Source organism: Ceratotherium simum, chromosome 27 (assembly GCF_057802395.1).
Source record: "Ceratotherium simum simum isolate JZ-2026a chromosome 27, ASM5780239v1, whole genome shotgun sequence".
Classification (NCBI taxonomy): Eukaryota; Metazoa; Chordata; class Mammalia; order Perissodactyla; family Rhinocerotidae; genus Ceratotherium; species Ceratotherium simum.
The window spans coordinates 16,276,343-16,348,431 of record NC_141926.1 but is presented as its reverse complement, the minus strand read 5'-3'; the positions used below and the strand labels follow the sequence as shown (position 1 = coordinate 16,348,431).

General features: G+C 39.6%; 1 protein-coding gene across 8 annotated transcripts; it reads left to right on the top strand.

Annotated features, from left to right (window-relative positions):
- Positions 1-17,753: 17,753 nt before the first annotated feature.
- BACH1 (BTB domain and CNC homolog 1) lies at positions 17,754-66,133 on the top strand. Of its 8 annotated transcripts, none has more exons than XM_087418170.1 (6): positions 17,772-17,861; positions 43,446-43,549; positions 44,540-44,837; positions 48,053-49,399; positions 51,043-51,249; positions 62,490-66,133. In XM_087418170.1, exons 3-6 carry the CDS (start codon positions 44,604-44,606, stop codon positions 62,943-62,945), a joined length of 2,244 nt encoding a protein of 747 aa, XP_087274296.1. In that variant the 5' UTR covers positions 17,772-17,861; positions 43,446-43,549; positions 44,540-44,603; the 3' UTR covers positions 62,946-66,133. The 8 variants fall into 8 exon arrangements, with proteins under 8 accessions (XP_087274298.1, XP_087274296.1, XP_087274297.1 ...); XM_087418171.1 differs by lacking the exon at positions 17,772-17,861 and adding an exon at positions 18,198-18,534; XM_087418169.1 differs by lacking the exon at positions 17,772-17,861 and adding an exon at positions 18,198-18,700.
- Positions 66,134-72,089: the final 5,956 nt, after the last annotated feature.

Here is a 72,089-nt window from a genome sequence, read left to right as displayed (position 1 = left end):
TAAATCTTACAATGTCAAGCGAAAAATATCAAGCGCCAAGAGATTATATACAGTGTGCTGCCCTTTTTTTATAAAGGTAAAAACATAAAAGTATATATGTTTTAGAAATACATACAGATAAAAATTAAAAAAAACAAAAATGTTTGTTGAGTTGAATTTAACATGATTTTCTAAACTGGCAATTTCCTTATGTAGTATTTTATAAGCATTAGATTTCAAGTAAAAGGTTCATAGTAGCCAGCCTCCAAGATGGACTCTAATGATCCTGAACTCCTCATATTCACGCTCTTGTAGTCCCCTTCAACTTTGATTAGGATGGAGTTGTGTAACCCACAGGATATTGTGAAATAACCATGTGTGACTTCTGAGGCTAAATCATAAAAACAATGTGGCTTCCTCCTTGCTCTCTTTGACGGCTGACTTTTGGGGGAAGCACGCCACTATGTCATGAGGATACTCAAGCAGCCCATGGAGAAGCCCAGAAGAGGAGCATGTGAAGCCTCTCACCACCAAACAGCAGTAGGCGAGGGAGTCATCTTGGAAAGGATCCTCAGCCCCATCCAAGCCTTTAGGTGACTATGGCCCTGGACAACATCTGGACCACAACCTCATGAGAGATCCTAAGACAGATCACCCAGCTAACTGCTCCCAAGTTCGTGACCTATGGAAACTATGAGATAATACATGTTTACTGTTATTTTGAGCTGCTATGATTCCAGTAATTTGTTGTACAACAATAGATCCCTAATACAAAGTCAACTGGTTATTGTTCTTTTAAAGCCATGCTTCCAGTGATTATTTATTTTTTCAAACCAAGCACCTTGATGTTGACATATTAATAATAAGTTGTTTCAAAATAACTCTTGCTCTGTCATGTTTCGCTGTTTATCTGATATAAACATTGCTCAAATATCTCAACATGACAATGAGTTTGCAGTTTCAGTATGCCAGATAATGGAAATGAAAGTGTTTAGATTAAACATCTAACTGTAACACAAGTAGCTTTCCTTTAGGGATATTAAAACTTTTACGAAAAAGAAACAGAAGATTTAAACATAGTTGAGTTAGAATGACTACAGCAAACTATTGAATTTATATTTTTAGTAAATACTCCTAAAGATTTTTCTAATTCTCATTTTTTCAAATTAAGTTAAAACCTCTAAATTATCCATGGCTCTGTCTTACCAGAAGCCTTGGTTTCTAGAAATTATTTGTATAATGAATAACAGCTGCCATTTTTTGAGCACTTACCAGGGGTGAAGACTGTTCTCAGCCCTTTATATTCATTCCCTCATTCAATTAGAATTAGAAGAGCTAGACCCACAAAATGGAAGGCACTCACCAATAAGAGGTGTTATCCAGAAAGTAGAACTGAAAAAGGAGAAATATAAAATAACATTATTTATGTTTTCCTTATTTTTGATGGTTCTTTGAGAGCATTCATACTGCTTCATAAAAATTTATTTTTTGAATTTTATATTTCATTTTTCTTAATTGAAACACTTGAAAACATTTTGTTATTTAGTTGCAAGTCCATTAAATTTAAGATATATTTCGCTTTAATAAGAAGTAATTTGTAGTTATAATTTTTAAAAATTATTTTTATAATGTTAATAATTTTTAATATACAGTGAAAGCTTAAGGTTTTTTTTTTTTTGGCATAGTAGATAGTATATCTGCAGTTTGGTAATTAATGCTAGGCTAGTAAGTGAAAAACTTTATCATGAAAATAAAAGAATCATAAAAGATGAATCTACCTCCTAAAACTTCAAGTACTATTTTATCCTTCCTATTTATTTATATCTTTCTTAATTGAATGCTTCCATTTTTTAAAAAGATATAACTCTACGATGAATGTCCTAATTTGTTAACAGTCATTATATAATTTCTAAAGACTGAGATTGTTAACATAACTTTAACAAAAATCAGGAATGAAAATTTATATTTAAATAACAGTTTCCAGCTGTCTGTCACTCCTTTAACACTTTCCTTTTGTGTGGTGTTAAATTTTCATTATTCTCTTCAATTCTTCCTTATTGAGTTTAAAGTAATGACAAATAACAAATTTTAAATGTGACTTAATTACAAGCATATATTAAGTTTTCCCTACTGACTGTCCCATAATTATTTTTAAATTCTATTTTTCATGTTGGATATTCTCAGAAGCATGTAGCACAGAGCCATTCATTCTTCCTGGCAAGGCTGGGGAAAGTTCCAATCAGGAGATGATTTTTGAGCTGAGTCTTGAAAGTAAGTAATCAGCAAAGAAGAGGTAAAGGATGGCGTTGGGTATGATGCCAGTGAGGGTGAGATAATAGCAGATAGAAAAGCACAGAGGTAATTTCTCTATACTAGCAACAGAAAAACAGAAAGTAAAATTTAAAAACAATACCATTTATAATACCATCAACTATCATATTATACTAAGAATAAATTTAACAAAATGTGTGTAAGACAATTGATTTTTGTATATTAACCTTGTGTTCTGTGACCTTACTAAATTCATTTATTAATTCCAGTAAGTTTAAAAATTTTTTCTTACAATTTTCTACATAAAAAGCATATCAACTGTTCATATGAAGTTTTGCTTCTATCCATTTTTTATTCCTTTTATTTATTTTTCTTGCCTTATTGAACTGGTTATTACCTTTAGTACATTGTAAACTACAAAAACACTGCAGAGAAAAAGAAAAATACAACTAAATAAATATGAAATATATCATGTTCATGCATTGGAAGATTCAAGACTATTAAGATATCAGTTCTCCCCCCAAGTGATTTTATAGACTTAACACTATTCCAAATAAAATCTCAATAAGCTTTTTAAAAAACTTTTAGATTCTAAAATTTTTATGGACTGCAAAGGACCCAGAATAGCCAACACATTCTGAAAAAGAAGAGAAATATTGGAGAATTTACACACCTGATTTCAAGATATACTTTAAAGCTACTGTAATTGAGATAATATATCAGTGTAAGGATGGATCAATAGATCCAAAGAAAAGAATAGCCCAGAAATTGTTCCATAGTTTCATGGTAATCAATTTTTGAGAAAATGTCAAACTAAATCAATGGGGAAAAAACAATTTCAACAAATAGTGTGAAACATCTGGATATCTATATGGGGGGAAAAATTAATCCTGACCTCTACCTCATGCTATCATGAGAAGGTAGGATTCTTTGGAAAAGACAATAACGCTGGGAAAAATAGAAGGCAGCAGGAAAAGAGGAAGACCAAATATGAGATGAATTGACTCCACAAAGGAAGCCATAGCCATGAGTGTACACAAGTTGAATAGGGCTGTTGAGGACAAGACATTGTGGGCATCACTCAATTATAGGGTTGTCAGGAGTCAGAATCAACTTGACAGCATGTAACAACAACAAAACTCAACAACCATTTTGGAAAATTGTTGGGTAGTACCTACTCATGCTGCACATCTGCATATCCTTTGACCTAGCAATCTCACTTCTAGTTTATGTACAAATGTGTACATAAATTCACCAGAAAACATTTACAAGTATGTTCATGGTAACTTTATTCATAGTAGCCCCACACTGGAAACAACCCACATGTCTACCAACAATCAAAAGGATACATACATTGTGGTACATTCATACACAGCAATGAAATGTGCATACGACTGCTACTCCTAAAAACAGGGATGAATTTTACAAAAATAATGTAGAGCTAAAGAAGCCAGAAACAAGACTGTATACTGTATAATTCCACTTATATGAAGTTCAAAAAACAGGCAAAACTAATTTTCAGTATTAGGTTTCAGAATAGTGGTTATCTTTTGGGGAAACAAGCAATTATTGAGAGGTGATACCAGGGAGTCATCTAGGGTAATGGAAAAATTCTATATATTGATCTAGATGATAGTTAAACAGGTGTATTCACTTTGTTAAAATTTTTAAGCTGTACACTTATGATTTGTGCATTTTTCTGTATGAATGCTTTATTTCAATAAAAAGTTTATATTAAATTAAAATAAATGATGAAGGCCTGAAGTAGTGGGACTAGAGAGAAAGGTAGAAAAGTCCTTCATATTAAGGACATTTCAGAGGTAAAATCCACAGGATTTGGTGATTGGTTTTGAGGAAGCCAAAGGAATCATAGCTGAGAACAGGAGAGCCTTAAAGAAGGCAGTTGATACCATTAATGGAGATTGAAAAATAAACAATGAAGGAGTTTGAGGGAGGAATGGGGTGATGTGGGTAGTAAGATAATAAGACGGAAGTACTGGGAAGAAACTTTAAGACCGTGAATATGCCTAGGGGTAACTGAAAGTAAAGATCTGAAGCTTAGAAAAAGGCTAGGGATAGAGGTATTGTTCTCATGATCATATGAGGTTAGTTTTGCCATCATTATCACATGAGGTATTTAGGTCATCTTTTCCAGTGGATTTCAGCTTGACTTTATTCTACACTTTGGTATGATATGTAAACTTCATCTCTTTCACTCTTCCAGTTGCTTCTTCCTTCTGTATAACCTCAACTGTTTTTGAATTAACTGGATGGAGTTTTCCTACTTTACCTGACTTCCTGCAATAAGAGCTCTTAATTCCTCCTTTTGAATGTGGATTTAGGCATCATCTCCTTATCTTGGCAACTTTTATGGTTGTACAATCAGTCCATTCTAAATTTGTTTGCATTGTAGAGTAAGATGCCTTTTCTGTGCCTGAGATTTGTTGAGTTTCTTGGATGTATATGTTTATGGTTTTCACCAAATTTGGAAAAATTTTCAGCTGTTATATCTTTAAATATTTTTTCTGTCCCTTCTCTTCTTTTGGGAACTCCAATTACATGTATGTTAGGTTGCTGAGGTTGTCCTACAGTTAACTGATATTTTCTTCTTTTTTTTTTTCCAGTTGTTTATCCTATTTCATTTTGGATAGTTTCTACTGCTGTGTCTTCAGATTAACTAATCCTTTCTTCTACAGTGTCCAATCTGATGTTAATCCCAACCAACTGATGGAATTTTCATTTAAGACGTATTTTTTTTCTATAAGTTGGATTTGGGTCTTTTTAATATATCCCATCTATCTACTTCAAATGTTTAATCTTTCCTCTACCTTCTTGGACATATGGAATATGGTTACAAGAACAGTTTTAACGTCCTTGTCTACTAATTCTATCATTTGTATACCTATCATTTCTTGATTTGTTTCTATTGATTGGTTTTTCTCTTCATTGTGGACTGTCACATTTTCCTGCTTCTTGGTATACCTGGTAATATTTGATTGGATGCTATACATTGTGAATTTTGCCTTGTTGGGGTGCTGGATATTTTTGTATTCTTATAAATATCCTTGAGTTTTATTGGGATGAAAACAGTCTGATTCTTTCAAGGCTTGCTTTTAAGCTTTGTTAAGTGAGACTGGAGCAGCTTTTAGTTTAGGACTAATTTTGCCCCACTACTGAGGCAATAACTTTCTGAGTATTCTACCCAATGCCCCATGAATTAAGAGGTTTTCCACTCTGTCTTGTAGAAACCTGAGCTATTCTCAGCCTTGCATGAGCTCCAGTATTTGCTTCCTCTGCCTCTTTTGGGTGGTTCCCTCTCCACTCTCCAGTATTTTCCTCACAGGCAAGCACTGACCATTACTAAACTGAGAACTTGAGGGGGACTCCCTGCAGATTGCTGGAGTTCTCTCTCTGTGTGGCTCCCTTTCTTCCATATTCTGCTCTATGAATTCCAGCTGCCTTGGTTTCCTCTAGGCTACCAGCTCCAGGTCCGTCTCATCAACTCAGGTTGACCACCAGGCTCCACCTAGGTTCCCTCTGTCCAGGCAGTAGTCTGAGGTACTCATAGGACTCATCTTGTGTGTTTCCCCCCTCTCAGGGAGCATTGTTCTATGTTGTTAGAATCCAATGTTTAAAACCATTGTTTCATATTGTTTTCTGATTTTTTGGGTTGTTGCTGGTAAATCTTGGCCCTGTTACTCCATCTTGGTCATAAGCAGAAGTCCAGATGTCTTCTTCTGCCAACACTTTTTTTCCTTTCTGCTTTCTTTTAAAAGAGTGCAGAGAGTAACTTTTCTCATTGGCGGTATCATAAATCTTACATATTTCTATTTATGAATAAGCAGTAAACAGGCCACACCTGTGTGACTTTCTTCCCTGGGGAACCAAAGGAAGCATACCTTATATTTCTAGTATCTCTTATCATTGAATTGTATCTGTGTGACTGACACTATTTCTTGAAAGAAAGTTTAGTTCTAGTCCTCCGTTTTCTTTTTTAAATGCCTTTTCAGCTGCTCCCAATCCTATCTGATTGCAATACTGAGTTTACACTGATGGCCATTCAGCGTCAGTGGCCAAGAGTACAGACGCTGGCATCAATCAGAGCTGGATCTGAGTCCTGGCTCAATGACCAAATAATAATAACATTCCTTGAGCTCTTACTCCCTGGCCAGGCATTGTGTTTAGGGCTTTTACATGGACTAGTTCACTTCATTCTCACAATGACCTTATATAATACCAAAGTTGGTGTTATTATTATAAGTTACAATATAGCTATCAGCATCAGGAGTCAGAATGCCTGAGTTATATCCTGGCATTATCTCTTACTAACTTTGTATTATTGGGGAAGTTCTTCAACTTCTCCAAGGCTTGGACCCTTCATCTGTAAAGTGGGAATAATACTATGTCCCTCACAGGGCTGCTGTGGGGACTATAAGAGAAAAAATATGTGAGGCGTTTAGCACAGTGTTTGCTGCCCAAGTGCTCAATAAAAGATGACTAGTTGCATTATTTTTCTATGAAACACTGAGACTAAAAGGGATGTTATGTTATAACATTCAGAGAGTTTTTGGGAACTTGAGAAAGTGGCCATAAGAATGTACCTCCCAGACTCTCTACTACAGGGTGTAACTATAATTGACTGAGGGCCACAGCCGCTGAACTTTGAAATGCAACAGTACGTTTGTTCAGGCATTGCCTCCCACGGGCTACTCCCCACCAGTGATGGAGTGCAGTGGGGGATATTAAGGCAGACCCGTTCTTGGAGCCATAGGACTCCTACTGGCATTGGCTTAGGCTCAAGGACTTCCTGATGGCTTTGCTGAACCTTCATTAGACTGCAGCCCATTTCTAGGACACTTCCATGCAACCTTCTCTCCCTCTCTCCTTTGCTTGAGGTCAGACTTGCATTGGAGTTTTATGGTTCTGCCAGTCTTTTCTGGCTCCCTCTCTACTTCCTTTCTTATAGGCATTCCTCCTAATCGAATGTTTAATCCCATCTTGGTGTCTGCTTTTTGGAGGACGTGGACTAACATACATGAGTTCTTGTTTGGTTTACCCTGGTAATTATGCTAACCACAACTTGCAGAGAGTTCTTCTAGCCCCAATCTCAGGAAAACAATGATCCCTACTGTTTTTCTTAGAAGTCTCTCTCTATTCCTCCAGTGGTTTCTTTTGACTTCATCATTTGATTTCCCACCATATTTTAACATTGACAGTGCTTCCACCCTTCCCTGATTTTCCTTCCTGTCAGTTATATTTAGTAGACCATTCTTTATCTGCCCCCTTTTCTCTCTCTCCTTCTGGAATTGCCATCCTTCAGCAGCAAGTTCAGTTGGGCCTGCTTCATATATCTTTGCACTTGCTCAACTTTCGATTGCAGTCTACTATTGAAATTTGGATGCAGATGTCCTTTATAGAACTAAGTTGTGCATAATGGAATTTTACCTTTTTTGTGATTCCTTCTTATAATTCTATATTAGCTTCTTTGAATTTAAATACTCATTCAGTGTAATATTGGACAAATAACTTCTCTGACCCTCACATTCCTCATCATGAAACAGGGGTGGGCATACATGCCCCTTCTGGTTGTTGTGAAGCTTAAATGGAGTGACATATCAATGGAATCCAGCCCTGTACCTAGCATTCATCAAATGTTGGTTTGTTCCTCTACCTAGGCAACTCAAAATCTAAGATAGTTCTTGGTTGTGTTAAGAAGAAATGATATACTCCTTAAACTGAAAACATTCACAGATGGGAAGGAAGCACATAGAAGCTGGCACAGCTAAGTGCCAAGACAAGATTTGAACTCAGATCTTCTGGCCCCAGAGCTTGCCCTATTTACCAAGCATTTATTATATAATAAGGCAAAATATGTCTTCACTTCTGTCTTAGGTCAGGTTCCCCAGAAGTAGATCTTGAGACGAGGATTCACATACAAATGATTTTTAAATTGTTATTTTTCCCTCCCAGGGGAAATCAGGAAGGACACGAAGGAAGAAGGATGGGGAAGGGGAGGAAGCCAAACAAGGGTGTACTCTCAGGCAAAAGCCCTGCAGAAGGTAGGCTCAGCCTGATGCCATAGGAGAAATTGAGCATAAGTTGGACTGTGGAGTTGTACTGACCTGAGGCAAGGGAGCTTGGCTTTCGCACTCCTGTGCCCATCAGCTAACCACCACCCAAGGGAGGTAAATTCACAGGCATTTCTGGATCTGCATGTGTGGTGGAGGTGGGGGCAGTGGCTTCAGTGGACTGAAGGAAGTCTTCTAAAGAAGAGCGGCAGGCGTTGGCCATCAGGGGAAAAGCATGTGGAAGTTAGAGGGGTGCACAAAAATAGTAAAAGGGGTCCAAAGGGCCTGGGCGGACCACGACATTGTCCACTACAACCCCAACCTACAACCTCTGAAACAATGGTTTTGCTTTCACTTTAGAAGATGCTCATCTCGAAGGACACATACATTCTCTATTCTGAAAACTAGCATCCAAGTCGTTAATAATTGAGATTTAAATTTAAATTAGAGTAAAGAGCTCTTGGATAGTTTCACCCTAATAAATGATTAGTATTCCCATTACGTAACTCCAAAACTACAAAATCCTCCATGCCATCATCTTCTTACTACTTCATGTTATCTATTCCCTTCTCAGAATCAGCATGTTGGGGTTGGGAAGGACCCGATTTCTGCTTTTCCATTGCTTTTAATTTGGCTAGATGTCTAAAATATTCTTGCCTTCCACAAGAATAAAGCTAATACTTATATAATTTGTACTATGTGCTGTTCTAAGTGGTCACTGTATGTTAACTCATGTAATATTTACAACAACTATGCTAACAATGAGTCCTAGCATAACCCCCATTGATGGTTGAAGAAATAAGCACAAATGGTTAAGCAGTAAAACTGGGATTCAAACAGTCTGGCTCTAGGGTCAGTCCATGCTTGTCACCACTATGCTAAAATGCCTCTCCATGAGGACAAAATTCCCTCCCAAAGCAGCTTTCATTGATTTGTGTTCCATCCACTTTCTCATCAATGACACCCTGTCAACTTGAATTGGACTAATAAGTACTCAAGACTAATAAATACTTAGTCCCTGAACTTGGTGATTCAGAGAGCAGAAAGCCCTACTTGGTGCCCTCCCAGCTTCTATTCTAGGCCATCTCTGGCTTGCTCCATATGCCCTCCCAGCAGGACTCCACAGAGGCCAGGATTTTGCCATTTTTGACCATTATAGGCAAAACTGATTTAAAAAAAAAAATCCCCCACAAATCATACTGTAATAGAGTCGACAGACAATTTTTATAGAAATTGTGATTATCACAAATCATACTTAATAAAAAACAAAGGATATAAGTGCACATTGTACAATAGAAAGGTTTGCAACCTGCGTATAATTCAGCGTAAGAGGACAATATTGAAATGCATGGATTCAAGTTTGTTTACCTGTATTTATTTATGGGATCCTCGGGGAAACTGTTTCAAGTAGGGGAAAGGACTCTTGATCAAGGAGCCCAAGAGCTGCATGGCAACCTTTGCTGGCTTTTGGCCTGAAAACTCACCTTTCCCATTTTTAAAATGGGATAATTTCTGTTTTATCTAACTTAGAGTGCAGTGTATCAAATGAAACAAATCTATGAAAAAGGCTCATAAATTATCAAATGTTAAATACACGCACGCATTTAATATATTGACTGATGGATAGATGTATCTGAATCTTTCCTGCTTTTTGCACTTTTATGACATTTGCTGTCCTTTGTTTTTCTACTAATCATGATGAATTTCTAATTTCTTACGATCTTATTTTCAATATCATACTGAAACATGGATTTTTAATAAAAAATCTTACTGAATAGATAACACTTGTTTCCAAAAGCTGTGTCAGTTCTTGCCAATAATTCTGGATTTGTTTCTGTCAGTATCCTATTTAGGATTCATTCAATGCCCTTCCACTGCCCTTCCCAGCCCCATCATACTTCTCTAAGTGGCATGGCTCTTAGGTATAGCTCCCTATTCTAGATATTTCCTTCTATTTTCCTATCAAAATGTATTTGGACCCCATTTGCCATGAATATTTTTATAAGCTTATTCTCACTAGAGTGATTGTGATTGTCCTTTATTTGTTATTAACGTATTTGCCCTTTGCAACAATTTTAATTTTAACAGAGAACTTCTGAACGTGTAAAACCTTCATCCACAAAAATTAATCTCCAAGGGACTTCAGGCTCCAAGTAGGGAGGTAAGAAAGGCAAAACCTGATCTGTATGAATCTGATAACAGAAATATGGATTTTTGTCTATTAAAAAATGATACAAATGTCTACGATTATTTTTTCTTCCTTTCTATGGTACATCATGTGGTGCTTGCAAATGATTTTATGCTTGACTTCTTATTGCTAAGGATAAAGAATCAAATTATATGAGAGCTTGTTTTTGGAAACCCAAGGGGCACATGTAGTTAATTAGAGAAATGCCCTTGGTTTCCTTTCCTTGTTTATCCTAAGGGATATAAAAAATCTTCCCAACAGTATTTCTTCTGAAAGTCTTATTTAGCTAGGAGGCAATTTTCTAGTGTTCTAAACAATTTAATTTGTTGCTTTTATTTATTTATTTATTTATTTTAAAGATTTTATTTATTTATTTTTCCCCCCAAAGCCCCAGCAGATAGTTGTATGTCATAGCTGCACAACCTTCTAGTTGCTATATGTGGGACGCGGCCTCAGCATGGCCGGAGAAGCTGTGCGTCGGTGCGCGCCCGGGATCCGAACCCGGGCCGCCAGCAGCGGAGCGCGCGCACTTAACCGCTAAGCCACGGGGCCGGCCCTAATTTGTTGCTTTTAGAACTCTAAGCTTAATATTAATTCTAAAGCCTCCTTTTACTTAGGTAAAATTCTCAAATTATTAGTATAAAAGGATATTTCCTTTTACTAAACAGAATTCAACATCTCTTCATTCCTATAGCTTCATTGCAGAGATGTGGATTTGTTTATTTTGGCTGCCTTAAGTGGATCTGCCTCTTTCCATTCATGTCCTCTATTAATTATGATGCAGATTTTTGATTAGTTATTCAGTTATAAAATTCATAATAAAAGAGAAAAGGTTTAAATTATCAGAATAATTCTACACCATTTCTTATGCTCTCTCAATGTTTTTGCAGAGCTTAAATGCATGAAATTGTTTTGAAAGACTTTAGCTTCCTTTTATCCCCACTTTGGCAGCTGTCCATGTTTCAAAAGAGCCATTTCCTGGAATTTTATTTGTAGTATTTTTACTAGCTTATCTGTACCTCTGTTTTCTTATTTGTGACCTGGTTATATCTAAGAGATGGCAATCGTGAAGTCAATGATAATATTCTTCGCAATTTCATCACAAGATCTATTTTTTGCCCTTCTACTACTCTCAACATCATTATACTGCTATTCACTGCTATGCATTTGCCAGCTTCCAGGGTCATAACAACCCACTTACCTCCACGTAAACTAGCACGCATGACTTCAGGGTTCTCAGCACATGCATTGTCAAAGCCTTGAGATTAACAAGGGGTATCAGTTAAGACTGTATTTGGCTTCATGTAATAAAAACTCAACTCTAGAAGCTTAACTAAATAGGGTTTTCTTTCTCTACTGTATGATACGAAGAGGGATCCCTGTAACCAGAGCTGATCAGCTCCTCAAGGAAGCCATCAAGGATCTGAGGTTCTTTCCAGCTTCCCACTCTGCTATCCTTAGAGTGTGGTTTTCATCCTTGTGGTTGAAAGAAAAGAGCGCTACTTCCAGTCACTCAAGGCAGGGAGGGCAGAGGGCAAAAGTGTATACCAGCTGACTTGGTCTTTTGTTATCGGGAAAGTAAGAGCTTTCCTGGAAGTTCCATCGAGTGCATATTTGCTTATATCCGGGTCACCAGAACTAGGTCACATGGCTAAGGGAGTCTGAGGAGGTGTTTTTAAGCACGTTCAATAAAGATTATGTTAGAAAGGCAGAAGGAGGAATGGATATTGGGTCGGCAGCTAGCAGTGTCTGCCAAAAAGGGATTTAGGGGAAGGGAAGTGAATGGGGAATAAAGTGTCCCTGATTTAAGGGTCAGTCCTAAAGCCACAAATGATGAATCCAAAGAGGGTTTCTGTGAAGTAGGTACCACCTGGACCAAGGTGGTCCTCAGGCTTTACCTTGTCAAACTCACCATAATTCTGAACTTGCGGATGCAGAAACCTGAACTTTGGACACATCAGTGGTGATCCGTCTTTTGGATGCAGGCTCACCCAAAGCTGCAGAGGCAGGAAGAAAACTGGAAAGACAATTTATTAGTTTACAATGAGAATATTGCCAGCAAGTGTACCAAATGTTGATGCTCACTAACCAAATAATCTCTCCCTGGAGGCAAATGTACATGAGAAGCCAAATCATTCGAAAGAAATCAAAGAGGGAAGCTAGTGGGGTGACTCTGACGGCTAATCTTGTGGAACCAAGCCACAGTAGCCTGCGGCTCTCATCCTTCCCATGTCCTGCAGGTAACAGTACCCAGGAATAAAACACTGTATCCTTGGCCAAGGCACCCTCACCCCTAGGCAGTGCAAGGGATGTGCTACCTGTGTTTGCACCTCTGGTTGTCCTTTTCTTGGCTTTAGATTTTGATGAACTCCTCTTTCTGACAATCGTATTCTTTCCTTATGTTTTAATATATTCACTCTGGTTACCCCCAAGTCTTGACCTGGTGAATCACTCAGGGAACTGGTAAAAAGCATATGGGACCACTTACAAGGTAACCGGCCAAGGGACAGTGATGCACCCTGTGGCTAACCAAGGTGGGCAAGTATCACCACCCCTAGAATGATGCTGCCTTGTCTGTAGCTCTTGGTGAAGGCTGCCTGACAGGAGCTGGGGCCTTTGGTAGAGGAATATAGCCACAGCCAGCCCCTGGCCTGGCAGGGAGACAGCTGTGTTCATGCTGACACCTCCCATCATCCACATACAACCAGAAGTGAGGGAGCTGGGGAACCCATGGATGTCGTGCCTAGAGGCCTGCCTCCTGCAGCACAGAACAGGTGGAGAAGGCTGGAGAGGGAATCTGGAGGGGCCAATGGTGAAAATCCAGCACCCCCAAATGACGGTTCTATCTCTTTATGGTAATATCAGTCTCTCTCCTCTGACCCAGTAGGTCTTACTTTATAGCTTTTAAACCTCAGAGGTCAATCATCCTAGTCCATTTCCAAAGTACTTCCTACATATGGCACCCCAGTCCAGGGAACCGGCTGTCATGATAGGAGTCACAGCCTGTGTCCATTTTCTCTTCTTCTCTAAGAGTTCAGTACTTCTTCCTCTCACCGTAGTGGCTCCAGTTCAACCTCATGTTAGCTCATCATTGACTTAACAGATTTCCGTTTTTACCTGACTGCTAAGAAGCTACAGATAATTCTGTAGCTCATTTTTGTCAAGGGTATATGTTATGTGATATGTACTTTTAGCTTCTTTCCCTGGCTCCATTGTCTTTTCTTTCCACTTATTTCCTTTTTCTCTTTTGTTCCTTCTTTTAATTTATATACACGTCTCATATTGGAGCATGACAACATGTAGGTCAAGGTTTCTCAGCTTCGGCATTATTGACACTTTGGGCCAGAGAATTCTTTGTTGTGAATGGGGGATAAGGTGGCTTTATTCACAAAGTATTTTATCCATGGGGAGTGTTCTGTGCATTATAAGATGTTTAACAGGATCTCTGGCCTCTGGCCACTAGTTATCAGTAGCACCCCCCTCCCTTCCCCATATCAATACCAATATCTCCTGGGGGGCAAAATTGGCCTCTCTTGAGAAGCACTGTTCAGGTGAATGAAGTGTTATATGCCAGATGAAGTAAAACTATGAGTTAAAATACGGCCCCACTACTTGTGTCAGTTTTACTAAAAAAAAAAAAAACAATTATTTTGAGAACACTTTTATCAAAACAAATATATTATGGAATAGAATTGAATACATGCATGAATTTTAAAGATAAAAGATCAAGTGCTGCAGGTTATAATCCTTGGTGTCAACATCAACAAATACACACAACAAAGCTATCGGGCTGGATTTTTCTCTGTCCTTTGCAGCCATGTGACTGTGACTGAAGGCTCTGGCCGTGCTGTTTGTGACTCAGCACCAAGCACAAACATCACTGCTTCCACAGGTAGGCACTTGCACCAAACATTAATAAGTCGACTGCGGCCTTGAGGGATTGGTTACATCAAGCTTTGTGCAGTCTTCCGTCATCTTTATGGCTGCAACTCGACTCTCTCCTCTCTCACCTCCACAATTGGGTGCAGAGCAGCCAGGCTACCCTCAGAATCCTGAGGGTCTCACTTTCTACCCCCAAGCACTTATATGTGTGTGTGTACATATATATATACACATATAAATACATATATGTATTTATATGTGTATATATATGTATAAATTTTAAGTACAATTTCCAGCATTAGCTTCTGAGAGGATAACAATTTCTCTACAACATTATACAAATATATACAGCAGAGTGAGGGAAATTTGGGGCACAACTAATCCATAATTGAGGAAAATCTGGGAGGTTCTTTTGGCTGGGGCTGCAGTCATGTATAAACTTGACTAGACCAGAACATCCAAGACGCTTTGCTCACATGACACATTTGATGCTGACTATTGGCTGGTTGTTCTGCCAGGGCTATTGCCTGGAGAGGCTACACATGTCCCATACTGGGCTTCCCACAGCAATAGTGGCTTGTTTCTGAGAGGGAGTGTCCCGAGAGATATCGTTTCAAGAAAGGAAGTAGAAGATGCTAATCTTCTCAAAGACGAGGTCCAGAACTGACACAGAATCACTTCTGTGTTCTCTTGGCTATGCAGTTACAGGGCCAGTCCAGATTCAAGGGGATGGAAAATAAACTCCCCTTCTTGATGGGGAGAGTGACAAAAGTTTTTCAGCCATTTTCAGTGCACCACAGCTTGCAATTTGGAGGCACAAGAACTTTCCCCTACTTGGACCCTAGGTTGAGCCACTCTGGTTGTTGTTAAATCTGGTATCCGAGTAGCACCTCTTTTACCAATTTGGTCCCTGTCCTGTTGAGTTCTTCTGCTCCAATAGTGTCTTCTTCCTTTTCATTTTTCTGCCTTTTTTTGATCTTAGATTTTGTGGACATCTGAAGCCAGAGGGTACATTCCTTTCACCTTACCTTTCCTTTCCTATATCAGGTAAACACTACGCCGTGTTTGCCCATCTTGCTCCGGGAAGTTCTCACTGTCTTCTAACAAAATATGTTCATTTTGCACAAAAACCTTCCAACCTGAGGGTAGGGGTTTTATGGTTTCAATCCATAATCACTTTTGAGGGAAGAAGCGTCAATTGGCATTTTTTCAAGTTGGTGAGACCTATGCTTATTTTATGTTGGTAACGTCCCACAGTTTAAAGCCTACTTTGTTGATGGAATTGGTGAATGAATATTTAAAGACAAATAGAGCTAAGGTAATGAAATTGGTGTGAATGAAGTGCTCTGGAATTAGCATCAAAAAACAATCATAACATAAAGACCTCTATACACCCTTCAGCCCATGGGATAAAGTCCAAATTCTAGGAACAGTGCATGAGGCCCCTCCCAGTCCGACTTGGTCTTATTTTATTCCCTATTTTCATTTTTCACCCCATCCCTACTGCACACCATAAGCTCTAACTCAGGACTTCTCAAGTGCGGTTTGAAGACCATCAGAATCACTATTAGAAATGCAGATCCCTGGGTCCCACTCAGACATATGAAATCAGAATCTTTGAGGGCAGGGCCCAGGAATCTGCATTTGAAAAGTGCTCCAGAGATTCTTCCACACGCTAAAGTTTGAGAGTCACTCCTAACTGCCTTGATATTCTCAACACGTTGGTATACCTTTGTAAGACTTTTCAAATGATGAAACATACCAGAGTACATGCCGTAATTTTCAGGCTAGAAAATATCACCACCATTATCCAGGGTAAAGAAGGAAGAGTTCCTCCCAAAGAGGAGGGCCTATTCTTCCTCTAGAAGAAAAGGCAAAGGTGTGGGAGGAAGGAAGAATATAACTCCAGCGGCTTAGGGTGGAAGAGTGAAGCCTCAAAAACTCTCCCATGTGTGTAAGAACCCCAATCCTTTCACCATCTATGCCCAACTGTCCTTTCCTCCTTTCTCCCTAGATATTTGTACCCCACCACGAAATCACAGCCTGGAATGCCATCTGACCTTTACCTCTGGATTTTTGCATATGCACTTCCCTCCCTGGACTGCTGGGCCCTATTCTTCCCAGCTGAGACCCAATGCATATACTACCTGCTGCCTTGATTCTAGGTCATAGTGAATCACTTCACCCCTTGCACTCCCATACAATTTCACTTCTGTCATTTTCTCATGTATTTTGGATGTGACTCAAATGTCCCTAAGCCCCATAGCCTGTGAGTACAAACGCAGTTATGCTAGTGATAATACCTGACTTTATTATCTTGGTAGCCTTTTCCACCCTGGGAGCTCCAGGGCTGTCTTCCTGTGTTCAAGAATGAGACCACACACCCTGATGCTGCTGGGTGTGGCTGGCAGGTCCCAGTGTGTTCACGTCTCCTTCCAGATTGATAAGCATAGGCTTTGCCACGTGCGCATCTCTCTTTGCAGACACTGTTTGACTTCCAGAGGTGCTAAATGGCTTGGGAACATAATTTTAAAACTGACACTTGGATAAACACCAGAATAAACACCAGAGGACTGAAGCCCGACCAGGGCTTGAGATCAGCCGCTGACACCACTGGGCGCTGAACCCGGCTCCAAGTTTCCTGGCAGCCACAGGGTAAAGGGAACACCTGTTAGCCGACGCTGTTGTTTCCTTTGTCAGACAGAAGTAGGGCTGCCAGATGCTTTCTACAAAATCCTGGATGCACTTGATACTTTCCTATCAGTAAGCTCAAATACCTTGCGAAGTTCGGCGCCCGGCCACGGGAAGGCAAGGGAGGAGCTCTGCCTAGGGGGCTTCCAGAAGCGACCCCTGAAACGGTCTGGGGAGGGACGTCGCCAGCGCTTGTCCTTTCTCCTGTGGTCCTCCGGGCTCGCGGCGGCTTTGCTCGATTCCTGGCGTCCTGGCAACACCTGGGGCGAGGAGGCCGTCAGCTTTTTCCTTTCTGCCCTCAGCCGGGAAGCAGGAGGCGGTCCTCGGGTGGCTTTTCCGTTCAGGCGCCGTGCGTGGAGCCCGCCGCCGCCTCCCCGAGGCGCAGCCCGCCCCGGGCCGGCGCGCTCCCTCCCCGCAGCCCCGCGCGTGGGCTTCAGGCCGCGTGGCCAAGGCCGCCGGGATCCCGCCCCGCCCCGGCGGGAGGAGTGAGGCCTCGTGGGCGGCAGGGCGGGGCCTCTGGTGGGGGCGGGGCCTAACCGCGCGGGGCGGGCCTCCTGGGCGGGGCCTCGAGAGATGGGCCTATGGGGCGGGGCGTCGAGCGGGAGGGCGTTTCGGCGCCTGGAGGCGGCGGCGGCCGCGGCGGCTGAGGGGAGGGAGGTGAGGGGAGGGAAAGAGAGGCGGCGGCCGGCCGCGGGCTGAGCGTGAGTCATCTGACCACTGCCCGCGCCGCCCGCCAGGCTCTCCCGCTGCCGTCAGTCGGGCCGCGCCGCGCCTCGGCTCTGGTGAGTGGCTCGACCGTCCCGCCCGCCCTTCCCCGGGAGAGTCCGCGCGGCGGCGCGCGGTCGGTGCCGCCGGCCTGTGAGGGGCGGCCCGCGGGCAGGTCCGGGGGAGGCGGCGAGGGGGGCCCGGGCGGGGGCGCTCCGTGGGGCCGGCGGGGGGCGGCGGCCCCCACGCCTGGAAGCGGCCGCGTCCGCCGGAAGGGGCGCCCCGTGGGCCTGCGCGCGGCCGGCGCTGTTGTTGACGGGCCCACGCTGTACTTTACCCCCGGGCCGGCCGGGGGGCCGGGGGGCGGAGGGCGGGGCTGCGCCGGGGGCCGCGGGGTCCGGGCGCGCGCTCCCTACCCCGCCTCCCCTCACCGGGGTCCGATCCCGGCCCGCCCAGCCGAGGCCCGCCCGGGCTGTGACACATCAGCACCGCCCGCGCGGCCGGCCCGGCTCCGTATTGTCCTCCCGCCCCTCCCACCAGCCTCCGCAGCCGGCGACTGTCTGCCTCCCGTCTTCCCAGCCCGGGTGTGTGTCGCGCGTGTAATCGCGTAAGAGAGGCCGAGCGTGTGGCTGGAGCAGAAATACCGCCTTGCGGGGCTGCGTTCAGCGAAGATCGGGTTAGGAAACCGGAGATCCCAGGGCTCCCTTTGTTGGAGTTTCGCCCGCACGTTGTAATGACTCCCACAATACGGTGAGAGTGGGCGTGGATTACAGAGGCTCCAGCTTTGTGCTCGTCTGCTGTCACACGAGGGCCATTGCTTTCTCACTCTTGCACAGCATTTTCCTGTCATTGAGTAGAATCGTGCGGAATGCTTTTGTGCAGTGAGTCTGCTGCGTTAGACTTGCGCTGATTCAAGGTACAGTGTAGTAGTAATTGTGGAAGAACGTGTGTGGGCAAAACAAGCCATAATGTCATGCTTGGAGGAACAAAGACTGTTTTGTAGGGATGCTTATCTTTTTGGAGAATTCTATCATCGTTGGGACTGTTATCCGTGGGGAATGCCACTACTAGGTCTTTGCTTGTATATTTTAACACTCCTTGTTACATCCCTGAGGGTGTGCGTTTAAGGCGGTTCAGAAAGATAAAGGGTGGAAACACCGGACGTGTTAGTGACAGAGCACTTGAGCGCTTCACATGGTCAAGCAGAGAAATGGGAAGAGGGCTTGCTTCTTCCTGGTCTTGGGTAGTGGTGCAAGGGCTGGGCTGGGCTTGAAGGCACTTGCCACTTCTGCCTTTGGATTAAAGAAGCCTTGGGAAAGGAAGACTCTTGGTGAGTCAGCTTGGAGTAGGATGGCCTTGGTTTAATAATTACATCGCATCGTGTATTATTGTTGTTTAAGCTGTAGCTGTGTCGAGTGGTTTACCGTTGTTCATTCAATACTACGTTGGTTGGATAACAAGGTAGGATGACTCCTTAAAAAAGTTGGGTTGCTGAGTCATTCGCCCCAGCCTGAGAGGTAATTAGGAACAGCTGGTGCAGATACTCCCATCACATGCCTCCACTATAAAAGGCCAAGGAGCACTCAAGACGGGTTGCTTCAGAGGGCTGAAGGAGACTCAGCTGGGGTTGTCTGTTTTGATACAGGTAATAAGTGGGTGAAGTGTAAGAGCTTTTCTTAGGAAGTGGCCAAGTGGAGCCGAGGGGGTGTTTAAACACAGAGCAGCCTCGTGACCTACTGCCTGAGAATAAGTTTGTGCTGGAGAGAGCTAAAACTGGGGAAGAAATTTGCAGCTAGAAGTAACCTAGTAACAGTATTGTAACAAAAATACTTGCTAATCTGACAGTACTTTGTTTTCTGTTGGCCTTTTGTGGTTTTGTTGTCGTGTGGTTTACACATTTCAAAAAGTGAACCGAATTTGTTCTTTATAAAGAGTTCTTTATGAGAACACAGAAGGAGACTTCCTCTTGGTTTTCATGGCCCTTGGCTTTTCATGCTTATGCCAGTAGTTTCTGGTGGCAGAGGTGAGGGTAAAAAGAATATGGGTGGGATTAGCAGGTCTCATTGGGTCAAGTCCAGAAAGAGCTGTCTAATGAAAGGCAAACCATATATATCTGTCTCACTCGCTTATTTATGGTGCTGGTGTCTTTACATCTTGGATCATTACTTCTTGCTTTAAAGATGAGCACACGACCCAAGGATACTAGTTCCTATTGCTAAAAGAGTTTGAGGATGGGAAATGTGGAGTGGGCGAATCTGACCTTTACCTGTGGTTAAAAGAATGACTAATTCCTACTGATGATAGTTCATTTAAAACATTTTGTGGTAGAAAAAAGTGGTTAATTTTGTTGTTTTAAGTTTGGTACTAGAGGAGATTAGAAATCATGAATTTTTTAGGGATTAGGGTTTCTGAAGTAGAGTGTAAGGTGATTCATTTGGAAGAAAATATTAAAACTTTGATTTTTAAAACTTTATATAAAATAAGAAAGACATTAAGCATCAAGATACAGATTAACAGTAATATATACATATTATATAATGTGGATGCATGCCCCCTATTTCTGTTGGGGAACATAAAGAATTTGTTAATCCCTGCCAATAACATTCTTTCAACAACTGGAGTTTTTTTTTTTTAACTTCTGATTTCCTCTTAAGAGCTATCATTTTTTCAAAATGTTCTTAATATTCATTTAATTTTTATTTCGTATGTAGTTCTATTCTTTTTATACTGTAAAGAGTAGAGGCTTGAGTGTCAATTTCTTATTACATTGTTGATGTCAGGAATGGAAATACAAAAAATACGGAGTTCCCCATTACATATGATACCGTGTATTTTTAATTTGGAGACAAGCCAGGTGGTTGGTTTATGTAATGTATATGATCTGAAGTGTAGTAATATGTAGAAGGATGCAATAGGAACACCTGAAGATAATCTACACGTTGGAGTGTAATTTGCATATAACAGATTCTTTAAAAACTACTCTATGCTGTTGAAGTCTGCGTTCTTTGGGGGCTAAGTTTACACCCCCTTTAACAAGGATTAATAAGACTACATATTCAGCAAATCACTTGGAAAGTGGCATTTCCCCCCTTAGGAAAATGTGATTTGTTTGGAAAATCAATTTTCTAGGCATGCTGGGGGTTAGTTAGTTTTTACCATTTAGTTAAATCACATAGTTGAACACTCCTGTACTGTGAGAAGTGACGCTCAGAATAAGGATTGCAAAGCCCTTTAAAATGACCAGTTGTCAGAGATGCTCTTCACAATGCTGATCTTGCCAAGACTTATGTTTTAGAAATCGTTGCCTCCTTCCAAATTTCTGACTAGTGGTCTGTTAGTGAGAGAATTGTTTTAATCCTAAAACTCACATTTCCTGAGGGTTCTACTAAGTGGAAGGCATATTTTAAGTGGTGGAATGGATGATTTATGAAACTATTTTGATTTATTAAAATATCCAAATAAGGTGACCTCCTGAAGCCCAAGGTATGGGTAATTTGAGAACTGTTTGCCAGAATCCAGGCCCCTTGGAGAGAGTGAACGTTTCAGGACTGCAGATAAAATATAGACTTACACCACAATGAAACCTGGGCTTCTGGCTGACTGAGTGCATAGCATTAACAGAACTGAAGTTGTGGGTTTGATCACTGTGCAGTTGACAGAGAGGCAGTAAGCAAAGTGGTTAAAAGTGGAAGATCTGGAGCCAGACTGCCTAAGGTCAAGTTCTGGCTCTGTTATTTATCTGCTTTGAAGCCTTGGGCAGGTTGCTTCACTTAGTTGTGCCTCCTTTTCTCATCTGTAAAATGGGGATGATGATAATAGCATCTGTATCCTAGAGATTGTGTGCAATTAAATGCATTAATATGTGTTTAGTGGTTAGAACAGTGCTGGCTCCATATTAAACATCAGTACACGTTAGATGTTTTTATCTGTTGTTGAAAATCAGTGAAGAGCTTGATCATACAGCCACGTTTTGCTGCCTCCTTGAGCTGAATTGTAGCCATTGATCACAAGGGAGACTAAGGACAGAGCCTATTGGTGTGCAGCAGGTCGCTGCTGCTGGAAAAACAGCTCAAGTGAACATTCTGATGATAAGTCAGTAGCAGAATTTCAAACACACAACTTCTTAGGGCAAGGAGCACGGGACACAGCTTTTTACTAAAGGAATCTAACGGTCTCAGCAAAATGCTCCAGAGGTAGTCATTAGCAGTTAATTGGAGTTGGCTTTGGAAGAAATAAAAACACTTGCTATTCTGCATCTAGTGTACTGTCCACATTATAGTTGAGGACATTGCCATCCAGCAGGGTTAGGAACTTGTCTACTCCCTCCCTGCTTATTAACATCAGGACAGAACTCATTTTTCCATTCTCATTCCTGGGCAGTTTGTAGGGAATATTTGGAATGTAAATTTACCTGCCAGTTACTTCTAAGTATTGTGTTTTCTTTAAATGACATGCATATGCTAGTATAGAAAAATGATCCATGATAAACAGTAGATATGTTTATCATATGGGTTCTTGGCACTTGTTAGTAATTCAGAAAGGTTGTGTCAAACATTTCAACTATCCTTTCCACTGGAGTGTAAGTTTCTTCATGATAAAGATAAATGGGGCCGGCCCCGTGGCTTAGCGGTTAAGTGCGTGCGCTCCGCTGCCGGCGGCCCGGGTTCGGATCCCGGGTGCGCACTGAGGCACCACTCCTCCAGCCATGCTGAGGCTGCGTCCCACATACAGCAACTAGAAGGATGTGCAGCTATGACAGACAACTATGTACTGGGGCTTTGGGGGAAAAATAAATAAATAAAATCTTTAAAAAAAAAAAAAAAAGATAAATGGCTTCTGTTTTATCTCTGATGTAACATTGAATGTGCCTTGGCTGTGTTCAGTAAACTTTTGGCTGCAGCTCATGGTATAATATGGATTCATTTTAGTTCTGTGGTTTTGAAACTTGGGAATTTTTAAACGAGTGAAGGAAAGAACATTATGTGTTGTACCTCTTAAGTTATGTTAAATGTGTAGTGAGTTGAAACTCTTGATCATTTAGAATTTGCTTTCTGTTTTCATCATTGGTGTGAGTACTGAGGAAGCAGCTGGATTTGAATCATTCTTTTAGTTCATCTCTTTTAGAGCTAGAAAGAATATTTGTCTTGTGACTTCTTTTTACCTGTAATTGACTTAGAATTGAATTGAGCAAAATATAATTTGGGTTGTCTAGGTGTTAAACCTCTTATCCAGCTAGTACATTTCCTTTAATATCATCATTCCTTTAGAACAGATCCTTTGTTTTGTTTAGGATCAGGGACAGTTTAGAGAGTATTAACAGGATAATAAAAATTGCCCCTAAGCAAACATAAGGAACAAAGAAATAGTGGTTGCCAGGATCTTGGTTAATGACTATTGTAGGAGCATGGTGGGCATGCAGTGAAGTTGTCTGGGAGCTGGTTCCTTTCTCAGTACTGGCACAATTTAGAAGAGGTTACCTTAATGCAGCTGAAGCTGTGTGCAAATCATGTTGTTTTAAAAATAAGTTTATATCACTCTCTTAATGCCTTAGGAAACGCATTATTCAAAAGAATATTTTTGTAATAAAATAATTATTCCCAGCTTCTATCTGGTGAAGTTATTTTCGCTTTTTTTATTTGTCTTTTCTTAGATTGGATCAGAGTCATAGCGGACATTTGCACTCCACTGCCCCATCCCCCATTAAAGTGAAATTACACTAAAAAGTGTTATGTAGCAGGGCTGTCTTTTCAATTCCTTCTCAGCTTGGACAGTGGCAATATCCCACCTCCAAGACTAAATAGTATAGGAAGGGAAATGTCTTGCCTCCCTTTCCTGCCTTTTCCCCATTGATCTCTTTTTTTTTACTGACTTGTCTGCCTCTAGGATTCCCAGAGGAGATGTTTTTGGCCTAAGGAGGTGAACACTTAGGGCCCTGTTGAAGAAATGGGGAGCCCCATCGGCTCAGCTCCCTGTGTCCTGTATCTTCCTGTCCTTCATGCCTTATTCCTCTTCTAAAGTGTGCCAGCATCTTTTGGAAGTCACCTACATCAGTGAAGAGAGTTACTCATTCATCGGAGAGTTTGCTATAAAATATGTGACTGTAAAGATTTATTAGTCTTTTAGTAAATTTATTAGGTTGTAATTATTAGGTTGTCATTCTGGAGTAAGTGGTTTTTGGTAAGGTCACTAATTTCATTAATGTGTGTTTTGCACTTAAATATTGTTTTAAAAAATGTAAAGTGGTTATCAAATCTTGGCCCAAGACACTTTTCATTTTCAAAGTACATAACATCTCTTTATTTACTCTCTTTTTCTGAGGACTGTTCCCAGCATGGCTCAGGGTTCTTCTCTAGGTAGGAATTATCACTTAAATTAGAAGTAAGAAAAAAAGCCATTGGCCCTTTTAATCATTTTTTCCACATTAGGAGAAGACTTTTGAAGTAGAAAAGCATTTTGCCCAGCTGAATAGTGTTCTTTGCTTACATGCTTTTATTCCTGGCTGTCATCCAGAGAAATCAAAGGAAATGCCAATTAGGGATGAGTCTGTAGCTGCTATCAACTTTGCCTACTTAATTGTCTCTTTGTAGGTAGTAAAGGACTGTCACAAGTACTGTTCAAGGTCTAGATATATTTCTTTGGGTCGTTAAAAAATGTGTTTTGCCTCTGAGGGCATGCCTGTTTTCACTGGCCTAGTTTGTTGTCTGTTCCTGACCCCAGGAGGGCTGGGACACCTTTTCCTCTCTGGGGCAGGTTAGCAGCAGTGCTCACCAGTGGCAGAGGAGCTCAGATACTGGCATGCCTTCCTGCCATTGCTTCTCAGACACCAATGTGGAAACGTCCTCCCCTCTTCTATCGAGTTAACTTTGAGCAGCTCTCTAATCCTTGGAGAGTAAAGAATAATTGTGTTTCTAAGTTTCAGGGCACTTTGGTCTCTTATCTTCCTGTGCATGCCACCCCTCTCCCCAAACTTATAAGCAAACACATATTCAACTTTTGGTAAGTGTAGATAGCAGGGTCGCTAAACTAATTTCAACATTCATGGTATGCTTGTGTGTGAGATGTTGGGTTTACATTTGATTTATGAAACAAATGTTTATGCCTTTGTATGCAAGGAACTTTTGTAGATATTGGCAGTACAGAACTTTTCAAAAGTTACAGTCTAATGCAGGCAAACCATTACTGTAGCATGTGTTAATTACTAAAATAGCAACATATAAAGTGTGCCTTGGAACCATAGAATATGAGAAGCCTAAGTTTTGGGAAATCAGGAAAGTCTTAGGAATATCAGTGGTGAATGCATAGTTTAGTGGAGGAAACAGCTTTTTGACAACTCTTGAGAAGGTTAGCAATGAAGAAGAGTAGAGATATTTTAGTAGGGGGAGGTTGGGTTAGGAAGGTTGTATGTTTGTATGTATGTATTTAAAAATAAGGTCAGTGGGAAAAGGTTGAAGATGCAGGCAACATATTTATTTTGTCCTTGGCTAGTTCCTCTCATGGTTGCAAGATGGCTGCCACAAGTTCAAATGTCACAAGTAGATATGACTGAGTTTCTTGGAAGGAGAGAGACTGTGTTTTCCTGGGATGTCCCTTTATCAGTGAGAAAAACCTTTCCTAAAAGCCTCATAATAGATGCCGTCTTGTCCCTCTCCTCTCTGTTCATGGGCCAACATTGAACAAAAGCTCATGCCTAAATCAGTGTCAGGGGAAACAGGACCACTGTGATTGGTGTAAGTGGATTGTAATTCATTTTGGGTTGGTACTGGGGTCTGCTTCCCCAGAGACACATGGCCTCAAGCAGAGAATAGATTTGTGAGCACAATCAGGTTTTGGTTAGAAAATGAAGGGGTAAATGATACTGGGGGGTCAACAGTATCATTCTTGACTGCCGGTTATACCACTGTTACACACAGACACATGCTTTTGAGTAGAAAAAGAAAATGTGGTTGTCTCTGGACTTGGAACTTTAGATGATCTTTTTCCCTTTTATTTCATCTTATTTCCTACTATGATCAAATATTACTTTTACAATCAGATCAAATAAATGTTTTATTTAAAAATTATTTAAAAATTGAAAATGCCCATTCTACCAAAAAAATTACATATCAAAGGATTATATTTCTTTCAGTACTCTAAACAGTTCTAAAGTTCTCTGTCATTCTCTTAATACTTTCAGAGAAAGAAGAATATATAATTATATCTTGTAGCTTCTGATTGTGTCTATACCAAGAGGACTGCTCTCTCTCTTAATCTGCAGGGCATGTGCCCCTGTGGTATCTGGGGCTCTCACTGAGTGGTGAGGCTGGACTGGCTCAAATAGAATGGTTGATTCATTGACTGGATGGGCCAGGATTCTTTGGAACCCAAACTCTTCAATCAAGGATACAAACAGGAACATCACTCCCTCTCTACTCACCCATTCCTCCCCTAGGAGGGAAGGCTGCCCTGTGGTTAGCTTATTAACCATTCTTTTCTGACTTTAAGAATAATACCACTTTAAGTTTATACAGTGGTCTTGTAGCACTCTTAAACTATTTAGAGTACTTTGATAAGGTCAAAGGACTTTTATCTTTATTCTTATTCCTTCTCAATCCCAGCTTTTGGTGCTTTGTATGCTATGTGAAAGGCAAATAAATAGTGTAAATACATAAACACTAAATGTTGTAAATTCACAAAATAGAAATTAATTGCTAATAGTTTTTCTATTTGAGAATAACTAATTGGCTGTGATAAATGGTTAGGGTAGACTTCTGAAATATTATTACTTTTTTGGATAGAATTTAGAAAGACTTACAATACTGCCAAAATAATTTTTGTCCCAGATGAAAAGCAATAGTATTTACCTACTCAGTTCTTCAAATAATATTTGAACTGAGAATTATTTTGGCTTTTTTTTTTTACGGGCCTCAAATTATTACTTATTTGACTAAATCTTGTGATTATAATATATTGGAAAGTAGCTATTGAGGGCTCAGGTGGAAAGTCTACAGCTTGGAAATCCCCATGTTAAAGATAGTAATTTTGACTCCCAAGTTAACATAAATAACAAGAAATGGATTTAAACATTTTAGTTTTAGGGATGTATATTCACATACTGTAGCACTCTGGCGGCTGTCAGAGATTAGTGGATTAGATTATTTATTTACTTATTTTTTTGTGAGGAAGATCAGCCCTGAGCTAACATCTGATGCCAATCGTCCTCTTTTTCCTGTGGAAGATTGGCCCTGGGCTAACGTCCATGCCCATCTTCTTCTACTTTATATGGGACGCTGCCACAGCAGGGCTTGACAAGCGGTGTGTCGGTGCGCGCCTGGGATCCAAATCTGCGAACCCCGGGCGACCAAAGTGGAGCATGTGCACTTAACCGCTGTGCCACCGGGCCGGCCCCAGGATTAGGTTATTTTTAAATAAAGCATTTCAGTTTAGTACCTCTACTTAAAAAGTTTCAAATCTGTGATTCAAGCAATTGCTCCATTGTAACTGCTGCCTTATTTAATTAAAATTATTACTTAACTTTTTTTATTCTTAATCTTTTTTCTGACTCAAATTTATTATGAGTTGGAGTGAAATGATGTTTAAGCAATAGTTGGGAATTTGAAGGGTACTTTTGTTGTTGTTGTTTTGTCTTGCTTTTTCAATTACTTTGCATGCTATGGGTCAACTGTTAGACCTACCAAAAAAAATATGACCTTGATCTAGTTTTAGGGTTTCCACATCCTCTAGGCAATCAGAAATAAATAATTTGGATCATGGGTTATAATTTTTACGGTTTGGAAACAAAATGACTTATGAAGAATCTTTAATATTTCATTATGGAGATAGGATGTGGGCACTTAATACTCTGTATTGAAAGTAACTTTTAGTGAAATATCTCTAGCGTTCTGTCCTTGAATTTTCCATATGTAGTTGGATATAACTATAGACTTTGACTTAAGTTCAGCATAGTTTAGTGTCAAATTCCTTTTAATTATATATGAGATTGGTGTGTAATCCAAGAAGTGTTAATCAGAAGTTAATTAACCAAATATTGAATAATAAGGGAAAATGTGCTATTCCTTAAATGCCCTGTAAATCTGTTTGTTTAACGTAGTTTGTTCTCATCACACATAGAGGATACTTGAGACATTTCCTTCTATTCCTGGTTCTTCCATCCCTCTTCACTTTTACCTCTCCCTCCCCCCCAAACACACAGACAACATGCCACTTAGGTCATGAAACATGAATTGAAATGTAGTATTTGGACCTGGGAGCAGAAGACCTTTTCAACCTTTAAGTTACTGACCCTCTCAGGCCTTCAGTTTCTCATCTGTAACAGAAGTGGGGAAATGGGTCATACTGGATGAATCAGTGCTCTTTTAATTAGAAATTAGCTCTGTAAAATTAGCAATTATCTTGAGCAGACTTGTGCAGTTTTAATATTTTCTTTTTACCGTGTTGAGGTCTTTATTAGGCTTCTTGAATTTCTATCCTTAAAGGTTCAGGTATCTCTGCATTTTGTGACTTAGTTCTTGAGGTTGTAGAATCTTTTAGAATGCAGTTTCTTTTGGTCACTTGCATAATAATGGCAGTAATTATCATAAACTATTAATGATCTTGTGCAAGCACTGTGTTATTAAATGCACCACACCATTCAGTCCTTACAGTAAGTGTTGATGCTGTTTTCCTTAAGGGGAACCTGAAGCAGGAAGTCAGGTATCTTACAGAAGATCATACAGTTGGTAATATCAGCAAAGCCTTAATTATGTTCTGGTACTCCTGTTCTTTCCAATATTATCCTGCTGGTAGTATTAAAATAACCTAAAATTGATTTCCTTTTGCATTTTATAATACTGTGTATTTGCTTAGCAGTTTATCCTTTTCAAACAGCTTTGTGAGACCAGCAGGGCAGGAACTACCTACCTACTTAAGTCTCAATGGATGCACTTTTGCCCTTGTTCCCATGGCTAGACCTGATTTGATGGGTGTTTCCTCCTTATTTTCCTGTAACAGATTCTTTTTTTCCACATCAAATCATCATTTTATTTTAGATTTCTGTACAATTTAATTTATTCTTTCGTATTTACTGTGAAGACATCAGTGGAGGCTACTGTGTTTTAGAGTTGCCTATGAATTTTCCACATAGTGATAAACCAGTATCCACTGATGACTGGAGGAAATATTCATTATAAAGGGGGGAAAAGTAATTGACATTCCTTGGGAGGCTTCAAGACAATTGAAATAAACGTGAGCTGCATTTTTAACAAAGTCACATTTTTTTGTTTGTAGTTGTCTGTTTTAACATTTTTCTGATTATAAAGTAATATGTGTTTATGATTAAGAATTTGAATGCAGGAACAAACAAAAATTACCTAGATGTAACCATAGCTGTAAAACACTGTTCTGTATATCGTATATATCGTAACTAGAGGTGGGGGAACCAAGATTTCTGGACTTGTTAAATGTGACATGACGGTTAGACATTCAAGTCATAATTTGAGTTTGTGGTTGGATACATGAGTATGAAGTTCAAGAGAGTAGTCAACATTAGACCAAATATAACTATGAGAGTGTACAGCAAGTCCGTGAGTGATCCTCTCCTCTCTGTGGGTCTGGCTGAGTCCACCTTGGGAGTGTGTGCAAAGAAGAGGAGACATCTGAGGACTAAGCCCTGGGCTCTCCAGCAGTTAGATGGTTGGAGGAGGGGATCTACCACAGAAAATTGACAAGTGTCTGCCAGTAAGGTGGGAAATCAGAGGATTGTGGTATCCTGGAAGCCAAGTGAAGAATGGGTTTCAGGGAGGGAATAATCAACCTATTGAAAGTTGCTGAGATGCTATGTAAAAAGACTGAAAATTTGCCATTTGGCAATGTGGAGGCTATTGATCCTCCATAAGTGCTTTCTATTGAGTGGAGGGGAAAAGACCTGATTTTAGAGGGCTCAAATGAAGTTGGGAAGGGAGGGAAGCGGAGACAGTGTCAATATAAATGGCTCTTTTGGGGAGTTGTACTATAAAAGGGAGCAGAGAAAAGGGTATGGGGAGGGTCAAGAAATTTTTAGAGAAGAACCATTATGGTATGTTTTGTATGATAAAAGGAATGTTGTGTTCTTTTCATTTTTTTCTCATATTTTTCTTGGAGAGACTTTGCAGAAGCTAGTCAATTTCATTGGTCTTCTCAAAGAATCACTCATGGTTTAATTCATCAGTTCTACTAAAAGCGAATGCAAAATTTTATTTTGTGAGCGGTTTTCTTGGTAGAAGTACAAAGATTTCATCACATTTTGTAAGTCAGAGAACCAGTGCTCTAGTGGCTTGACAGTTTAACAGTTCATTTTTCTAGAAGATACCCTTAAATTTTTAAAGGATGTATTTGAATTGGTATTGCTGTCAATATAAAATATAAAATATTAAACAGTAGGTATAGTGTTGTTCCTGAACAGAAGAAGTTTTACTATACTTATTCTACCCTCCCCATCTCCTAGTTTTGTCAAAATCCCCATCTCCTGATTTTGTCAAAATAATCTAAGATTTTAGTTAATGGTCGATTTTTTTCTATCAAATTCCTTTTCTATTTGAAGAATCTTTAGAAAGTTACATTAAGACTTACAACCAAGTTATCAACAGTTTACACTTAACTGAATTTTACTATATTTTTGTTTACTGTCTACTTAAACATCTTTTAGGTTTATATTTTTAGTCGAAGTAATACATGACTTGGTTTTAAAAAAATAGATTTATCATAAAGCAACCTCGTCTGTTGTGCCCCGCCCCACCCGTAATTCTGCTTCATAGATAATATTCATCTTTACCCATTTCTGCTGTTTAAGTTTTTTGGTGTTTACCTCTGTGTCTCCAAGATGTTTATACCTAAGATGTTGTCAGTTGACTTCCTGTTACCATGGATGTTGATTTTCTTTGCTTCTATCATCCCTGTCACCTATATTTATAATTATATTATTCCATTTCTATCCTTCATCACCGCTAAAATTTCAAAATTTGTGGGGTTTTCTTTTTTTTTACATTTGGTCTCATTAATCGAAGGCAGTATCTTTGACTCTGCACATTGTAAATCATATAGAAATACTACTTTTCCTTTCACTTCTCCGTGATTCCATCTCCCAGCCTGTCAATTTTACTTTTGTCAAGGTTAATAATATTTACATTCTGTTCTGTAACCATAATTAAGTCTACTATTTGTCAACTCCACAAGTTGAAAACCAATTAACAGTGCTCATGTTATATACCTGTATCAATATTGGGCACTGGAAGGCTAAGTGGTGTGCTGTTACACTTCTTTCCCTAGTTTCACTGTTGTCCTGTGCCACTCACAAAACATTTCTAGCATCAAATTCAAATAATAGCTAACGATTATTGAGCACTCATTACGTGCCAAGCACTGTCCTAAGAATGTTATGTTTATTATTTCATTTGATCCACCTAAGAAAAAGTACTACTCTTGTCCCTACTTTACCAAAAAAAAAAAAAAGCCAAAAAAAGCAAAAAAGGAAATTGTCAGAGAGATGTAAAGTAACTTGCTCAACTGTCAGGGTTGTCACCAGCTGTAAAACACTGTTCTGTACTGTCCACCCCTAGTGATCTCTAGAGCAGCCAGCTGGTATGTTTGTGAGGTTCTGATAGAGGCTTTCAGTCTTGTGTCTCCCTGATAACCACTCTCTGTCCTTCTCATCTCCAGCCCCTGATTGTGGGATGTCTGGGGTGAATACTTAGAAAGGGGTGTAGGAATCAGAGTACCCTCGAAAGAAGCTGAGTGAGTTTGGGAATTTCACTCTTGGGGGGAATTTTTGGGAATTTTCACTCCTTATTTTTTTTTTTTTCCCTCTGAGTTTCTTGTAGGAGCCCTAAGTTAACCGGGATAGTAACTGCTGCACCTCCTTTCCTGCCCATCAGTTGCTCATCTTAGAAAACCTACACTTAACCTCTTATTTAATGGTGAAATATCAAACACCTTCCTTATAAGGGAAAAAGACAAGGATGCTCTCTCTTGCCACTCTCACTATTCAATCATTGCAATAAGGGAAAAAAAGAAATAAGCGTAAAGATGGGAAAGAAATAAAACTGTCTTTGTTTGCAGATGACGTGATTGTGTACGTAGAAAATCCTAAAGACTCTACAAAGCAACTATCAGAACTAATAAATGAATTAAGTAAGGTTGTAGAATTCAAAGTTAATATTAAAAATATCAATTTTATGTTTACATAGTAGCAGCAGAAAACCAGAAAATGAAGTTTAACAAATAAGGCCATTTATAGTAACTACAAAAAAATACTTAGAAATAAATTTAACAAAAGTTGTGCAAGACCTCTTTACTAAAAACGTCAGAATAATGCTGAGAGAAATTAAAAAGAAGGCCTAAGTAAATGGGGAGATATACCATGTTCATGCATCAGGAGACTCAGTTTGTTAGAGGTTGATTCTCCCCAAATTGATATATAGATTCATTGGAATCCTAATCAAAATTCTACTGGCTCTTACAACTCAATAATAAGAAAACAGCCCAGTTAAAAACGGGCAGAAGAATTGAACAGATGTTTCACAAAAGAAGATATGCAGGTGGCCAATAAGTACATATAAAGATGCTCAACATCATTAGCCATCAGGAAATGCAAATTAGAACCACAGTGAGATCCCACTGTACATTTATTAGGGTAGCTAAGATTAAAAAGACTGACAATACCAAGGATTGGTGAGAATGTGGAGCAACTGGAATTGTCATACACTGCTGGTAGCAATGTAAAATGATACAGTTGCTTTGGAAAATTGTTTAGCAGTTTCTAAAAAGTTAAACATAAACCTACGGTATCACTCAGCTCTTCCACTCCTGGGTATTTCTTTACCCAAGAGAAATGAAGTATATGTATCTGTAGATGTTCAATGAAGCCTTATTACAAAAATCCCAAACCGGAAACAATGCAGTTGTCCATCTTTATTACAATAGTCCACCAACAATTAAATGGATAAACAGATGGTGGTTCTATATAGTGTAACATTATTCATCAATTAGAAAACCAAACATCTGATGTACGCATTATGATTGTCATTAAGCTGAGTGAAAGAAACCCGAAACCAAAGTACATAATGTGTGATTCCCTTTCTATAAGGGAATTAAAGAAAATGCATGCTAATCTATGGTAACATAAAGCAAATCATTGGTTACCTGGAACCAGGGGAATAGGGAAGGAAGAAGAGACTTCAAAGGGGCATGTGGAATTTTGAGGAGTGCTGGAAATTTCTATATGTTGATTGTGATAGTGGTTTCATGCACATATACAAGTGTCAGATCTCATTGAATTGTACACTTTAAATAGTGCAGTTCTATGTAAATCGTACCTCAAAGTTGATAAGTAAAATAGTGACCCAGTGCATGATAAAAAATATGTATTCAGTAAATTAGCTTTATTGGTGTGAGTGAATTCTAGTTGCTGGTTCATATTTTCATAATATAGTCATATTCCATTGAGATAAAACAGTCCTGTTAAGGATCAAGTAGCTGCTGAAAATGTTAAGCGAGTAAAAGACTTCATTGTCTCTTACATTCTTTATAGTAAGAAGGTGTAACAGTGGAATCTTATTCTTATTTTGGTTCTGGAGCTTGGGTTTCCCATGTTCCTTCTCTTTTTCTTCCTCTGTTCCCTTCCAAGCTATTTTAAGCTTATTACCCAGAATTGTCAATGTTGGATTTGTTGACTTGGGAAGTAAAAAAGCTTTTATTTCTAATCTCTTAGTAGGTGAATCTGTAAACAAGTTCTTCAAACTTCTTTAGCCATTCTGACTTCTTGCCCTAAGTATAACTTTAGCTTCATAATTTCAGATATGTAATCAGACCAAGTAAATACAACAAAAGATCCATGATTTAAATATATAATTTTTAATATTAGGAAAAATAAATGGAAAAAAATCCACTTTCCCTGTGTGGAAGCTCACGTAATGTTGTAAGAATCATGAGCTGCAAAAATTGTAGTGATTCCTCCCCCCCACCCCATTTTACAAAAGCTATGTCATGTTTAGTTACATAGTTTTAACATAGATTGCCAGGTCATTTTCCCGTATATCATTGTGAAAGTCCTTAAAAAGACAATGTCATCATTTTTGGTGCTGCTATAAGCCCTTCTGCTACTTGCCTTAATTCAAACTTTTGTTTTGTTTTCCATTCAGCTTTTTCTTGATATGTTCATCCATATACCTTATCCAGTCATACTTAAGATTTTTGCATAAGACTGAGAGAAATGGATTTAGAAGATGTGATTATCAGATATGACGTTAAACAACTGTGATATTTAAGATCTGCAAAGCGTTAAAGAAAATAGCAAATCTTGGTCACTGAGTTATTCTTTCTGGCTCTTCCTGGTAGGTGAGTCATGTCTTAGAACATTGGGAAGAATGCTGACTTAAATTATCGTCTCTGATTTCAATTCCCACAGACTTGTTGATGTTAAGGTTCTTTCAGAATTGGGAATGGTAGTAAGAAAAGAGTTTTAAAGTTTTAAGAGTTTAAAGAGAGTTTAAAGAAGAGTTTAAAGTTTTGAGAGTTTAAAAGAGTTTTTAAAAAGACTCTTTCCTGTGGGCATCTCTATCTTAAATTAAAAAAAAATTTTTATATAGGCCATTAAAGGAAAAAAAAAGAACTAAAGGTGTACACACATAATGTTGGGTCTTTGCCATCCACTTGAAAAATCGAAGATAAGGTTCATCTAATTCCAGAACACTAGAACTCTGGGTATCTTGGATATATTGTAATAGGAACTGGCTTAGGGGATTTGAAAAAAGTTTTTTTTTTATTGAGGTAACACTGGTGTATAATGTTATATAAGTTTCAGGTGTACATCATTATATTTCAATTTCCATGTAGACTACATCATGTTCACCACCCAAAGACTAATTACCATTCATCACCATACACGTGTGCCCTGTCACCTCCTTCCTCCCTCCTCTCTCCCTTCTTCCCCTCTGGTAACCACCAATCTAATCTCTGTATCTTTGTGTTTGTTTGGTGGTGGTGGTGTTTTTATCTTTTACTTATGAGTGAAGTCATATGGTATTTGACTTGCTCTGTCTGACTTATATCACTTAGCATAATACCCTCAAGGTCCGTCCATGTTGTCGCAAATGGCAAGATTTCATCCTTTTTTATGGCTGAGTAGTATTCCATTGTGTATATATACCACATCTTCTTTCTCCATTCATCCATTGATGGGCACTTAGGTAGTTTCCATGTCTTGGCTGTTGTGAATAATGCTGCAGTGGACGTAGGGGTGCATATATCTTTATACCTTTGTGTTTTCGTGTTGCTTGGATAAATACCCAGAAGTGGAATAGCTGGATCATATGGTAGTTTTATTCTTAATTTTTTGAGAAATCTCCATACTGTTTGCCATAGTGGCTGCGTCAGTTTACGTTCCCACCAGGGGTGTATGAGAGTTCCCTTTTCTCCGCATCCTCTTCAACACTTACTTCTTGTCTTGTTAATTATAGCCATTCTCAAGGGCTTGAGGTGATATCTCATTGTAGTTTTGATTTGTATTTCCCTAATAATTAGTGATGTTGAACATCTTTTCATGTGCCTGTTGGCCATCTCTATATCTTCTTTGGAAAAATGTCTGTTAAGATCTTTTGCCCATTTTTTAAGCTGAGGAGGGGCCAAGAGGGATGGTGTAGTCAGAGGAATTGGACTATCTTCTGAGCCGTTGAAGACCCTGCCCTGAAATTGAGTGAGGCAAAAGTAATTGACAGGGCGATGGAGGGGTGGTAGGGAGAAACAGTAAGGAGGAAAAGGTAAAAATTCCAAATGACCACTAGAAAGAAAGGGAAGGCAGGTTCTAAGGAATTCGACCAGGATGCAGATGAGGAGTACTGCTTTTATATAAAAGCCAAGACAGTTGCCTCTTGCACTATTTCTTATGTCCAAGGTCACTAATCACTTATGCCCAACTACACATAAACTCTTTGTTAACAGAACTATTTTGGAAATAATTGTTCTCATTAATTGCGTATTATGGTTAGATGAGAATTGACCAGAAAGTAGTTTTTGTTTGAAGACTTACTGCAAATAAATACCTTTAGAAATGTCCACATTCCTGTGTAAATTGATTATAGTGATCATTGTCGTCTCTTTCACCCCAAGGCATCATTTTCATTTTGAACATCTCTAGGTTATATTCTTAAATACAGGGGACTGTCTTTTATTTGTGTTTCCATGGCACCTAGTCTGTTGTGTGGCACAGGTAAGCACTTGTAGAAAGAATGTCTGTCATTGTTCAGTGAAGATAAGAATGTTTGAATCATAGTCTTTTTCTTTTATATGAATCCTTGGTGTTAGATTATTTTGTGTGCCTTTCTATGTTGAGAATTTAAAAGCCATGAAGTCCTGTGAGACTTGAGGTAAATAAAATTCCAGCTCTTTTGTCCATGTGGAACTTGATCCTCATACACATTTTTCTTCTGAATTTCTGTTAGAAAGCATTGTAGACCTGGCTCCATGATCGGATATTCACCTTAGGGTTTTAAAAGTGAATTATCCTTAAAGTTATTAAAATGTGATAAAGCCACAGCATCTTGTTTTATTTTCTTTATCATTTTGAAAGCAAAAAGATCTATTGGTAACTGTATTAAAACTTAAACTGTGTATATTGAGCAGAGAGCAGAAGTTATTTCTAAATTGAAGTGCAGGAAGCTTTAAAATGCCTGTTCATCCTTTATCAGCATTACTGAATGAATCAGCAATTTGCTAAGGTCAGCAAACTTTTATTTTGAATTATAACAATAGTATACATTTCCAAGAATATAGAAAAATTCAGGTATAACATAGGAATCTAAATTTGGTGTTAATAAATTAGCAGAATTTTAGGTCTGGAAAGTTCCCTGAGGATGTTATAGCTTACTTTTTTTTTTTTTTGTTTGTGAGGAAGATTAGCCCTGAGCTAACATCTGTTGCCAATCCTCCTCTTTTCGCTGAGGAAGATTGGCCCTGGCTAACATCCATGCCCATCTTTCTCTACTTTATATGTGAAAGGCATGCCACAGCATGGCTTGATAAGTGGTGGGTAGGTCCATGCCCAGGATCCAAACCTGCAAACCCCGGGCCACTGAAGCAGAACGCGTGAGCTTAACCACTACACCACTGGGCTGGCCCCCATATCTTACTTTTTAGGTTTGAGAAACGTTAGAAGGTGACTGACATGTTAGAAGGATGTGTGCCATTCTTAATCTGATTTAGTCATTACTTAGTTACCTTATTGGGGAAAAATGGATTACTGACTACTTACCTGGTTTTCAGAGTTAGGAAAATTGATTTTCAGGATAACCTTCTGTAGTGCCCCATGCTAATGAGGCCATGGTAGAGGTGTCCTCTTTCATACAAGTCAGTTGTATTGGCTGTGTTTATAGTTGCCAGCCCTTGCTCTTTGGCCAGTTGTCTTGCAGTATGTTTCTAGCTCCCAGAGCTAGGGCTCCTTTTTGCTCCTCTTGACTCTGGAAAAACTATTTGAGGACTTTTTTGTGAGTGCTTGGCTCAGTGGCATTGTTCCCATATATACATGTTGGAATGGCTGACTGTGTTTGGAGAAAGATATAGATAATCTGGGTTTTGGATTTGGTTTTTACTGAAAATGCCAAGTCATTCATTCAGAAGCAAGTACCTACATTGGGCCAGGTACTCTATTATATGCTTGAGTTATGGCAGGAAACAAGTCAGGCAAGGTTTTGACATTTGAGCTGAGACCTAAAAGGTGAGGAGTTAGTCAGCTGAAGAGTAGGGGAAGTCCAGGGAGTGGGCACAGCATGTGCAAAGACCCTGAGGTCAGAAGGAGCTTGGTGCCTGTGGGGCAGGAGAGAAGGATGGTGAGGCTGGAGAATAGCAAAGGAGAGAGACAAAGGCTTGAGATAGGTTGTCTTAATAGATAGAAAACTCCCAACCATGCAGGTCTGGATGACGTGCTAAGGATATAGAATTGATCGTAAGAAATTTGGAAGACATCATAGGGTTTTCAGCAAGGGAGAAATCACTGTTGTGGGAAATGAATTGGAGGAGATCAAGAGGGGCTGGAGGAGGAAGAAGCTTTTGTTATTATCATCATCGTTAATAGCAGCTAATATTTATTATTTGTATGCTATGGGACAGTATGTTAAACCATTTACCCGAGTCTCATGTAAACCTCAGAACAAGCCAGTGAGGTGCTGGTGTTATCCCTGTTTTATAGGTGAGGAAACCAAGACCCAGTGAGGTTAAGCAGGCTTGCCCAAGGTCATATAGCTAGTAAGTGGCCCGGCTGGGGTTTGAACCCAGACAGTGTGTGATTCTAGACTCGGTACTGTTTAGCCACTGAGCTTGTGTTTTCAGCGCATGAGTAATGATCCGTTAGTGGTTCTTGAAATTTAGTGGATCACAACTGGATTTTTTTTTAATAGAACAGAGTAGAAATTAGAGTACTTTGCACTAAGAAGGATAAAATATTGATATGTGAAACTATGTTTCATTTTTATTTTATATAACTATATTTGTATGGTGGTCTGGTGGTTAAGATTTGGTGCTCTCACTGCCGTGGCCTGGGTTTGCTTCTTGGTCAGGGAACCACACCACTGTCTGTCAGTTGTCACACTGTGGTGGCTGCGTGTTCCTGTGATGCTGAAAGCTATGCCACAAGTATTTCAAATACCAGCAGGGTCACCCATGGTGGACAGGTTTCAGCAGAGCTTTCAGACTAAGACAGACTGGGAAGAAGTACCTGGGCACCCACTTCCAAAAAGTTGGCCATGAACACCCTATGAATAGCAGTGGAGCATTGTCTGATACAGTGCCAGAAGGTGAGAGGATGGCACAAAAAGACCAGGCAAGGTTCCGCTCTGCTCTACAAAGGGTCACTAGGAGTTGGAATCGACTCGATGGCGCTAACAACAAAGATATTTGTACATGTGTGAGCTGGTAAGCCTCTGCAAAAGGCTAAACAGCATTTGTCTAGACAGGAGCTGGTGATGGCCCAGACTAGACTTGTGGTGGTGCAGATGGAGAGAAGTGGGTCTCAGTGATAAGAGGCAGCGGTACCAGGTCTCGGTAAGAGATCGGTTACAGGGGCTGAATGTGGGAAGTGTCAGGGATGAGTCCCAGGTTTCTGGTGGGAGCAAGATCAGTCATGGCATGTGTGTGCTCAGTCCACTTTAAGGGAGACTGACCCTTCTCAGAGGGGTCCTCTTGGGTGGCTGTTTGCTTTACTATCTGATTCTGTAGCTTCTCTCAGCCGTAGCTGATGGGACTTGGGGTTGGCATATCATCCAGATCTGTTTCTTATATCTTATAGCAAATCTGTAAGCTGGCCGTGAATCTATGAGGTGATCTGTCACTCAAAACTAGCTAAACAGGTGGGTTGAGCCAAGAACAGATTCTTTCTCTGGAATTTGAGGTGAGTAGTGAGCCAGCTGGTGGCACCGGGCTACACGGCCGCATTTGTGGGCTAACAGCAGCTCTAGAGTGAAGGTTTGGGAATTGTTTTTGCTGTAGTCCCCTTGGGATCCAGAGAGCCTTTAGGTTCCAGTGTTGAAGAGTCCAGAGTCTTCTTTCCGATGTTCAGGTTCACTTCATTTGTTCTTGGCTTTCTGTGAGGCCTGTTTCTTTATTCTCACGCATAACCTTTTAATAATACCTGGCTCCCACTTTATTGCAGTGAGTCTCCATTCTGTGCATTCAGCAGATACTGACTGGAGACAGAATATGGAGTAGATAAATGCTTGGTACGAATCCCCCTTCTCCATCTTACTGGTCTTTTGACCTTTGCCGAGATATTTCTTACTGCACCTCAGTTTCCTCATCTGGAGAGTTGGGATAATAAAAGAGCATCCATGTCATAGGATTACTGTGAGGAGTAAATGAGATAAGCGCTATCTGCACTCAGCTCAGTGCCTGGGGAAGAGTTAGAGCTTAATGAGGATTTGCTGTTAGTAGTTAGTATCTTTAGGACAGTTTCTGGAGAGACTTAAACATTTATGAACAGAGCCTGTGGGAAGAAGCCAGCATAGAGAGACAGATTGGACAGAAATGAGAAAGGGTGTTAAGAGAAGGTACTAGATCCAGAGATGGAAGGATGATATGATATCAGGAGCAGACGTTCATGGATTAGTTTCAACAGGAGAGGGAACCTTTGGAGGTGGTGGGAAGGGCATATTTTCTGTGATTGCATCCCAATTATAGTGGTCTACTGGGAGAGATGCTGATTAAGGAGAAAAGACATGACTTGGAAGGCTATGGTGGAGAATGAGATATAAGGCCGTACAAAAGAATTGATAAACGGTGCTGAGACCCTGAGCTTGCACACCATTAATTTATAGTGACACCAGTCCGCATGTTTGTACAGTTTTTCCTGGCTGTGCTGTATTTACCAGAATGAGGAGATGTAAAAGTAAGATGAGTATAATTTTAAGGGTTTGCAGGGCAGATGGCCAGGAAAGAACAAGGAGGCTGGGGTCTTTGGTGCAGGGACCTAGTAAGGCAAGTGGTCAGCTGTTGAGTAGTACATACATTTGTCCCTCAGTATCTGCGGGGGATTGGTTCTAGGACTCCCGTGCATGCTAAAATCCACAGATGCTCAAGTCCCTTATATAAAATGGTGTAGTATTTGCATATTACCTAGCACATCCTCCTGTATACTTTAAATCATCTCTAGATTACTTATAATACCTAATACACTGTAAATGCTATGTAAATAGTTGTTATACTGTATTGTTTAGGGAATAATGACCAAAAAAAGTCTTTATTGTTTGGTACCGTAGTAGACCTAACTACATAGTACACGTCAGCAACAACATAACATTTTTTCTTTCAACACTTAGAGATTGCTTTCCTTTATTGACCTGAAAGAGAAATACAGAGACTAAAGCACAGAATATTTAAAATACAAGTACATATAGAAAATATAAATAGAGAAAATATAAATTCATTCTCTGTCTCGCACACACATACACTGTGTTAACACTCACCAAATCCTTGGTTCTTTTCTCTTGAAAACTCTGGTATGATTGCTGTACGGTGCCCATGGTGCCGATGTGATGGGGTGATGAGATGTGGCACTGTAGGCAAGTGGTGAGACATGAGGCTAACTTGAATCTTCTGTCGGGCTGTCAGAAAGATTGTCTGCATTGGAAGAACCAGGTTCTGATGGCAGACGTTGAGGCTTTGGAGGAGGCTCAATAATACTAATGTCAGGATCTGTGGAGGTTGAGGGTGGAGGATCTACAAGCGTTGAAGGAAAGGCTTCACAATTGCAGATGCTTTGGTTAGAAACATCGCCATAGGAAGCTGTTTCTTTTTCTTTGTATCATCAAACAAATCTTGTAGTGGTTGTAGGCATGTTGTTATCCCTCGCGTGACGGAGGCTTCGTTCCATCAAAGGATCGTACTCGAGGATCATATCCTTTAACACTTGGACCTGTTGAAAAACTGCTGCAAATTTTTCAGGTGTCCAAATTGATGGCTCTGCCTCCTCTAAATCTTCTGTATCATGATCATCATCTGTAGAGGGTTTCAGCAGATCTTTGAGTTCCTTGTTGGTAAGAGTTTCTCTGTGCTCTTCTACGCATTCTTCAGTGTCATCCTTGATCATGAGAGATCGAGTCAGAGAAGCCTTCCCCACCAGCTTCCCTTGCAACATTAAAGATATTCTTGACTTCTGCGTCAGTAGTGGGGAAGGGAAGCCCCTGAAGTCATTGACTACCTCGTTCCATAACGACTTCCAACATGCATTGACTGTCTGGGGCTTTAGGACATCTACAGCCTCTGTAATAAGCACAATTGCATCTGCAATTGTGGAGCTCTTCCATAAATCCATGATGCTGCAGTCAGGGTTAGTATCGGGCAGCACGAATCCTCCTGAAGGTGAAGTGGGTATAGTCATCTTAATGCACTTGAAGATGCCTTTTTCAAGTGGCTGCAGCAATGACGTGGTGTTAGGAGGCAGGAACATCACTTCCATGTTCTTGTCGGTGAAGCAGAAAGATTGGGGATGGCCAAGAGCGTTGTCAATTATGAGGAGGACCTTGAATGTAGCTCCTTCTCTTCAGGTGTTTCTTCCCCTCAGGAGTGAAGCACTGGTGGAACCATTCCAAGAACAAGATGGCCGTTACCCAAGCCGCCTTCTTGTGTTGCCAGAACACGCACAGGCAGTTTTTGTTTTGTTCTCAAGGGCCGGGGGATTGTTTGCTTGGTAGACGAGGCTTGGCTTGATCATGTGACCTGCTGCATTGCCACACAGCTCCAGAGTAAGGTGATCTTTCCAGGCCTTGAACCCTGGGGCCTGCTTGGCACTCTTGTGGATGTAGGTATGATTGGGCATCTTCATCCAGAATAAGCCTGTTTCATCCCAACTGGGGACTTGCTCTGGAAGGTAGCTTTCTCTTCTGTGAGTTTCTTGAGCTCTTCTGGGAATGCTGATGGCTGCTTCTCCCATGGTCTTTAAGTTCTTGAGGCTGTAGCGCTTGACACAGCTAGCTAGCCATCCCTGACTACTCCTTCGCTCTCCTCAACCCCCTCACAGTAGTGCTCATAGAGGCTAAGTGCTTTTCACTTACAATTTTGCCATCAACAGGGTTATGCTTCTGTGACATATCCTCTAGCCACACGCTTGATGCTTTCTCAGTCTTTGCAAGCACTTGATCATGAACCAGAGAGACCATTTTTGCCATAGTAGAGTGAGCACTAACACTTCCAGAAATTTCAGCTTCTTTCTGCTTTATCGTGCGAGTGCTTGAATTGTTCTTACCAACATGACAGCCCACTTTGGCAAGCAACGTGCCTGTTTTCAAAAGATTTAAGATTTTTATTTTCTTGGTGAGAGAGAGTGTTTTATGCCCCCTCTTAGCCTTTGAGGGATTGCTTTGACCACTTAATTGCTCTTTAGGAGCCATTTTTTCACAGAAACAAAGGGTGCACACAACACAAGTAGTGAATGAACGAAACACGAAGCAATCAATGCTCAAACAGTATGAGTGCTGGAGAGAGACTGAGGGTCTGTGAAATGGCAGGAGGCTACAGCAGGGTGGGCCTACACATCTCTTCATTCGCATGGATTCAGCGTAGTGTTCAGCGTGTGGTGAATTCAAGTTTTGCTTTTTGGAACTTTTCTGGAATTTTTTTTCCTGAGTATTTTCAATCTGAGATTGGTTGAATTTGTGGACGCAGAACCATGGATATGGAGGGCCAACTGTAATTTCTTTGAATGATGGTTCCTCCCTTCTATTCCTAATACTAATTTCTTGTGTTGATAACTGAAATATTAAGACTGATTGCTAAAGGGAATTTACTACTCTTTTGTATGGGCATAACCCAAAGGTTGAGTTAGTTCTAGTACATAGTTTGGAAGTTGCCATGATTTCATGCAGTGTGCTGAATCAGTAAATGATAGCTTGTGAGCCTTCTTTTCATTGACTGCTTCTGAGGAACTTAACATTTCAGCTATATTGAAGACTTTAAAAATAAACACGTAAGTAGAATAGAATTTGTAGATGCACTTTACCTGTTTGTTGACTAAAACAGCCTGCCTTTGAGGTGGAATTCACTCATGGTCTGGGCCTGGGCTGTCTGAACTTCAGTAGTCCTCATTTCTCCTTTCATTTTTGTTTGGAGGATAGCTAATCTGAAAAGAGTAACATTTATTCAGTCTGTGAACATTTGGGACCTTCGTGTTTCAGGCAGTGAGAGTAAGGTGTCAGAAGAGCAAACGTGAACGGCACAAGGACGATACCTGTGAGGAGCACCTCGGCCTCCATCAGAGTGATTGCCACACTATAGTGGGGTACGCCACTCACCTCAGGGGAGCTTACCACTGGCTACTGGGGAAGAAAATATTAGAGCTTCTCTTTTAAGCTTTTACTTGCAGCCTCTGTGTATTTTATAACATATGTAATATATGAGAATAGTAGTACCTGTCTGAAATGTATAGACAAACATATGGATACTGGGGCTACACTTTTTTCACCAGTAGTGTGTATGTGATCAAGAAATGTTTAGAGGCTACTCTATGTTAGTATGTATTTTAAGAAATGTATGTTTTTATAACTTATGTTTTAACATTTTGAGAAAACCAAGAGTTTCTATGTGTGGTAAACCACGTTGTTAATTATGAAGTAGTTGTACTTGTTGCCTACATTTTGTAGTGTAAAGTAACACTTGTTATGTAAAAAGCCTCATTACTAAGATCTGGCCTGACAAATTTGAGTCTTTTTCTCAAAGGAGTCATTTTCTTCTTTGTGTTGGAGAAACTTTACAGTTTGTAGAATGTGTCTCTTGTTAGGAAGCACCAGACCCTCCTACCAGCTCTCAGATGTTGGGGAAGGGGGCGTGGAGAATGGTGGAAAACCATATGCCTGTTCCGCTGTTCAGTCCCCTCCCAGAGTATGGCCTCTGGTGACCTACACACACACACACCCATTAACATCTTATAGCAACAGGATTGGGATGCCACCTGGAAATTTCCTGGCCCCCTCTGTTTGCTCATTGTAGGTGTATTTTTCTCAATATGAAATGTCTCACTTTCAGAGAGCCATGAAATTTTTGGTTCAAAAAGTTCTTCCCTCCCTCCCCTCAAGAACCTTTTTCCTGAAACAAGTTAGAAAAACTGCTATCAAGAACTTGTTTTAAATGAGGTAAATTGAATAAATGTTCTAGGTTCTCTGTTTTCATTTTTGTTTCAGTGATGAGTATTTTAATTTATATTTATACTCTCATTTTTCAAACATTGTTAACAAGGTGTTATGTAAGTGAGATTTTGCATGTGTCTTCACAGGTTTGATGACGATTAGAAGCATGCTTTCACTGAACGTCTCGACGCCATTTTTTACGGACGCAGAATGTCTCTGAGTGAGAACGCAGTTTTCGCCTATGAATCTTCGGTGCACAGCACCAATGTCTTGCTCAACCTCAACGACCAGCGGAAGAAGGACGTGCTGTGTGACGTCACTGTCCTTGTGGAGGGCCAGCGATTCCGCGCCCACCGGTCTGTGCTGGCGGCATGCAGCAGTTACTTCCACTCGAGGATCGTGGGCCAGGCCGATGCAGAGCTTAACATTACTCTACCAGAAGAGGTGAGAGAGAGGTCCATGTTTCTGGAAATCACCCTGATTTTAATTTAACTTAATTAAATAACCTAATTAACAATATCTATTGGGCGGTTGAGTAACTTGACTGACTGTTATTTTTCATAAACTGACGAAAGCAGGGCACAGCCAGTGGATTATAGACATTTGGAGAGGTCGTGCTGGGAGAGGCCACACTATGTGCCATTCTCTCCCTTTAGACCTTTTCCCGTGATGGGAAACTGACTGGGTGTAGGGTTCTGTAAACCATCCATTTTTCTAAGACATGCCTTCGCAGAAAGTAGTTGCTTCATAGGTGGTCTCTTTCTTCTTTCTTGAGATTGTGTCTATGCATTGATAAGAAAAAGATGATTTTGTGCCATATTTATATTGCCTGTTTTTACACATCTTTTTCCCACCAGCCTGTTGTGTATCTCAAGCACCTGAGCGAATGGGTTCTTGTTAACATCCTGCCTCCAAGAGACCTCTGTCTGGGCCAAGGAGTGCTGGTTACACTAATTCTTATTAGAACAGCTTGCTTTATTTGTTTAGTAATTGCAGGTAGAAGAGTGTTGAGTCTTGTGGCATTGGGACACAAATTAGAAGTTGTTAAGAGAAATTTGGAGAAAGTGTGTGGAACTTTTTGTGTATGACAGGTCTGTGTGGGCTGCTCTGTGATGGATACTAAATTTACAGTTTAGCTTATGCATTCTTCCATGAAATTGTTGTCTACAATTTGGGGAGTCAACAGGTCATCAGTTTTGTGGCAGAGGTCAGAGTGAGTCATGCAATACCAAGAAAAGGACAAGAAAGGCCAACCATAGGGTAGCCATTGTTTTTAAAAAGTAGCAACACATATCATAATGGAGATATACTTACAATGGTCTGTATTTTCAAATTACTTAATAAGACTTTCCAAGTAGAGCAAAGTTTGATTCATGGGTATGGGAGGAAAGGTGTATGAACGCATGCATGTATGTATGTATGCATTCATTCATTCTAATTTGAGTGTAAATCGTAAGTTTTCAAATACTTGATGTGTTTCATCAAAGTGACCAATTGAAAATATCTTATAAGTCACTGTCTTAAAAACCTTTTTTTGGTTATTTTAACTTATTTTCAGAAATTTTTAATTGAAATTTTTATTGAGATAATTGTAAATTTACATGCAGTTGTAAGAAATACCTTGTATACTTGGCCCAGTTTCCTCCAATGGTAACATTTTACAAAATTACAGTATACTGTCACAACCAGGATATTGACATTGATACAATCCACCCATCTCATTCAGATTTCCCTGGTCTTACTTGTACTAAGTGGTGTGTGTGTATGAAGTTCTGTGCAGTTTCATCCCCTGTGTAGGTCCATGTATCCACCACCACAGCCAAGATACTGAACAGTTCTAACACCAGGAATCCCTTGTGTTGCCCTTTTATAATCACTTCCTTTCCACCTTCTATCCTAACTCCCTTACTCCCTCCCTCCATCCCTAACCCCTGACAACCACTAATCTGTCCTCCTTTTCTAAAGTTTTGTCATTTCAAAAATGTTATATAGATGGAATCATACAGTATGTGACCTTTTGGGATTGGCTTTTTTCCACTTAACCATAATTCCCTTGAGATTCATCCAAGTTGTGTGTATGAATAGTTGGTTCCTTTTTATTGTGGAGTAGTATTCCGTAGTATGGACGTACCAGTTGTTATTTAACTGTTCACCTATTGAAATCAGGCTAATTCCAGTTTTTGGCTATTACAAATAAAGTTGCTGTGTACATGTTTTTGTATGAACGTAAGTTTTCATTTCTCTGGGATAAAAGAACAGGGGTGTAATTGCTGGGACATATGGTAGTTGCCTGTTTAGTATTATAAGAAACTACCAAACTGTTTTTCAAAGTGACTGTACCATTTTACATTCCCACCAGCAATGTATGAGTGATCCAGTTTCTCGGCATCCTCACCAATATTTGGTGGTGTTGCTATTTTTTATTGTAGCCATTTAAAAGTTAATTAAGTACTCAGAGCTTAGCATGTTTTTAAGATCACTAAAAATTATAATATCTTTTTTTTTTTAAACAGGTTTTCTCAGCTTCTTTTTTTTTTGAGGAAGATCAGCCCTGAGCTAACATCCATGCTAATCCTCCTCTTTTTTTTTGCTGAGGAGGACCCGCTCTGAGCTAACATCCATTGCCAATCCTCCTCCTCCCCCCCCCCCCAAAGCCCCAGTAGATAGTTGTATGTCATAGTTGCACATCCTTCTAGTTGCTGTATGTGGACGCAGCCTCAGCATGGCCGGAGAAGCGATGCGTCGCTGCGCGCCCGGATCCGAACTTGGGCCACCAGTAGCGGAGCGCGTGCACTTAACTGCTAAGCCACAGGGCCGGCCCCCTAAAAATTATAATATCTTGATCACTCATAGGAACTCAGTGTTTTAAAATTAATTTTGTATTTTTAACCCAGAATGAGGCTTTCTCTGCGCTTGGTAGGTTCCATTTGCCCCTCGCTTTGCAGAGCCAGGTTCAGTGTAAATGTACAAGTTTCTGCTTAAAGGTTTTGTTACCTAGAGTCTGTGAATCTTTGCCAAAACAATACTAGGTCTGGTTTTTAGAACTTCACTTAGATCACTTTTTAAATCTGAATCTTTAAAATTTTCTTAGAAATTTTTGGCATGAGATAAAGATAATAGTTACCATTTACTGTGCATTTACCATGGATCAGGACTACTTTAAGTGCTTTAGATATATTTTTTATCCTTAAAAATTTCACTTTTGTAGTTTATCGCACTTGGAGTTGTTTGGAATATAATGATCGCTTTGAGCTGGGCTGGCAGCAGACATCTGGCACTTGACTATGTATGTGTTCCCAATTGTGTCGATCCTGCTTTGTTTCATAGATGATTTATTTTAGCTAATGTGCAAAAATTGCGGTAATGCTTGTGTCTTAACCTCATGTGACTAAACCATAATTCATGTGTCATTAAGAGTAGAATCTATAAAGTGGAGGGTGTGGTCCCAATAAATAGGGAGACAAGTGATAAGCAAGCTTTTCCAGACTCCCTTAGCTTTACATTTCCTAGACGAATATTCTTTCTTACCAAATTAAAATACCTATTTTATAATTATCACAAATAAGTTATTCATCTCTCTGTTCCCCTTCTACTTTCTTGTCTGTATCTACTAGACAGCTTTCAAGTGATGCATGTGTTTTTATTTTGTATATTAACAGGTGACAGTTAAAGGATTTGAACCTTTAATTCAGTTTGCCTACACTGCTAAACTGATTCTAAGTAAGGACAATGTGGATGAAGTATGCAAGTGTGTGGAATTTTTAGGTGTACATGATATTGAGGAATCCTGCTTTCAGTTTCTCAAATTTAAGTTTTTGGACTCCACTGCAGACCAGCAAGGATGCCCAAGAAAAAAATGCTTCCCGTCCCACTGTCAGAAAACAGACCTTAAATTTTCACTTGTGGACCAGAGGGATTTAGAAATTGATGAAGTGGAGGAATTTTTGGAAAATAAAAATGTTCAGACTTCTCAATATAAACTCCGAAGGTATCAAGGAAATGCAAAAGTATCACCTCCTCTACAAGACAGTGCCAGTCAAACATGGGAATCCATGTGCTTAGAAAAGGATGCTGCTCTAGCTTTGCCATCTTTATGCCCCAAATACAGAAAATTCCAAAAAGCATTTGGAACTGACAGAATCCGTACCTTGGAATCCAGCATCAAAGATGTTCATACTTCTTCTGTTCAGCCAAATGAGACATCTGAAAATGAATGTTTAGGAGGAGTCCAGGACTGTGCAGATTTGCAGGTGATTTTAAAATGTGAAGAAAGTAAATTAGTGATGGAACATGAAGAAACCAAGAAGAAAGATCCTACTTCTCAGTGCCCATCAGAAAAAACAGACGTGACTCCTTTCCCCCACAATTCTTCTACAGAACCCCCTGGGCTCTATTCTCTGTCTCTTTTACACACATATGACCAATATGGTGACTTGAATTTTGCTGGTATGCAAAACACAACAGTGTTAACAGAAAAGCCTTTGTCAGGTACAGATGTTCAAGAAGAGAAAACGTTTGGGGAACGTCAAGATTTACATTTGAAATCGGACTCTGGCCCTAGGGAAGACAGTAGCCTTGCGTCTAGCGATCGGAGTAGTGTGGAACGAGAAGTGGCGGAACACTTAGCAAAAGGCTTCTGGAGTGACATTTGCAGCACGGACTCTCCTTGCCAAATGCAGTTATCACCTGCCTTGCCCAAAGATGGTTCAGAACAGATCTACTCACAGAAACGGTCTGAGTGTCCCTGGTTAGGTATCAGGATTAGCGACAGCCCAGAACCGGGTCAGAGGACTTTCACAACGTTAAGTTCTGTCAACTGCCCTTTTATAAGTACTCTGAGTACCGAAGGCTGTTCAAGCAGTTTGGAAATTGGAAACGATGATTATGTTTCAGAACCCCAGCAGGAACCTTGTCCATATGCTTGTGTGATTAGCTTGGGAGACGACTCTGAGACGGATACCGAAGGAGACAGTGAACCCTGTTCAGCCAGAGAACAAGAATGTGAGGTGAGGGGAAAATGAGAGTGTGTGGTTAAGTTATTGTTTTACCACCGTTAATTGGGATTTACTCTGTGTCAGTTCCTGTTGCACCACTAGGGATATGAACAGGCTCAGGGAGGGAGAAAGAGAGCCATACACAGTTAGTTACAAAACATGTGACCAACACCAAAAGAGTGATGAAGTTTGAAGGACTTCTGTGTTCATATATTTCAAGCTAGGTGTATTTATGTTAACCATGGAGTGGATTCCCACATTGCTGTTTAACTGTTTAAATCAAATGCCATTTCCCAAAAAGAAAAAGAATAATGATTCTGTGATTATTAGGTGGTGACTCCTAGAAAAACACAGCATATATTCAATCTTATTCATTGCCACAAGGATCTATACCTGGAACTAGTCACTTGGCTTTGACATAAGTAGTGACTAGTTGTAGGAATGTGGCTTCTTTAGTTTTTCATAGCGATTAATTTTTTCTTATTTTCCCTTAGCCATTTCAGCTATTAATTTAATGAATGTCTTAATAATTTAGCATGAGTTATATGTAGGTGGTATGGTATTAATTATACCAAACTTAATCTGTATACTTTGTGTACAAACATTTGCATTTGATAGCTGCTTTTTTGTAAAACATTACTATAATTCCAGTAATGAGGGCTTGTTAGTTCTTTATAATTTTCTTTGGTTTTATAGCTGTTGCATGACATAGGTTTGAAAGAGTGAAAGAGGCTTTTCTTCTTTGGCTTTGGAAGGAGGTGCTTGGTGATCTAATTTAAGAAGTAATATGTATGCATGAGTTATATCTATTGATTTTTGTATGGCATTTATAAATCCAGTGTTTGGAACTATGAAAAGAATGTTAAAACATCTAAGAAATTTTAAAACATTTTGTGTAACTAATTTTTGTAAGCTTGAAAGACAAACTAAATAGGTTGCCAGAGAAACTGACCAGTGTTTCATTTGCATTTTTGATAGTTAATATAATTAAACTGTCCTACAATTTTGTTAATTTTTAAAGTTATCTTCTCCTTTTTCCAAATTTAAGTATGTAGAACATGACTTTAAAACATTAATAAGATTTTTCTAACCATTTCTACACTGGCAAGTTAAATGTGTAGCTTTTAAAATGAGTTATGCAAAACTACTATTTTCCTCATAGAAAAATAAATTTTCTGAAATGCTTTAGAAATTGCTAGTGTAATTATACCAGTATTAAATCAATGCTAGACAATAATATAAATCAAAGAATAAAGTAGTTTTTTTTTTTTTTTGGTTTCGGTAAAATCACATTAAAAACACTTTAGAAAGAGGCTTAAAGATATCTGTGGGGTATTTAACATGCCCTAGTAAAATAACTTAAATTCTTTTTTTCATTTTAAATACATTAATATTTGAGTTATGTTTGATTAGCTGAAAACAGTCTGCTTTTCAATTTATTTGTCTTCTGAACCCTCTCTAAAATAGACTAGAAATAGCAATTAAATTATCCGTCTTTACTATAAGGGAGTGTATAGAAATTGGGAATAGAGGTCTTTTCTTTTTAAGTCTAAATGAAGTTCTCTGGAAAACATAGATGTATATCTTCTTCTTCCTAGATTTAAGTATAGCTGCAAAATACTGCAGCAATTACTAATGTTTACTTCCCATTCTAGGTAAAACTGCCATTTAATGCACAGCGAATAATTTCACTCTCTCGAAATGATTTTCAATCCTTGTTGAAAATGCACAAGCTGACTCCAGAACAACTGGATTGTATCCATGATATTCGAAGAAGAAGTAAAAATAGAATTGCTGCACAGCGCTGTCGCAAGAGAAAACTTGACTGTATACAGAATCTTGAATCAGAAATTGAGAAGCTGGTAAGTGTACAAGTTTCTTGTTATTTAAATTCCACCACATTGATTCATGCTTTCTTTTTTGTAGAGGAAATAGCTATTTCAATTCCTAGGTCAGATATAATGCTCAATTAAACATTAATTTTAAAACTTACCAATTACCATTTTAAGAAAATAAATTATATGACATCTTCAGAAAGCTTAGGAAATAAAAAAAATTAGGGTTTTCATAGGCTATTTTACTTGTGTAAGTATTCTACATATTTAGCATGTTATGCTATAATATGTAAGTTGAGAACTATTTGAGTCCTTTTTTTTTTAATGATTCACACATTAAAGATAATTTTACTATCTACTTAATTCTTAGTGGTTGAGTAAAGATTAAAGAAATTATAAAGCACCTAATCTCTTTGTGCTGTGTTTGGTGTCTATAAAAGCTAATGTTCCAGTTGTTAAATGAATTGTAGACTTGAATAACTTGTTTTGCTTGGTACCAAACAAACTAACTTGGATCTTTCATCTAATGGAAAAAATTCATATGCTGATATGAATAGGAAATTTTAAGATCTAATGAATGAGAAGTGAGAAGAATGCTTACTTTATTGAATCTTATTTTCTATTCCAGCATCAAAACATAAATTAACTGAAAAATGGATTAATTTGCACCCGTTTCTCTGTTCTCCTATTGGGTGGGGGAAGGAAGCATTGTATGAAAACAGACAACTGGGGTAGTGCACGCCAGCTAAAGCTAAAAATATGGTTAGAGACAGCAGGAAAACAGTGCCTAGAAGTAGTAAAAACATTCCTTGAATGTTTAGTTTTGTGTCTTTGTTAATTATTGGTGAAAGTTTAATATTGTGATTGTAGCAAGTCTTCAAGCATAAACATTCTAGCTTTGAATGGCAATTAAAAAGAAACCATTTAGAAGAAAAAACTGTGCCTTTATATGCCCTCGAAAAAGTGGAAAAATAAAAATTCATTGTATATTGCACGTATACCTTAATTATGCAAAAAAGATGAAGCATAAGTGTATAAAAAGATGAAAGAGAAACCAGATGTTTTACAAATAGAGGCATGAGAGAGATAAAAAACCTATGTGATACTGCTAAATGATTAAAGTTGTCAGGATCAAAGAAGAAAAGTTACAAATTCGGGAATATTTACACAGTACTTTTTGGATATGTATTAATCCATACTTACAAGCACTAGTATTCTTTCTTATTATCCAACTTTGAATTAAACACTTAACTTGCCTTGATATCATTTTCACTTCAGTTATTATTCTGTACTGTAGTACAGAGATGCTTATTAGACTGTTGGGTTCTGTAGAGCTATTTGAAATCTATATAAACTTACACTTGGAGAGTTCTTAGATCTGCTTCTCATAGTTCTGTCTTCTGCCTCAGCTGGTGATAATTTATAACTGTCAGTAGAATTTATCCAGTTTTTTTCCTTTCCTAAAAACAAGCAAAAGTGAAAATAAAACAGACCCTTTAGATTGATTTTGTTTCATCAGTAATTTTATTTTATACATGGATACTAAGCAAATATGTTAGAGAGTAGCTATTACCCAGAATATTACTATTCTGTTTCCTGGCTCATGGGTCTTATTTATATTTTTTGATAGAAGTCAGACATTGGATTCCTGGACAGTTGATGTTTTCACTAAATTTCAGATATCTAGAGCGAAGAGGCCTTGCTACATTCTTTGGACTTTCTGCGTCTTCTGCCTTTGCTTCAGCAGAGAGAGGTGGGAGATACAGTGGTTAAAAGCATGGAATTCTGCATCAGACTCCCGTCTGTGGCACGTTGTAACTTTGGGCAGGCTATTTAATTTCTCTGTCCTTCAGGCTTCTCATCTGTAAAATGGGATATTACTAGTTCTTACTTTATAGAGTGGGTGCTCATTTATGAAGATTAAAGGAGTTAAGTAAAGCTGAAGAACTTAGGAAAGTGCCTGGCGCATAGCACTCAGTAAATATTACCTTTTTCTTCTTCTTATTGCTATACTATTACTTACCAATTTTCAGTTTTCTCTTCCTTGATTGCTTCTTTCCTAACGTCTCTGCCTAAACTGTAAACTCTGGGTTTTGGACCTCACCCTTATATTGCCTCTCGTTGTAGTAAGGTTCTTTTCATATGGTCAGTGGGGTAACTATTGGTTAATTTCCAATACAAAGGAATATTTGGTTTCCCAGCAGTTTTTATGAAATAAAAAATCAGAGTGGTCAGTACCCTGTTTACCTATTGTATTAATTTGGACTCTGTGGCTGCAAGAAACAGAACTATCTGAAGCATGAATGAATGAATGAGTGAATTTGTTGTGAGGATATAGGTATGTCTCATTTAGAAGCCAAAGAATGGAGCCAGGCTTCATAAAAACCATGGAATAAAAAAGTGGAAAACTGCCAGAAACCCAGGGAATCTTCTCTCTCAGCTTGTTTCTGTGCATCTGCTCACCCTGCACACCACAGGGTGGCTTTTTGTGCTGCTAAGTGCATATGGGAAGAGGGGCTGCAGCACAGCTCCCGAACAGTTGCACTCTCCTCTAGGGGCTAGTCAGATGGAGACTACGGTTTTAGTCGGTTCTAAATTCCCATGGAGGGAGCATCTAATTGGCCTGTGTCGGCTCAGGTTTCCTCTTCTGTGGCTAGAGAGCAGGGACAAATAGCAGAAATGTGGCTGCCAAGAGCTCATCTCTCTGGGCAGGCAGAACAGACAGCCCGAAGGGCCTGCTCACCCAGATGTGTGCCAGTCTGAGCTCAGTTCAGTCTCTTTCCTCTTTCAGAATATCCCCAGAGAAGACATGTTAGAATTTTTTTATCAGTGACTTGCCCTGTGTTTCAGCTTCCTTGAGCTCTCTGCTCAGTCCTTCACACTACTCTCAGTTCTAGTGATTTATATAGGCAAACTCCAATTGCACAGTATAAGGGGCACATTATAAATTTCAGTCCTACCACAGATGTCTCTCAGATGAAAATAAGCAGAAAGTGTGCTACTTATTAGCTTATAAAAATAAGAAAGCTGGCCCTTTTCCCAGAAGTAAAAGAATTTGATGCTTAAGATATGTATTACGTTAAGAAGTTTGCTTAAAACTTAGACCCCAGTTATTGGGCGATGTTATGGATCTTGTCTTTGTAAAGAGAGAAGAACCAGCAGTAGTTACAGCCACACTTCTATCACAGGTTTGTATTTAGTGGTATGGAGAGTTGAGAATATGGAGGAATGTGACAGATGTTCTTTTTTTTTAATTGACTTGTCACTTTTGGAAGCACGGCCGGTAGACAAGCAGTGTTTCCCAGGCTTTATAGTCTGGGTGGGATTTTAGCAAACCTATTTAAAGGAAATTGTTTCATAATTAAACAGCCATTTTTGTATAGCCAATGACTGATTGGATTAACATGTAAATAAATTCACAGTATATATTGCCCTGGTCTGGTAATGTTCAGGCTAGGGGCCCCATATTTTAGTAAGCTTTGGTCTTTGACTATTGGCTATAAACTTTTTGCAGTTGGTCCTAAGAGCAGTAGCATAATAGACTGTGGATGGATCAGCACATGAAAAAAAGTTTTTGATTATAATAACAATAATGATTCTAAAATGTCTTCAAGGTGGGTCAGTAGGATAATTATCATGTATAAAGGACACTTTTATAGTCTTATTTTGCTGGGAAAGCTAAAGGGAAATGTTAGTTCGAATTCAATAAATTAATGAATTGTATTTCTCAACAAGATGTTCAGTTAGAGCCTAAATAGAACCTTTGAGGAAAAGGAAAGGTGTGTATTTATTTGGTGGATAAATTGATGGTAATGACTTTTAACATTTATTTGGAATTGATAGTATGTTAGAGGTTAGGCATTAATTCACCATTGCTTTTACTATAAGGATTGAATATGCATAATCTATAAATCAATAACATGACTTTTTAACCAATAAGTATAAAGTCTTGAATAAAGTTCAAGAATCATTAAGCTTCTGTTACGTGTTTGGCTTACAAAGCTCTTGTCTTGATAGGATTCTTTACAAGGTCCATGTTTATTCTTTTCTGGAAGATTAATTCAAAAGTTAGAAAATATATATATCTCTGGTATCATTTTGGCCTCAAACAAAGGTAACCTTGAAATGAAGGGAACTTTGCTTTTTACTTTTATTTATTTATTTTATTTATTTATTTTTGTGAGGAGATCAGCCCTGTGCTAATATCTGCCAATCCTCCTCTTTTTTTTGCTGAGGAAGACTGGCCCTGGGCTAACGTCCGTGCCCATCTTCCTGCACTTTACATGGGACGCCGCCACAGCATGGCTTGCCAAGCAGTGCGTCGGTGCGCGCCCGGGATCTGAACTGGCGAACCCCAGGCCACCAGAGTGGAGCACGTGCACTTAAGCGCTTGCGCCACCGGGCTGGCCCCAAACTTTGCTTTTTAAAGAAAAAAATTAAATTACCAAAATGGATTTCTCTTAGAAGGTATCAAATATTGATTGATATCAACTTATACATGATCAGAAATCAGAATATTCACAAAGCTCTTCAACTTAGGGTTAAGGTGTTCAGACACCATTTGGTTTCATTGCCTTTGTCCGTTGTAATGGTATAGGAGTCTGTCCTTAGTGTTTTGCATTTTGTGGTGAAGATTGTATTATTTTATTAAAGATAAACCTGTTCTAGTCACATTCTTCTGGCTCTACCTTTGTGCACACTGCCTTCTCCACACATACCTTGATGGGCCCTTCTGGAACCTTCCCTCTGCCACTCTGTGATGCCCTTGAGCAGGACATCTTGAAGTGTGGTCTATGGGCCATTGGCATCAGAGTTATCTGGGGGTGCCCCTTCAAAATGAACATTCGTTAGTCCTATCCCAGACCTGTGGGAGGGTCCCAGGAACATGCATTTTTATAAAAGTTTCCAGGGTAAATCTTTATTATGCACATTAAATTTTGAGAACATACTGCACTAGAACACGGAGGTCAGATGGAAGCTTTAGAGTCAAATGCCTGGAAATCCTGCCTGGCCACTTGTTACCTTTGTGGCCCGGGGCAGTTATTTCACCTCCAATACCCATATTGCCTCATCGATAACATGGGAGCATAAGAATAGTATCTCCCTCAGGATTGGTGCAAGGATCAGATACCATCAGGGGTGGAAAGCTCTTTGTACTGCTCAGCACATGTTCAGGGCTCAATGAATATTTGTAGTTGTACTTTAAATAAAAGTGGTTCTCTATTCTTTCTGTAAGCATCTGCTAGTCACTACATATTAAATTTGTACTGGGTACCAGGAAATGAAGGATAAAGAGACATAGTCCTTGCCAATAAAATGCTTGTAGTCTCATAGGGAGCCAGGTTTGTGTGTTTCCATTTTTTCTTGAGATTCATCTTCCTCCTCCCATTCTAAAAATTTCAGAAGCTTTCAGAAAAGTTAAATGAATAATACAATAAATAAACAACCCATGTAGTACATTTACTCCCCATGTAGATTCAACAGTTATTGACATTTTGCCACATTTGCTTTGTCTCTCTTTCTGTCTGTCTTTGTCTCTGTCTCTCTCGGGCCAAGTGTGTGTCTCCCTGCTCTGGATGGTTGGTCTGTCGGTCTTGTCTCTCTCTGTCCCTATTGGTCAGTCTTTATCTCTTTCTAACCACAGTTGGTTGATCTTGGTCTCACTGGCTTTTCTCTCTGTGTTTCTATTGCTCTTATTTTCTGAATCATTTGAAAGCTACCACATTATGACATTTCACCCTTAAATGCTTAAACATACATCTCCTAAAACTAGACATTCTTACATAATCTGTATCATGTATCTTTACCAATATCTTTATCCTACCTAAGAAAATTAGTCAATCTTCAATATTGTATATAGTCCCTGTTAAAATCACCCTAATTGTTCCCCAAATATATTTCATGTATGTACTTTCCTTTTTTTCAAACTCAGATCCAATCATCCCATAATGCATTTGGTTATGGCTTTTTAGTCTCTCACACTAGAACAAGTCCTCCCTCTTTTTTTTGTTTTCCTTTTAATGACAACTTTTTGAAGAGTCCAGGTCAGATTTCTCATAAAATGTGCCACTTTTAATATTTGTTTGATTGTTTCCCCTTGGTTTTAACTCATTGATCCATTCCTTGTATTGCTTGTAAACTGCAAGAGTTCGAATTGTCTAGATTGAGATTAAACACTCACTGGTGGTGTGTCCGTCATATTGCATCACTTGGGGAGGCACACAGCGTCAGAGCATCCCACCTGAGTAGAAGAGAATTGCCAGATCATTTTCAAAATTGTATTTTTTGCCTTTTTAATTGTTCAGTAATCTGTGGAGTGTTACTTAGGCAATTTGTGAATATCCTGTGCCCCAATACTCCTACATCCTTTGCTTTTTAGCGTATGTTGATGGCCTTTACAATGGGGATTGCAAAATAGTGATTTTTCTAATTCTGTCATTCCACTTACACTTATTGGTATTCCTCTTTAAAAAGAACTTTCCTTCCCTCCTCTTTTCCCTCTTTCCCACCACACCCCTTTATTATCACTGTGGACTCACGGATTAATTTTTTCCTACTTTAATTTCTTAGAATCCATAATAGTCATCTTTTTGATGTTGATATTTTTTCAAACTTGGCTGGGGAGAGCCCCCTCAAGCCAGCTGCTATGTTCTTTTGACATGACCCCATTAGTGCTTCTGTGCCATCTAGAGCAACATGTCATGGGCTCACCTTGTACCTCTCTTGTCCCAAGACTTGGAATCGCCCCCTTCTCTAAAAATCCCTGGTTTCTTTTAGGAGGTATTAGATTTTAGAGAGTGCGCTTGCTGCTGGAGTGTTGCTCCTTCTGGGCCCTTTCAGTGGACAGAGCTAGGAAGTGTGTGTGTGTGTGTGTGTGTGTGTGTGTGTGTGTAAAATCATGAGTGCATCCAGTATGTATGTCATGCTTCAATAAATAAAAGTAAAAAGTGTGTTAGAAATCATGAATTCATGTAGATATTTCCAGTCAAAATTTACCAGTATGGAGCTTTTGTCTCTGCATCTTTTATATGTTTATATTTTGTCTCTTTTCATTATAGAGAAAATCTTGGCTCCCTATTACATTAATGTATTTGCTATTTGAGATATATATGTCACAAAATTACAGCATCAGTATTACTATTAACAATAAACAGATCGAGTAATATTTAATATTTCTTTGCTTTTGTCTCTACATATATACCATAGTACTGAAGTTTAAAGTTTAAAAGTTATTTGAAGTAATTTTTTGTCTGTTAGCAATTTGATATAGAGTAAATTAATTTGTTTCTGTTTATATTTATTACTAGGATTTACTCTTCATATTTTTTTATTTTTTAATTTTTGAATATGTAAAACCTTTATATGGTTCAAAAGTTAAAACTATGTTTTAAAAAAGCTATACTCCAAAGTCTTGATCCCATCCTCTCCGTATACCCTGTTCGTAACTATTTCCTATAGGTAACCATTTTCAGGTAACCATTTTCATTAGTCTCTGGACATTTTTCCTTATGTTTCTTTTGTAAAAACAGGTTAGTATTGTATTGTATTCTTGTTACCTTTTTGTGTTACCTTTTTCTGCTACATAGAAATATTATATATATACTGTGCTATATTTTACTTTTTTCACTTAAGAAGTGATTTCCAGGAAATACTTTTCCTCGTTCAAAGAGGTTGCCCATTCTTTTTACAGCTCTATAGTGGCTGCAAAATCTCCATTGTGGCTGTAGCACAGTGTATCCAAACCAGTTTATTGGTGGACATTTTGGATGCTGCAGTGAATAACTTTGTGCATTGTTTTTTTAATGCTTGAGGAAATGTATCTTTAGGATAGATGCCTAGAAGTCCGATTATTGGATCAAGGGTAAATACATGTGTAGCTTGGTTAGATATTCGTGAGTTCCCTTCAGTAGGGGTTGTAGCGTTTTGCCTTCCCACCAGCAGTATATTTGTGTCTGTCCACCCACAACCTCAGCAAAGAGTTTGTTGTCAGCTTTTGGATTTTTTTCCAGTTTGATAGTGAGAATTGGTATCTCATGGTAGCTTTTATTTTTCTCTCTCTTATGAGTAAAATTGAGCATTTTTACTCATATTCTTAAGGGCCGTTTGTATATTTCTTTGAACTATCTGTTCAGAGGTTTTACATTGTAAGGAAATATTAGTCACCATCTTCTAGCAGTGAGTACTCTTTAACCTAAAATAAATTGTCACTGTCATCTGGCTCTTTTCGTGCCAAATTTTCCCATCCCTTATCTTTATTGGGTGAGTTATATTTAGAATCTTTTTTTTAAACTTCTTATACTTGAATGAATATTGTACACTAACTGTTGAAAATGTAGATATGGATATAAATTTTGTTTTGTTGTCATAAAATGAAGAATAGTACTACACCACCAATTTTATTCAATTTTTTTTTAGATCTATGGTTAAAGCGTCATCACTTCAGACTTATGATTTGTACAGTTGCGTTATAAGGAAATTAAAATAGATTGTAGAAATAGGTTGCAGGACACTGGTAGTGACTCTGTTTGGGAGGTGTCTTTAATAATGATATCATAAAGTGATTAAGTGGAATTACCTTTACTTATTTAACTATTTATTATTAAATTAAGTGCTATCGAGTAAATTTGTGTTTTAAAATTAGAGTGGAATGGGGAAAACAGCTAACTGCCTGGAAACTTAGCCACGCAGGAGTTAGCTTAAAGTGCAGAGGAAGAGACGGGAGTGTGTAACTTAGAGGAATAGTCATGGTAGAGTTCCAAGGTTGTACCCGTTGGGCTTAGTTGCTGTGAGGAAGCAAGCCGCCTTGTGTGGGGCTTACGAGTGCAGTGATGCCATCCTTCATGTAGGGGTCGAGCAGTGAGAATATTTAAGACCATACTGATGTTTATCTAGAGATAGAGAAGTGATAAAACATTTCTAATCATAGTATCTGTAGGTTGAGTTCTAATTTCTGGAAGGAAGCTCAAATATGCATTATTTTGCTTAACCATATTTAATTTAAAAGACCAGCCAGCAGTTGAAATTTGTCTCTTGGTGTTTAGAACAGAGATTCATCCCACCTTTGATAGAGGAGTCTATGGCTGAATATTGTTGTGACTGAGGAAGAATATTTCTCATTTTTTTCTGGAAGCCTTGTTTCCATCCTCATTTTGATTGGCTTCTGAGAGACCATAAAAAGAAGTGGGTGCTGAGTGCATTAAAAGTGTTCCTTCTCTGGACAGGTGGGAGTAGGCACTGCTCTCACCCTCTACGCACTTGCAGACTCATTTTATCAGAAGACTACAACTGACGAACTTTCCATAAGAAAAAATTTACTTGCTGAACAATGATCTTGATTTTATTTATTTATTCATTTATATATGAGTAAATATATATATATTCCTGATCGATACCTTTTTTTGTGTGTGTGTGTGAGGAAGATCAGCCCTTTGCTAACATCTGCCAATCCTCTTCTTTTTTTTTTTTTGCTGAGGAAGACTGGCCCTGGGCTAACATCCATGCCCATCTTCCTCCACTTTACATGGGATGCTGCCACAGCTTGGCTTGCCAAGCGGTGCATCTGTGCGCACCCGGGATCTGAACCGGTGAACCCTGGGCCACTGCAGCGGAGCGCGTGCACTTAACTGCTTGCGCCACCAGGCTGGCCCCCCATGCCTATTTTTTCAAAACAGAACAGTTGTATAAAAATCCGAACAAATTGGAGAATAGTTTGCAATATAAAAATTATTTTATATTCATTATACATTTTCTCAAAATATTAGATGGCCTTGAAATATTTAAAAAATATCAGTAGTTGGATTCATATGCAGTTTTGTAGAAAACTTTTGATATAAAACAGTAACAGTACTTCTTTATAAAGCAAATTTAAATGTTAACTGGCAACCTCAGCTCTCCAGAACCTGCTAATGAGCGGAAAGCCAAGAGTTGTCAATAAATTTCACAAGAGAAACCTTTGACCTTCTATCAACACTTATTTACTCTTACCTTATAAATAGCTTGATTATTTGGTTTCCTCACTCGTACTAATTAGAAACAACGCAGTGGTAGAATAAGAAGGATGAGGTGGGGCAGTGATGGAGAAAGACGTGCTGTCAGCAGCCACAAGTGATGGTGGACAAAAAGGCAGGAACCGGGAAAACTTTTGAAAAAATTCTGTGGTAAACTTTCCTGTAGGGATAGAAATTTAAAATAATAATAATAATAACAGCAACAAAAATAAATATTAACAAACAAAATCCCACCTCCCCCCCACCCAAATTCTGCACACTTTAGTAACTCACCCACTAGCTTTCTGACTCTGGACATATTAAACTCCAAGTCCCATCTATGAAGTGGGTTTCATAGTACTTAAATAAGCAGAGGCATTGTGTGGATTACATAGCTGAGATTGTGTAGTGGAAAACATTTAGCACAATATCTGGCACAGAGTAAATGCTCAACAAATATTAGTCATTATTAGAACCTTGCAATGATGGAGTCGCAACAGTTATGATCACTGTACTTGTACTTTTTTTGGTTTATTCCATCTAAAATGTCAGGTCCATGGGCCGGCCCTGTGGCTTGGCGGTTAAGTGCTCGAGCTCCGCTGCTGGCGGCCCGGGTTCGGATCCCGGCGCACACGGACGCACCGCTTCTCCAGCCATGCTGAGGCTGCGTCCCACATACAGCAACTAGAAGGATGTGCAACTATGACATACAACTATCTACTGGGGCTTTGGGGGAAAAATAAATAAATAAAATTATAAATAAATAAATAAATAAATAAAATGTCAGGTCCACACTTGCTAATCTGCAATCCGCAAATCCAAAAAGCTCTGAAAACCGTGCAAGTGTGTCACAACTGTTTTGGCAAGAAAACTGACACAAACTGACATCAGGCTATGTAGAGTCTTTATCCTACTTTGTGCATTTATTTGTTATTTTAATATATTTTATTTAGAAATGTAAAGATTTTGATAGTGGGGTGCTGCCCCAGACCCTGCTAGAGGAAATATGTGTGCATCCATATTATCTTTCTAAAATCGGAAAAATTCTGAATCTCAAGATACATCTTGGCCTAAGAGTTTTGGATAATAGATTATGAGGATGATGGGCTTTGAATTGAAAGCCCTCACTGTGATGATGGATTTTGAATTGAATTGAAAGAAAAAATTCCGTGTGATCTTATTTAATGAGAAGACACTGTATACACGCATGTTTGATCACCTTGGAAATGTTGGTTGAACTAATAAACACAAGTCGTTGTATTCTCTTTCCTGCCTTCACAGCAAAATGAAAAGGAGAGCTTGTTGAAAGAAAGAGATCACATTTTGTCAACTCTGGGTGAGACAAAGCAGAACCTAACTGGACTCTGCCAGCAAGTCTGTAAAGAAGCAGCTCTCAGTCAAGAACAAATACAGATACTCGCCAAGTACTCAGCCTCAGACTGCCCACTTTCATTTTTAGTTTCTGAAAAAGGAAAAAGTACTCCTGATGGTGAACTTGCATTCCCGTCAATTTTGAGTTTACCTGAGGGGTCTCCAGCTGGGCCGCCTGCGGGAGAGCAAAGCCCTTGCTATCCCAGCACAAAGAGCAGCGAGGTAGGCCGTACGCGGGGCCAGGAGTCCCGGCCGACTTCCAGCGCCACCTCGGAGCAAGCTGGGCTCGTGGAACAGTGTCGGCAGAGCGGCGGCATCTCAGATTTCTGTCAGCAGATGACCGATAAGTGTACTACTGATGAGTAAACTTGCATTCGCTTCCTTCGAACCATCTGATTTTTCTACTGAAAATTTGACATTGTCTTGAAAGCCTAATACAGCCGTCTGTCTCTTAACAATATTGTTTTCCCCCTAGTAGTTTCCTGTTAAGGGAATTCCTCTAAAGTCAACCCTGACTTTCCTTGATTTCCACAAGAGATGCAGAAATGATTTGCTTCCTGGATACTGAAAAATCACATGTGAAAATATAGTAAGGCTTTAAAAACTCATGATTTAAAGAATAATAACGATTAGTAATATCTCTTCCCAGGATTCAAAATGAATATGAAAATGAAAACTGCAGCATATCAAGCAACAGTTTAACATCCTGACAGGTCTGCACAGAGTGCCTACTAAAGAAGTAGCCTGCAAGAGTTTAATAACCTGACCTTTCTGTAATATACTGGTTCAAAGGAAAACTTCTCCCCAAGTCGTGCTGATAGAGTTCACTTCTACTCAGAAGTAGGGTGTCAACTACTTGGGAGTATTTGTGTAGAATTGCAGTGTGAAAAATAAAGAAATGGTTTTACCTGAATCCTGGAGCTTTGCTCTTCAGCTCCTGCTGAGACCGGGGATTGGTTGGCCTGCATTGTGACTCCTAAACTGCACTGGGAATATTTAGGAAATAGGGGCAGGCAGTTGGCCTAACGTGGAGGCTTTTCCTCCTCCTCCTCAGTGTGGACTTTAGAAATTCTGGCTGCATAAACAATAGATGTGTCATTTTCCCTTTTTTGTCTTCAGTCTCTAACACATCTGGGTCCATCATGATCTTTCTGTCTCCTGACATTCTTGTCCCTTTGGAAGAAGAAATAGGACTCAGGATACACTGGTGTGAGTGAACGCATTGGCAGCAAAGTTCTAGCCTCCCTAGAATCCTTTAGAGCTTACCAAAACACAGGGCTGTTTGCCTTCCCAGCATAGCTCACCCATACAAGAAAACCAGATGTCACAGGGAAAGAAAATTGCCTACATTTATCAGGAGTGCAGTTCATTTTTCATCCTATTTTTGAAGTCCTGTGGTTTACTTGTAAAAAGCATTATTGTAGATAAAAATGTATCTACAGCAACTGTGCAGGTTTGTGAAATAGGATGAATCTCGATCTTGTTCCATTGTGCGTTTGAATTTGGAAACCAGATTTAATCTGGCTCTCTTCTCCCAATCTGGTGTGTAAGGGCACACAAATCATTTTGATTTGGATGTTTTAAAATCAGTCTTTGTGTTTATTCAGTTCTGTTTTAAAATGATAGGTTTTATTATCTGAGCACCTACCCCATAACATTTTACAGTGATTCTTAGCCATTCTGGCTTTGAGAGTCAAATGAGAACTATAGACTATGGACCTTCTCAACAACTGAAAAAAAAATTCCATATATTCACATTCAAAGAAACATTTGCAGAACCCAGTTTTAAAGGGTGCAAAGGAGTAATTTATGTGTTAGGATTAGAAAATACTTCATTTCACCAAGATCAGACACCTGAGAGAGAGACTTATGTAGATTGCATCCTGAGTCCAGTGAAGGGCCCATGTCGCTAATGTAGGGGACAATCATCCATTGTGTAGGAATGAATCTGAAGCAAGTGGACCTTTGCCGTGAGAGTATATGGGGACCAGGCTTAATATTTCAGAGTAATTTGTCAAATGCTACCCTTTTTGATGGGCGAGGGAGATAGTGCTAGTATATTTTCAGTGGTTTGTATGTTATCTCTGTTATTGACTTAGTTGTAAGAGAAAACTAGTTAGACTTGTTTATTTCCTAGAGGCTTTTATAGGAATTTGTCAGGGAGAATGATGATTCTATGATAATGCATCCCATAATACAAAAGAATTGTGTGTGTGTATCCCCATGTAGCTATTTCTTTGATACGTGTAATTTTAAATGTTAACTTCAAAATATAAAATAATATAAAAACTTTTCTGGTTTACAAAATGTAAAATCTTATACAAGCCAATGGAATCCTTGATTTCCTACCTCAGTGTACACTCAACTGTTTGTCATATCAGTTTGTGGATGTGCAAATGTCAAATAATCTTTTGCTTTAATTGCTATTGTAAATAACTGCTTTGAAAGGTTACTTACTATTTTACCATAAAACCTAGTTGTCTCCAGAGTTTAAATATGATTTTTAAGGCACTTGGTTTAAATTTCTCTCTATATATAAACAGTTTAGCATTAAGGGTTTATTTTAATGATATTCTGATTATTTGCCAAGTGTAATATGTCCTAAAATATAGCATTAATTTTAATAGCATGTAATACAAGTAAGTACACTACCTCATACCTACATGATTTTCAAGTTGTGATACAGAGGGACAGAGATAAAAAAAATTTTATCTTTGTCTTTTGGCCATAAAGTGGGGAAATTTTCTATATACTGCATAGCATTATACATTTATTTTAACATTAACTTCTAAAGAAGTTTTTCTAAGAAAATTTGTTTTCAGTTGATTTTTTTTTTTTTTTTTTTGAGACTGCCGAAGACAAATGACAGGATCATGTGTATACAGTGTATATCTTTTCCTTCATGCAGAATTTTGGAAAGGTTGTTTTCAATTTGTATATTGCCTATTTACGTGATCATTGTTCCTTATTTTATGAATTGGCCTTCTCAGTGCTTGATGATTTTTAACAAGCTGTTATGTCTAACCCAGTAAAATAACATTACCTTAAAATTTTTTTTGCTATTTGAATTCTACAGCGATAGCAAGTAATTTGTTAAATTGTTATATTCAAAACAAATATGGATATAAATATTGGTTCTTCGTCTGTAAATTTTATAACATAATTTACTATAGCTTAATGCTTAACCAGTTTTAAATAAGGAATTAAATATATTTGATGCAGAAGACGATACAGGTTGCATGTGGACACTCAGCCACATTAACAACTTGGAAAAAAATCAAACAAATGACAATGTTATAATGAATTCTCAGGTGAACTTTTTTCAGTTATGAAACATCTATTTTGAATTTGTAAATATTTTAAGTGTTTTATTAAGGCATGTAATAAACTATTCTTTGAAACCTGTTGGGCAAAATGAAAATTTAAAGCCATAATAGTAAAAGATGGCATACTGATTGTAAAATAAACAAATAATAACATCTATTGATCTTTTTGTATCTTTCATAATATAATTTTCTAACAATGCAATAAAACCACTAAATTTTTTATCCATATCCTATTAAGATCATGTTTCATTAAAAGTAAACTTTCATAGTATTTAATTTATATTTTCTTCCTCATGTGCTTATCTAACTGTAGCAAACTATAAATGTTAGATGTTGGTGATAAATTGACAGTTAAATAAAATTCTCTAAAATTACCTCTAATTAAATAGAGTTATACATTCCATTTCCATTTTCTTATCTCTGGTGTGAATTTACTAATTTTAGTCTTTTGATCAAGTAATCAATATGACTATACCATTTGTATGAGGGAATCTTTCATTATTTGATTATTGTGCCTGAAAGAAAAATATTGCCAGCACTCAAGTGTTCAAGGAAGCACAGATTTCAGCCTTGCTTCTGATTTACTTAATTTCAGTCTTTGGATAGAGATGTAGGGCTTTTTAAGGGGATACTATCTCTATCAGTCCTTAATTTTTAAAGACTTGTCTGCTGAGTCAACTCTACCATGTTACATTCAGCTTCTAACCAGACCCTTGTCATCAAGTATTGAGCGGCTGCTCAGAGCTGTTGGCAATCTAGAGCATGGTCTTCTCGTCTAGTAATAGTGACTCTTAAGTGGGGGCGATTTTGCATCCTAGGTATTTGGCAATTCCCAGAGACACAAATAGTGGGAGCAGGATATAGGATATAGTATCTAGTAGGTAGAGACTAGGGATGCTGCCAACATCCTACAATGCACAGGGAAGCCCTCACAACAAATTATCCACCCAAGATGTCAGCCGTGCTGAGGTTGAGAAACCTTTACTAGACCAGCAATGGAGTCAAGGTGACGTGTAAGAAAGTGCTCAGTCATGTGAGGCAGTTTGAGTTCAAAGCTACAAGAATTAAAAGGAGAGGGAGTAAGAAATATGGAATTTCACCAGGCTCTGAAAGATTTCAATCTGAATCAGTATAAAGTTAGTCTCTGGGGAGAGAAGGCAAGGTGGCACCAGTAAGCCTGGTATGTTAATAAAATAAAGGGAGGAGGTGTCACAGAGGGGGAGGGGACCCAACCTAGTCTGTTAAGCTCCATAAGGGCAGACACAGGGTCCCCAACATCTTACGTAGTGCCCTGCACATATTGACCCTATCATTGAAGGCTTGAGGTCAGACTTAAAGAGCATTAAGAACAGAAATGTAAATAGTAAATGTTGAGGTTTCTGAGGGGGACCAATAAATAGCACTCTCTCCCCAGCCTGAGTTTTGGGCCATTTGAGAAGTAAAAAGGTGATGGGTGGGGCCGGCCCTGTGGCTTAGCGGTTAAGTGCTCGCGCTCCGCTGCTGGCGGCCCGGGTTCAGATCCCGGGCGTGCACTGATGCACCGCTTCTCCAGCCATGCTGAGGCCGCGTCCACATACAGCAACTAGAAGGATGTGCAACTATAACACACAACTATCTACTGGGGCTTTGGGGGAAAAATAAATAAAATTATAAGAGTTGTTTTCCTTTGGGGGAAAAAAAAAAAAAAAAAGGTGGTGGGTGAAGTCCACATTGCTGATGGAGGCCAGGTCGGAAGACACAGTTTTATAGCTGTTTAGCTGAGTGAGTTTCCTAAAAGAGAACTCTGGAATTAGGCAGACTTACCCAACCAGTCCCACCCAGTCGCCCCAGCTCACCCTCAAAGGGGCAGAGCCCTTGGAGGAGCGGGAAAATGTGCTCTGTAGGCAGGCAAATCCCAAGACTAGGGGATGGCTGAGCCAAGTGAGCTTAGTTACTCTCTTACAATTTACTGATCAGAATCAAAGACCACCTCCCCAGGGCCAGTGGGAGAAAAGGGATAGAGGCTAGGAGGGTGTTTAGGGAAAACCCTTGCCCTGGAAACCAGGATTAGGGAAAGATGTTCCTTTTTGGTTTTTTTTTGTGAGGATGATCAGCCCTGAGCTAACATCTGCCAATCCTCCTCTTTTTTTTTTGCTGAGGAAGACTGGCCCTGGGCTAACATCCGTGCCCATCTTCCTCCACCTTATATGGGACGCCGCCACAGTATGGTTCGACAAGCAGTGCGTCGGTGCGTGCCCGGGATCCGAACCAGTGAACCCCGGGCCGCCGCAGCGGAGCACGCGCACTTAACCGCTTGCACCACCAGGCTGGCCCCAAGATGTTGCTTTTTTATATTTCTCAGCTTTAAGTTCTCTTGAAACATTGGGCTTAACCATTGCACCACTGCTCAGCCAGGACTCTGGCTAATCCCTTGGAGGAAGGGAGCAGACCTGGTGTCATCTTTATGAGGTCACTCACCTTTATGAGGCCACTTCCCCAATACCAACCTCTACTTTTGGGGGTAACTTCCTGGGAATGTCAGTGGATGATTTATCTTTGGTCTCCCAGAAGCCTCTGAAATGGATTTAATAGTTTATTAGCAAGTAAACCAACTCAGAGGCTATTTGGTACTAAAGACTGAAAATTAACTCCCTGTCCTATTTCCTATCTGTAATTCTCTCCTTCCTCATTGTCCAGTATAGCATATCAAAGTTTCTGCAGTGAGATTAAATTCAAACGTAAAAAGATTCCCATGGGAAAATGCATGAGAGAGTCCAATCATAAAATGCTAGCAACAATAATAACCCAAATTTGAATATACATCTTTTCCCGTTAGTAAACTTTTAGGGGAAAAAGAGTTCCAAAATTAAATCCCTTTGGAAATGAAAATCCACAATCTAAAGGAGTTAAATAACTAAATCAAGTTATCTTGCCCCAGATTCCTGGGTGGAGTCGAGGTTCTTACGGAAGCTGTAGCTGAAATTGTCTCTCATGGGGTGGTAGTTCCTGCAGTGCCCCAGAAAGAGCTAGGTTCAAGGCCGAGTCTATGAGGTTGTCACTTTTTAGAACCTGAAGAGTTTTCACAAAATTATCACAGCCTTGGCCCCACACCCACGCCTGTTTCGAAACAAGCCAATTCCCAAGCACTAAACAGTTAATCCAGACAAAACTGTGTTCCCAGCACTCAGCACCTAGTGCTGCCCAGGACCATACTAGAAACTCAGCAGTATCTGAAAAAAAGATGGAGAATATCTTGGTTTCAGCTTCCCCAAGATGCCAGTGTTCTAGAACTCACAACCTGTGGTGTTTTTTTTTTTTTTTTTTTGTGAGGAAGATCAGCCCTGAGCTAACATCCATGCCAGTCCTCCTCTTTTTGCTGAGGAAGACCGGCCCTGAGCTAACATCTATTGCCAATCTTCCTCCTTTTTTTTTGTTCCACTTTTTCTCCCCAAAGCCCCAGTAGATAGTTGTATGTCATAGTTGCACATCCTTCTAGTTGCTCTTTGTGAGACGCGGCCTCAGCATGGCCCGAGAAGTGGTGCGTCAATGCGCTCCCGGGATCTGAACCCTGGGCCGCCAGTAGCGGAGCGCATGCACTTACTTAACTGCTAAGCCACGGCGCCGGCCCCACAACCTGTGATCTTAATCTCAATTGGGAGGACTCGCAGAAAGGGCTTAATTTTGGCCTTATGCATTGATCATTTCTGGGGGAGAGACTTCACCATGGTATAATGCCTTCATTTACAGTATTTCTGGCACCCAGGACCGATTGAGTGAGGGCTCCCTCTAGGGGCTTCAAGGCCACACTCCTGTGAACAGGCATTTTCAGGCCTGAGCCACAGTGGTGTTTAGGCTGCCCTTTGCAATGCAACGTTTAGGCCTAAGAAAGCTGCCTCGTAGGAATGGTTTCTCCTTTACATGGACTTAAGCAAGCCAGAGCCGACTATAGACAAGCCACATGGATCCAAGGCTAGTCCCTCCACTGTATCCTCCTTGGACCTGAACACAGAATAGAATTTGGGGCAGGGGGTGCAGCCTTGGTGACTCTGGCCTGGCATTGCCACTTAAAAGCTAGAACCTTACTAGCACTGTGTAATGCATTGGAACCCAGCTGCCTTGGAAACAGCTGGAAAGCCACACATATTATTGTTCCCAGATCTGCCTAAAAGGCTTGTGAAGTCTCCTTTTCCCCTGGAGACTTAGCAGTGGTGCCTTGAGGCCGCCTGCCCAGGCTGGGGGCCCTCTGCCTGCAATTTATGCCACATTGCACCCACTTTCTAAGGCCTCTTGCAATCCACCAAGGAGGGTCTTTTGGGGATATTTCTGCCAGTTGAGTTTATAGAGTGGGCATTGACTGAGAACCATCAGGGAGAAACTGATATAAGGATTCTCTTCGTCTGCTTTGCTTCTCTCAGATACCACTGAGTGTCCACCACAGCCTTTGGGCACACTAGGTACTATGTTCTGGGAGTACAACTTGTCCTGGCATAACTCTAATGGCTTGTTTTCAAAACGGGGCACAAATGCTATGATAGTCTTGTGTGTCCTGTTAACTCGGAGTCCCTTTAGACTCTTGGCATTGAGCTGACACAACTTCCGAGTCGCTGAAGGAATGACAGACACTGTTCCTGTGAGAGGTGACCCACACTCTGCGGAGGTCCTAGTGCCTTTTGCTTAAAGATGACTACTCAGCGTTTCCAAAGGCCCAATGAGGGCAGTTGGGACTCCGCAGAAAGTCACATTCTGTGAGTAAAATGCCGCAAGCTACAATGACCCTCCCAATTCACAATCCTTATAGGCTGTTCTAAAACCTTTCACCCAGGGCCAACTACACTACTGTGAAAACCCACTGGGCCTGATACAAGCCTCCACACACCACCAAAGTGAAAATTCCCTGGCCCCACTACACACCATGGCTCTGCAAGTTTCCAGATCACATGTATATTTTACTACCCAAGTTCTATCAGTGTCTCTCAACACTGTCTGCCACAAATGTTGGGTTTCCAGGGAAGCGCTTCATATCTCCTTCCTGAGTCATGAACAGTTAGATAAATAACATGAAGTAATGGTGGATAGAAACCAAAGTAAAACCTCAATTACTGATAAAAAGTAGTTGAAGGAGTAGCCTAGAGCGAGAGCCTGGTGTGAACTCCAGAATGAGGCAAGTTTACCTCGTCATTTTGTCAGAGGAAGTAACTTTTCCTCACTCCTGGTTTCCACGAAAAGAGATCTTCCTCTAAGCAGCACCACACCCCCTATCTTGCCTCTCCTCTCATCAGCACGAGGGTGGGGAGGGCAGAGTGTAACTTGTGCTACCTGGAGACAAGCATATCCCAAGAGGAAGAGTGACCATTCTGAGCAGAGAACAACTAGCTATTCTTCCAAAATTTATCTATCAGCTAGGTCGCTCCACCTCTTCAGGGACAGAGTGAGTAAAGAAGTTAAGGGACGATCTTCTTCCAGAAGCCAGAGCTTAGGAGGTTAAGGGAAGAGTGTCGAGAAGAGTCGTGGAGCCAGTGAGTCTGGGGGCTTTGAAAAGTTTGCAAGAAGAGAAAGAGCAAGATATCCAAAAGATAAGCAGGCCCCAACAGAAGTCATGGACTCAGCTCCCAGCCTCCCAGTCCCCTGGTGGGAACATAGGTTCAGGTTTAAAAACAAAGAGTTAGCTTTTGCTTAACCCCAAACACTTCTTTTCCCTCTCCCTCACCTCTGTTGTCTACACTGTTCTTGAAGTATAAATGAAAAGATAATGGAAAAGATTTTAAAAACTGGGTACAGCACATTCCTTTTTCATTTAAACGCAGCCATCTTTTCGGCAGACACTGCTTTCCGTCTCCTCTTTTAGTTTACATTTCATCACTGTCCAGAACGCCAGCTATTTCCTAAACAGTTCATTTCCTTCTTTCAGGAGACTAGACCTAAATAATTTTCTGGATACCATCTTGATACGCAGGTTTCTGATGTGATATTAATCTCATGCAAGGAGATCCTGCTAATAATACCCAGAGCTCTATTAAATGTGGAAATATCCGCTGTAATTTAATCTTTCTAAAGTAATACCTCTTTGGTCCACCTCAGAAACTTAGTCTTTTTGCTTTGGACTATTAATCTCAAAGAATTTTCCTTTGTACAATAACTATACATATGTTTTGCTTGTTTTGATTTAAGTAATAACCTTTAATGAACAGGACCACTACTAGTACTT

Excerpts from the sequence above, each read along its gene's own strand:
- BACH1 (XM_087418172.1), top strand. The coding sequence starts at position 44,604 with ATGTCTCTGAGTGAGAACGCAGTTTTCGCCTATGAATCTTCGGTGCAC. Across the intron at positions 44,838-48,052 it reads ACATTACTCTACCAGAAGAG|GTGACAGTTAAAGGATTTGA; the intron begins GTGAGAGAGAGG and ends GTATATTAACAG. Across the intron at positions 51,250-62,489 it reads AATCAGAAATTGAGAAGCTG|CAAAATGAAAAGGAGAGCTT; the intron begins GTAAGTGTACAA and ends CTGCCTTCACAG.